The 72,089-nt window shown below is 41.0% G+C and overlaps 3 protein-coding genes across 3 annotated transcripts; 1 reads left to right on the top strand and 2 right to left on the bottom strand.

Annotated features, from left to right (window-relative positions):
- Nucleotides 1-13,983: 13,983 nt before the first annotated feature.
- STYK1 (serine/threonine/tyrosine kinase 1) lies at nt 13,984-35,847 on the bottom strand. Its single transcript, XM_032199989.1, has 10 exons — nt 35,792-35,847; nt 24,435-24,544; nt 23,432-23,575; nt 22,211-22,459; nt 21,792-21,973; nt 16,815-16,898; nt 16,359-16,567; nt 16,076-16,116; nt 15,708-15,804; nt 13,984-15,027 (listed from the first exon to the last, which is right to left on the bottom strand). The coding sequence occupies exons 2-10, from the start codon at nt 24,499-24,501 to the stop codon at nt 14,823-14,825; spliced, it is 1,278 nt and encodes a 425-aa protein (XP_032055880.1). The 5' UTR covers nt 24,502-24,544; nt 35,792-35,847; the 3' UTR covers nt 13,984-14,822.
- Nucleotides 35,848-36,485: 638 nt separating this feature from the next.
- On the top strand, nt 36,486-38,290 carry SYCE3 (synaptonemal complex central element protein 3). Its single transcript, XM_032204694.1, has 2 exons — nt 36,486-36,594; nt 37,642-38,290. The coding sequence occupies exons 1-2, from the start codon at nt 36,486-36,488 to the stop codon at nt 37,809-37,811; spliced, it is 279 nt and encodes a 92-aa protein (XP_032060585.1). The 3' UTR covers nt 37,812-38,290.
- A 3,707-nt stretch (nt 38,291-41,997) lies between these two features.
- Nucleotides 41,998-61,578, bottom strand: YBX3 (Y-box binding protein 3). The gene is made up of 9 exons (XM_032201693.1): nt 61,279-61,578; nt 58,097-58,160; nt 56,393-56,426; nt 51,222-51,311; nt 50,418-50,540; nt 45,472-45,566; nt 43,629-43,800; nt 42,887-42,988; nt 41,998-42,504 (listed from the first exon to the last, which is right to left on the bottom strand). Exons 1-8 carry the CDS (start codon nt 61,526-61,528, stop codon nt 42,923-42,925), a joined length of 894 nt encoding a protein of 297 aa, XP_032057584.1. The 5' UTR covers nt 61,529-61,578; the 3' UTR covers nt 41,998-42,504; nt 42,887-42,922.
- Between the last annotated feature and the right edge of the window lie 10,511 nt (nt 61,579-72,089).

Below are 72,089 nucleotides of genomic sequence, written 5' to 3'. Positions count from 1 at the left end.
AATGACAGTGACAGAGAGACTGACAGAGAGAGCAATCTAGAAGCACAAATGGTCTACAAGAAGGTGACAGCTGCCTGCCGGATTTGAGAGTGTCTCCTAACATGTCAGGGAGATCAGCAGTTGATGGTATATATCCTCATCCAAGCAGAGTTCTCTTCCATGAATTAAACCCTTTACTTTTTGTTTAGTTTGTAGCAAAGACAGATTCTGTGACTTCTGTCTTCCAATATCCTCATATTCCTCCACTAGCAGCTGCCCTTTTTCCCCTGAGAGTGCAGCAAGGTTTGCAGGAACAGAAAACACACCTCAGCCTTTGATGTCATTGCCTGTCCAGCTGCCTTCTGTCTCACAGGAGGTGACAGAAGGCTGAGGTTTTTTCTCATCCAGCAGCAGCATCTACCTCCATTACCTGGAGTTAGAAGACACTTTGCTGCCAAATATGCAATGAGCAGGATAGTGTGAAATGGGGGAAGAGGAGAGAGGATGAAAATTCATCACATCAAATAGACAAATGCATTGCACATCCATGAACACATCAAACACCACTTTGACCACATACACAGAAGCATAGGCTACATCCTGCACCTCATGCTGGAAATATACATACGTACCTCTTCCACCGTGCTTCTTCACACTGCATCAAATGCACATGTATCTTCACATGCTGCACTGGCCACAGTATAAATATTACCATTTTAAAACCCTGGCATGTCTTTAGTTGTACCCCACACCATAGTGAATTTGCATACATTCCCATAATACACCAATAACAAACATGTGCTTTCTGTGCCAGGCCATATCACAGCAGATATGCAACACCTTACCAGTCCAGCATATTCAGCTGTAGTGCTAGGTAAGCAGAAGGGATGTAATGGAGACAGTGATATATGCTATTCACAGGATATAGTTCAGCTCCCCACACAGACAGCACATATGGAAAGCACTGCAGAAATGAAAGAAAAAAGATGGACACACACACAGAATGTGACACTTTACATGCCTGGAGTACAGCCACACTATTAAGTATAGCACATCTGGACAAATGAGAAGGAAATACAGCAAAACTTACCACACAGCTGTGCTCACAGGCTTTCATCCAGTCCTTAGGATGATGGAAAAATACACTCCATGCAATAACGTGCATTCAGTGCAACTGGAGCCAACACTCATGTGGCAAAATAGGCCATAAAGAAGTGGAAATCAGTAGGAAAACATAGGATAGAAAAAATGCACAGAGTAATACATAGTCATGGGCTTCAGGTGGTTACAGGACAATTTGCATGGGCAAAAGGAGTGAGAAAGGAACCTGGAGAGATCAGAAAAGATACCTGCAATCTACAGCCACTAAACACCTGCCTCTTTTCTATGGAGTGCCAGGTCACAGGAAACCTTGTAGGAGAGGAGCACACTACCTACAGCTGTACTTTAGAGGTGAAATAGTGATCCCTCTTTCCTCTATCATTTTCAAATGAAGATGAAAAATAGCGTCTGGAAAAGCAGGACCCTTCTGATAGGGACTAGGGTGGACTGGGAGAATAGGATGGAGGCATAACTAGAGTATTGGCAGTTTGTGACGTGCAGGTGGAGGTGGTAGCCTTGCAGAGCAAGGTGTGGGAGGAGACTAGTGGAAGGGCTGCAGGATATGAGTGAAACTGGCAGAACTGTGTGGGAAGTGCAGCACTGGAATAAAAGAATGGCTCCAATGAAGGAGTGAAAAGACATAGATGGATTAAACTAATAGGAAATGTATTGCAGAAAAACGTTCTTCTAGATCAGGTGTATGGTGGCTCCAACAGGTACTTGTGCATTCAGATTGCTGCAACTAGTAGCAGAAAGACAACTGCACATAGAGCTCATTTGCAAAGATGAGCATCTGGTGAAGCTGTGGTTATTTAACTACCTCTCTCTCCATCTAGTTCTTTCATGCATAGTCATTACTACAGCCAAGCTCCCTGGCATCACACACAAACGTTGTGGCAGAGTGAGGAAGTAAATAGTTGTCATAGGCGTGGTCCCTCTTTTTCTTAAGAGGTATTCTTGGCCCATGAGCAAAATAATCATATAGTCAAAGGAGGCAATCACCATGTACAGTCAATCACCATGCAGATATTAAAGGTGATAGAGCCAAGTATTTCACCCTGGAGAGAAGGCTTAGCGGGGACCTCATCACGGAATTCCAGTACTTTAGGCACTAAGGGTGCCTAAAAGAGGATAGAGGCTCTCTCTTCACAGAGAAGAAAAAGCTGCACCATGAGAGGTTTTGTCTCGATATAAGAAATAATATATATATATTTCTTTACAGTGAGAATAATCAGCCACTGTAATAACTTCCTCAGGGATGTGCTAGAATTCCCATCACAGGGAGCTTTCAATATTCTTGTGGAAAGGGTGCATCTAGGCTCCTTTTTCCCACAAAAGCCTGGGCCTGATGATCTTTCAAGGTCCCTTCCATCCTGCACAGGTCTGTGGTTCTATTTAGGAGAGATCAACCTGAATATAACAGGCAAATGCATTACTTGATGAATGTAAGTGAAAATTATGTAATGATGCTAATTCAATTAGAATCTGAAATAAATATTTTTCAATTTTACTGTGGTTGTTCAGAGATAACATTGGAATATTTCAGGTCTCGTGCACATTTTATTTGCTCCAAGGGACATAGAAAAGGAGCGGTGATGGGTCTGATCATATTTACTTTTCATTATTTTGCATTTATTTGGTATGTTTCGTATGATAGTCATTAAAAAAATACAGATCTATTCAGCCTCACAACAGCCCAGAGAAGTAGTACTTATTGTCTCCAACCTGCAGATGAGGAAACAGAGGCACAGAGATGTGAACTGTCTTGCTTTGTGGCCATTTATGGCCACACACCAAATTAGAAGCAGAGTCAGAAAAAAAGGAAAACAGAAGAAGAAGAAAATAAACAAACAAAAAAAGCCTTATTCCCCTCATCTCTAGCACTTCTAGTAACATGATTATATCCACCAGACAGAAAATTTGAAACATGGATTCTCTATATCCATATTATCTTTCATTAATGAAAGAAACTCCTCATTGTATTTGAGAACACAGCCACATAACATTTTGGTGTTCTGCCATTTGCAGACTGGAAAAGCTCTGATTTCTTTGCCAGAACCAGCAACAAGAAGGTAGCTCCTATTCTGACATACTGCCAAGAAAACACTGCAGAATTGTCTTTGAGCAACAGCTCTGTTCAAAGCTCTTTGATACATTTATCAGTGCCTTCTTTCTCTCAAACAAAATAACAAGTCACAGTGCAAGCCTGGTGAAAAAAAAAAAAATGCATCTTCTTCTTGTCATTTACATTTTGTCAGACTTTTTGGCAACTTACAAGTATTTAGTATGTGTTCCTTTTTTCTATTATGGAGATGCTTCGTAAAATTTGCAAAAGGATTCAAATGGTTTAGAAACCTCATAAAAAGTAGAGATCAAGAGACAAAGTGAACTAGTCTAACCCAGTGCAAGTGAAACAGAAACCTCCCAGCCATTCTGGTTTTCAGATAACTGTTACAAGTATTTTCTTTTACAAACTTATTTCAGTCAAATTACTCAAATATCCACTGATTATGTAAGGTATTTATTTGTCTGCCTGATGGCATGTAGGAGTTGTGAATCTCCAACATGTAGAAAAGACATTGAAACGTCATCCTACTGGACAGATTTAGTCCTGTTAGTGCAGGACCCAAGACACCAACATCAGTAGGATAAACAGTTATGAAGTCAACAGGCTATAGCCAAAACTTGACTCTTCTGGGGTTTACACTATGAAGGAGAATATCCTTATCCTTTCAGGTAGATGTCACAAGAGCTCTGTTTGTTGAAACTACCAAAAGCATGAGTCAAATTAATATAGCCTCCCAATGTAAAGAGCAAGACTCTCTTTTGTCCAGCCCTGCATGTTGACTTTTGTACTGGTCTATAATACCAGTGTAGGAAAAAGAAGTGTGAAGCTGTTTGGTACTGAAGCATTAGTCCCTGCTGCATCTTTCTGCTGCTGGAATTCTGCACTGCAGTGTTTTCTGGAGAATCTGGACAGATGCCTAAGACAACTTTTTTTCCCATTCAGTCCAGAAAGAGCATTGTATCCTCTCACAGGACAGCTAGGACATAACTGTCTGTCTCTGCATATATGTTTGAATGTACATGTGTGCTATATGTGTAAGTTAACAACAGTGATATATTTAGAAAATTTAAAAAAAAAAAAAAAAAAGTAGACTTCAAATGTTATTCCTTTCTTTCATGCAATCTTTTGACCTTTTAATCCCATTAAAGACCACTCATTATTTCCCAGAAGGAAGGGAAAAAAATGTGGGTTTGCTCCTTTCCAACCCACTTTTCATTTTGTAAATGTCCATCTTCTCTCCAACTTCTGCCATGCAAAGAGCTTCACATCACCATTGCTCACAGGCATGTCAACAGAGAAAGCTAGGGTGGCAAGGACAGTAACTAATAAACTTCCCTGGAAAGGGAAGTAACAACGAGCTTCTAAATGGAAGGGAAAAGCACCTAAAGAGACATAAAGGACTTAGTGGAAGAAAATTCTAGATGCTTGATTCTGCTTTCTCTGATACTACTGAATAATTTCATGTTAGCAGACTGCATTAGAAAGCAGAGACAAGATTCTGCTCTAAACTACATTCATGGCGCTGACGTTGGTAGAGTTGCACAGGGGCAACTGACATTGATATCTTGGCTTGTCTGCAAGCACCAGCTTAAACTGTCTCTCCTTCTCCAGCAAAAGAACATGTAATTTTAAAAAATAAAATAAAATAATAAAATTAAGTTAAATTAAATTAAAAATAAAGTAAAATTAAATTAAATTAAATTAAATTAAATTAAATTAAATTAAATTAAATTAAAAAGTTTTCTTTGTGCTAAAAAGAGTTTAAGCAAGTATTGTTTTCCTATTGACTTTAACACTTTTTTAACTTAGTCAAAAAAGTTTGCATCAAAATAGCTGGGAGTTGTTTCAACTAAACCTGTGCATTATTACTAAATATTATTCAATTTATCTTTTGTACAAAGAGATAGTAGTAGATTTCATAATTACCTAATTTCATTATTATTTGCAAACAGAACCAGAACAACACAATTAATTAGCTACCTGTGTAGAAGATTTGAAGACAAACAACAATATACCAGTCAAGGAGAAATAATATTTAAAAAAAAAAATGATTTTAGCCTTTTTCTGACCCGAAGAAAAACGAAAGTAAAATATACATTAATTAAAAATACTAAGATAGAAGTCTGAAGAAATGTTATTTTTAATTGAAGGGAAGGTTTATTTCAAATAAATTATTTGCTGTTAGTTAATTGCTGTTGGCGAGCAACATTTTAAAGGTCCAAAGCGCTAAGAACTGCTAGGTCTGGCAGAATGCTGCTTGTTCACATCTGCTCCTGTAGGAAGCTGATAAGCAAGGAATATTTTATGCACATGATATTTTCTTTTACTTTCCAAAATAGCTGGAAAAATTAACACTCTCATAAGTTCTCAGATGAAAATCAAGTTGAAAATTCCACTCCAAAATATAGCTGAGTATTGGAATAAGTGGATATTCCACACTTTCGATACCTACAATGCTGGAAAAATTTAAGCTTTTTGTGTCCAAGAAAAAAAACTGTTCCTGTCCAAAGGTGATTTTTTTTTTTTCCTTAGCGGGAGTTCAAAATGAACCCTAGAAAACTAGGTGGTAGTGTGCAAGTCCCCATCACAAATACTTTAGCATATTGGATGGTCCCAAACTCCATTCATATTTCACTTCCCATTTCAGCCATAATCATATATCAGACTGGAAAATGCTGTTGAGAAGTAATTAATATTGGATTTCAGACTGGATAGATCCCACTCTATGACAACCAATTTAAAAGAATAAAAACCAAGTCTGATGCATCTGCTTTTGTGCTGTCAGCTGGGAAATGGTGCAAGATTTAGAAAGCAGGCTGAGAACTAGGTGTTAAAAAATGATCTGGGTGCACTGATATTTTATGACAGGTTTTATTGGCCAGCAAAGCATTAGATATGATCTGCTTGGCTAGGTGTGATACAAGTCCCCATGTCAGGGTGTTTGCAGCCCTCAAACTCCTATTGAACACTATATCAGATTATTAACAGATGGCTGTTAACAGCTCCTGAGAGCTTCCCCCCTACATTTCCAAGGAACTACGCCTTCAGTGAAGATGTCTGCACAGCTTTAATTATCCAGGCCATCCAAAGAAGTCAGATCACAGTGCAAAATTCTTTTCTGGCTTTATGACAAATATTGTCAAATGAAATGCACTACAGCTACAAATCTTTACCAAAGAGTTGGATTTTCCACACTTTTTTTTAATTTTTTTTTTATTTTTCCCTCCAGGGTTTTGTTTCCTGACACTAAATACACAGCAGGACTGCTTCAAATTATATGTTTTTGTGAGAAAAATTCAGCCCCTTTTAGGCTTTTAACATATTACCAGCATTCTAGAACAGAAAGCTAACAAGGTTTCCACAAACTAAGTCATTAGGAGAGATCATCAGGTGGCATTGTGCTTGTATGTGTATTTATCAAAATTAAAAATACATATATTAAAAAAAAATAAGGTTTAGGCATCAGTCTAACAAAACTGAAAATAACTAATAATAATAATAATAATAATAAATTTAAAAAAAAAAAAAACAAACAAGCAAGTAGGTGATGGACCAGTTTCCCATCTTGACATCTGTGGTAACACATTTTTGTAGCAATACCCGGGTAACCACTTTCAGAAACAGAACTATACTTTTGCAGATTTCCTTTTGTGACCACCCTCCCCTGGCTTGGCACCTTTTCTTAATATAACATTATCTTAATCACACCAATGCCTTCTCAAAATGCATTTGATCTCTGTGCTTCCTGAAGAACTGGGGACTGATGGTCACACTCCGTTTCTGAATTTTAGACTTGTTAGTGTTAGGTCGGAGGTTGGATTCAGTGACCTTGCAGGTCTCTTCCAACCTAGATGATTCTGTGATTCTATGAATGCAGCATGTTCTTTTCCCGTCCCCATCCCTCTGATGCCCAGTGAAGCAACTTGACAGTGCACAATGCCTTTACAACAATGCTGTGCCAAAATATTTATTTTTCTCTTAGAATGTATAAACATTGCTTTTCCTTCCAGAGCCCAAGTAATTTCCCATCCCTACAGTGCTGCCAGTATAATTTGTGGATCTAATAGTTGTGGTAAAGACACAAATGTTAAAGTGCAGTAAAGGCACAAGTAGCTCAGACTCTTCCTTTTATTCCTCAGGCTCTACAGGGAAAACAGGTAAGAAATTTCATGTGCTGGTATATTCTGGTATATTCATGAGGCGTTGTCATACATATTAAACAGTAGAGTGCTCCTAAGAGGCTGCAACAGCACCCATATGAGAGGCATTTACATGCCCAGAATCCTGCCTGGGGAGAAATACGGAAAACAACAGTATTTATCAGAAGGTATTTGAACTACCTTTACTATTTCTCTCACATGCTGTATTAGTTTCTGTAAGTCAAAATGAATAGCTATTAAAGAAAACCAGTGAGCACAAAGGAGTAACATCTGCAAAATGTTTATTAATTACTGATTTGATTATGCTTTTAAAGTAAATTCCTTTTGTATCTGTATGATAAGCACAGTCACAGAAGGGCTCTCTGACTGGAGAGTAAGTTGCAGTGTGTGGCGTAGGGCCGAAGATTCTGTTTTCTGTACTGTAAGGTACAAAAATCTGGAAAATTGCTGAAATGCCTGCTGAATTTTTTTAAATTCTCCCAAGGTGACTGAGATGAACATTTTGAAAAGCAGAGAGGCTACAACTGCTGTAGGATTTTTTTCTAGGTATGTTGTATCTCTTAACCCTAGTCTCAGTAGCATGATTTTCTCTGCTTATTGTGGGGCTTGCCTTAGAAAGCCTTTGTTCACAAAGATGAGCTAGTGCTTATGTATAGCCAAAGGAACAAAGGTCTTCTGTTCTGAAAGCAGCTTGGTGTCCTATGCAATCCTGTTTCATCTGAAATCTGAAACTGGAATCAGGAATCAAATACAACTTTTATATTCTGCTACAAAAGACACACTAAGAAATGGTACATTGCTTACTTCTCTAGATAGACCTTGAGTCTTTGAGTTTATAAGAATTCAGCATGCAAGAAGCAGATGGGAGAACCATACCAGGCTCTGCTCCTTCACAGCAGAGAAAAAAGCAGTTAAAGTTAATATTCTCCAAAGAGGGAGCCCAAGAGTTGTCAATGCTGCTGTAGTTTGCACTACATAATACATCCCCGGATTGCTTCATAGCCCTGGAAATGGGGACTAGTAGGAACAGAGGGTAAAGCCCGTCAAAAGGAAGACTTTATGGTCATGGTACTGGGAGCTGAGGAAGACAAAGTGGTGACAAAGGAGAAAAATATGAAGCAGGACAAAGACCGTATCAGTGACACACTCCTGATTGATGTATGTAGGCCTGGGACTTTGGAGAAGTTTCTAGACTCCCAGTCACTCAAAGGAAGTATACAGTCTGTCTAAGGAAAGCTCCAGGTATCCTGAAACAAGGATTTCCTTTTTAAACAAAAACTTCTTTGACATAAAGAAATATAGTTATGTTTCCTCTTATATGTTCACTTAACTCTTCAACAGTGACTAAGCTCCCAGCTCTACACGATGCATTGCACATTCTGATAGTGTGCATGTCTGCATTTTCTACAGCAAACACCAAGGGCAATGGTATTGCCAACCATTCCATTCAGGGAAGTGGTTGAATCACCATCTCTGGAGGTCTTCTTAAGAAATGTGTAGATTTACAACTTAGTAGCATGGTTTAGCGGTGGACTTTAGTACTAGGCTAAAATTTGGGCTAGATGACATTAGAGGTCTTTTCCGAACTGAATGGTTCAATGATTTTATGATTCTATACTCACACCCTTGCTTTGCTGCTTTGGATGGTGGGTGAACTACTTGGTAACAGTACCCTGCATGTCATCATTGACAGTGTGATGATCCCCACATTTCCCCCATGGCACTCTGCAGCGATTCACCATTTCTCTGTTTACACCTCACAGAGTGTACTCTGAGCAATAATGTGTTGCCACCCCTGAAACCTCTAAATCTTGGTGAGACTGATTTATTTATGGGGAAAAGGAAATGCAAGCAGCTTTCTGAAATCCTGTAGGGGAACAAACAATATCTCACACCTCATTTTTGGTAAGTAGATTCCAGGGAAGGGGCCATGAGTGGTGAGTCCAGGACAGAGACATTCTCTTCTGATTTAACTAATAATGTTCAATTAAAAGCAGTACTTGCTATATAAATTCTGACCTAGGACTCTTCAACAAAAGTCTCACTTTGCAAGCCAGCAGGTCCTATGAAAGGCTACAGATACCACCCCTACAACATTCTCATTTTGCAGCAAAGGCAGAGCTCTGAACAGGAAGAAGGACTCACTCACTTTACACACCTATCAAATACTAACCCCAAACAAGCTCTCTGGCAGAGAATTTCAAATTTCACAACATGAAACAAACCAGTTTGCTGCTGCTTTTACCAGCACTCCTAGACAGGAACGTTTGCAGACGAGATTCTTGGGGAAACATGGCCTCACTGAAGTCAATGCAAAAAGCCCCTTATAAAAAACACATACTTCTAAAGCCACTTTTATAAAGTCTTATACAGTTCCTATCACAACTTCAAGCTGTAGAAATAGTAATATGAATTCTATTTATGGAATAATTTATATTGTAATGATACTAACGTTATGGTGTACTAATGCCTTATGATCTGTGAAAGTGCCTAGAATTGCCTGAATCCTGTAAAAAATGAATAGAATATGTACTTAAGTGGATTTTGTCGGAAAATTATTTGCTTTGTTGTTAAACTATGGATGAAAGCTGACTGTACTGAAATGTCTTGGAATAAATTATGCAGCCCTACAGTATCGTCGAATTAAAATTAGTGAAAGATGAAGTAGTGCTAATATAAAGTAGAACGAAGTTTAGGAAAGAAAAACAAAATAAAACAAGTAAACAAAAACAAAACAAACAAACAAAAACAAACACGACGTTTTGGTGTGAGAAAATGCAATGATGTCCAAGTTCCAGCAGGTGGCAGCTGAGTACGGGTTTTTGAGTCATAAGTGGCCCCCTCGGCTCTCAGGCGGGGGACAACTTTTCCTTCCCACTGGGCTCAACAGGGAACCCAAGGTTTCCAGAGAGAAGAAGCTATACAGCATGGACCTTCGCTCTGCACATCTTTGGAGGGACTCACCTGCAAAACTGCAAATAATCTTGCCTGTTTTCATTGCAAACCTCGTACAGGATTTATTGGACTCAAAAATACTACAACCCCATCCTACAGGAAAGATGGAGAGAGACTCTTTATAAGAGAGTGTAGCAATATGACAAGGAATAATGGCTTTGAACTAAAAGTGATTAGATTTAGTTTAATGTAAGAAATTCTTTCTTATAAGGGTGGTGAGGCCCTGACACAGGTTGCCCAGAGAAACTGTGGATGCCCCATCCCTGGAAGTGTTCAAGGCCAGGTCAGATGGGGCTTTGGGAAACCTGGTCTAGTGGAAGGTGTCCCTGCCCATGGCAGGGGGCTTGGAACTGGGTGATCTTTAAGGTCCCTTCCAACCCAAACCATTCAAAGATTCTGTGATTCTATGACTGAAATCTCCCACAGTTTAGATTGCTAGGTAGTGGAAATGCAGATAATACAGAGTCTTTCAATACAAGAAATTGTTGGCTACTGTAAGGAATTCTCTGGGCTTAGTAAATTAAAATGGTTGCTCTTTAGGTTGCTCTGTCTTGTGCCATTGAAAAGATCTAAAAGAGATATTTTTCATCTTAAAGATTTCCTCCTCCTCCCTCACTCCATTTTGTGCTATGTGTGGTTCAAGGGTCTGGCAAATCTGTTCCAGCTTCCAGCACAATTCTTTATGAGTGTGCTGTGGAATACTACTGAGATGTTTTCATAGAAAGTGTTAGGAATCTGTTGCTTTCAATATTTCAAGCTCAGCCAGACAAAGAATGTAGCAACTGTAATATAAAACATCTCTCTGGGAGCAAAACAAGCTAGTACATTTATTTCCAAGTAATTATACCAAGCACTTAACTCACAAAATTGAAATCAATTTTGCATACAGCAGAAATCATATAAAGGATAAACACTGACTTGAGGAAGAACTTTAGTCCTATTTTACGAATCTGAGGCTCCATCTAGACAGATGCTTGAGGGAAGAAGCATCAGACTTATCACACTTCTCAGCAAGCTGGATCTAAATTCTGCCCACCAGTCCCTGAGTTCTTTACTGTTCAGTTGCCACTGACCACACAATCTAGGGCAAGATATTCTTCATTTAAAACACTGATTTTTGAAACAAATTTGAATATAGAAAGCAAGGTTATATTCAATGAAAGGTTTTATTCTTATAAATCAATATAAGAAATCAAGTAATTAAACAGATTCAAACAAAATGAAACTAAATGCTGTTCGCCAGAGTATTTCTGTGCAGAAATTACAAAACTCAAAAGGTATAGGTTACAGATAATTCAACTTGTCTCTGGCTCCTCTGTCTCGTCATGTAGTAAAAACCACATCAAATCCACAATTTAAAAAGACAGCAATAGCTTACAGAAAATGTTTCTTTTGAAGATATTAACTTAAAGATTCAGGAACTATTTGCTTCACAGAAGGATTTGTTGCCTGAATAGATTGCTCATATAAAGGAATGACTAATAAGAATGGCAATGAGGAAGATCTAAGTGCTTCTCTTTCAGGGGTCTGGAACACAAGTCCTGTGAGGAGCAGCTGAGGGAACTGGGGTTATTTAATCTGGAGAAGAGGAGGCTCAGAGGAGACCTCATTGCTCTCTACACCTACCTTCATGTTCCTGCTCTGTTCCACGGAAGCAGCTCTGAGGTGGTGAGGCAGCCCCTGCAGCAGAACTAAGCTGTCCCAGCATTGGCCCCTTGGTGCTCCAGCTGACTAAACAGGTCTGTCCTAGATTGAGCAGTGCACGGGGGAGATTTTTTAACTTTTTTTTTTTTTTTTTTGAACATTTAATTTAAAAGAATAACCATGCCAAAAAACATTCCTCAAAAGTACTATCCAATGTCATTCTTTCCTCTACAGGCATCACAGTCAGGCAGAAAAGTACTGTTTGAGGGGGAATCATCCTCAGGGTGGGAATGGAGATTGACATCAAACCACAGGGTTACTGTGGAGGTGCCACATTCAGATTAACATACACTACTGTTCATCAGAACTAATTTGCTCAGACAGTGTCTCACTGTCATGGTACCACAGCCTCTAGCTCCAGTACTAAGGGGAGTGGGGGGGTTGGGGGGTTGTGTTGCCTCCCACTCCACAGTGTACACATACGGTATCTCTGGAGATGAGACGCCAAATGGTGGGAGATGGTTTGTAGACAAAGCCTTAGTATATTGGGTGATAAATCCAGATAAATGAACTCAACCAATTCTAATTCATGTAATACAACTTTCAGCTACTTTTACTGTCCTGATGCTCATGCATTCTCAGTAACATCAAAGTCATGCTTTCTCAGTAACAGCAACTTGTCCGATGGAAGTATTGTGAATCTGACAGTTAAAGTTCAGGAGCAAAGTCCATTCTTCCAGTTCTGTGGCTGCATTTCACACTAAGAAAGCAGGGGCTGACTGAATTAAGCAGACAATTCTGCTATCTTGGGGAAAATTACAGTGTAATATGAAAAAGTCAATATTTTCTATGGGAACAAACCCATTCTTCTCCACTTAACAACTGTAAAAGATTTTCACAAAGACCTCAGTGGTTTCACTAACAAGGAATTCATGCATGAGTCTATGCTGATCCTAAAAATCCCATGCAAGAATGGAGACTGACATGAGGAAAAGGTTTCTATATAAACTATTTTAATTATCATGAACTGCAGGGCATCTACGCATGTTTAATTCATCTATTCCACTATGAAACTCAATCAGATTTAGAGTCAGTAACTTCCAAACCTGTATGAACTAACCTGGGGAAAAGGCTGTCAAATCATCATAAGAATGCACATGCTGAGACTCAAGCCACTTTAATGAAATGTAAATGATTTTAGACCTTAATATGTATCAGAAGTATGTGTTTCTGTGGACAAATTCACAAACAGTGCCTTGGCACAGATTTGCTCTCAGATGAAACTAAAGCAGATCTTTTCTTAGAGGCTGTAAGTTGCTCATCATCCTGAATTCCCATGGATTTCCTTGATCAAAGTTTTGATTAAGTATGAGGTTTCATGTAAACCAGAACATTGCTTTTTGTGATGTAACAAGACAGGGAGCTTAAGAACAGTGATGCATTTGTCACATTTATCTCTCCATTTAACAAAGCTCCCTCTGAACAACTGTGCATTATTCATTGGGTCTGCAGCAGTACTATAGATGCTGTTCATGGTTCTGAGATTGTATTACGTATCCGCAATACACACACTTTTTGCTGGCAAAACCTGTGAGAGTATCCTATTCTTGTGTGGAAGGTTTGAGCCAAGCAAATGTTTTTTAATGAATAGTTTATTCACACATGAAAAATAATATCAACTGACTGGTAATTGTGAGTTTAACCTATGTTGACGAGGTAGTGTTAACCCTCTTCTCAAATGAGGGACAGAGAAGAGGATATTATTATACATTTTTAACATGTTTTAGCATTAAAAAAAAAAAAAAAAAAAAGAAAGAAAAGAAAAAGGAAAAAAAAAGTTGTTTCAATTCTTCAATTCCTCAAGCTAGAAAGCTAACTGAGCAACTCCTTAATGGAGTTTGCAATATGCCAGTATATAGTGGTGATGTATGTACATGACAAACCAAAGTTCCCTTTATTTCTGGAAGTAAACAGTTTTGTTAAAAGCCTACACCATACAGGGAAAAAACAAACAAACACATTTTATTCATGTTATTTTACATTTAGAAGAGAAGACTTCTATTACAGTGTCTTGGGAGGATTAATAAATTTTAATGGAAAAAAAAAGAACCTAAGCTCTTTTGTACAGCTATATATTCTTAGTATATAACCATCCCCATGCTGATGTACTACTAATGGTTGAACATTTCCTGCAGGATGAATACTCCCCTTCAGAAGAGCCATTGATTAGCTTTTTTTCACATAACCTTTTTTCTTCTTCTTCTTTTTTTTTTTTTTTCTTCCAGACATGAATCCTATATGGTTAAAAAACCTAGTTTTGGCTTTGTAGGATGCTGCAAGTCTTCAGCTTGTTCTGAAATTATCTATTTATTGGACACTTAACATTATCCATTTATAAGACATTTATTGAACACTTAATGGGCAAGAATACAACTAACTTCAATAGGTCCTTGGAGACTGTGTAATTGTAATGGACAGAAAACTACCCATTTACATTACCTACTCAGTCCACTTTTTCTAATAGGACTGTGCCCCATACAATATTCCTCAGGACACTTTCTCTTCTGAATACAACTCAGAAACATATTCTAAATGATGCAGTTTTACAGGACAGCAAGATGAGGATATATTTCCCAAAATATCCTTCAACTGAAATTTGTCCTACCATTTGCTACAGCTTCCTAGATCAACTTTGCTTTCAAATGACCACTATCAAAGTGGTATCAATGAGGTGATTTAATATTATTATTACTAGTAGTTCATTGTTTCAGGTGTGGAGCAGAGATCTGAAATATATCATGTGACTGAAAAACAAAGAGATCCCTCACAACATACACACCTCATTCTGAGCTTGCAAACTGTCTAGAAAGGGCAAATTCAGAGATGACTCCTTTACCAATATGGGAAAGGGTCCTTCAGAGTACAGTGTATTCACTCACTAGGCTATCTATTGCAACACCAGCAACATTAGCATAGAGTTCAGGCACCACTAGCTCAGGCACCTGCAGTACTGCATGGTCATTGCTGGTCTTTACAGCTTTCTGTAGCAACTCAATCAGGTCTGCAGGAGAAGGCCTGTCAGTTGCATTCCACTGCCAGCAGGACTTCATGATGTTGTACCTGTAAGATGAAGAAGAGAGAGGAGCTGGGAATTAAAAGCACCAACACCAAATTTTACTACAGTCAAATCATCTTGTACTTAGAATGTCTAGAAGCTTCCTCTTTTTCTGCTTCATTGAAAGTTCTTTCAGTGAAATTTGCAATCAGATAATAATGTGTGAGGACAAAGGCAGACCTGCAGTTGTTTGCCAGGTTGTCAGTTGTGAGTATGGGAAAAGGGGAAAAGATTACATTTGGCATTACCTTTTGAAACAGTAACTGGTATTCGTATAGATTAAAAAGCCTATGAATATTAAATTAAAAAAAAAAAAAGTCTTCAAAAGAGGAAGTATGATGCCTCAGATCTCCCCTGTGGATGCTTAGATCATTCTGGAGATTTACAGGAGAATGATTACTCTAGAATAGCTCAGTGCCTTGCATGGAAGCAGTGGAGCAACAAAATTCAAGGGCAGAGAAAGAAACAGGAACAAGAGCAATTTTCAAAAGCAGGTAAGAGAGTTTTTGGCAGCCAGGGTTTCAGTAAGATGTGGCAGGCATGAGAACAAGTCTCCTCAACTATCAGGTTTCTATTTTGTACAGTCTAGACTTAGAGATCTTTGTTAAGATTCAGTTTTGTGTGTTCCACTTCCATCTATCTCTGCAAATCTCACTTTCAATTATCCATAAAGCAAGTGGCTTACATGGCTTGCTGGCAGCTTGAAGGCTGTTTCATAATGTTCCGTCTCTGCAGGTATGGCAAGATATCAGAAGGTGGTACCTCAGGATATGGTGGAGCACCTGGAAGGGGAAAGGAGTAACAGTAGAAAACCGTGAGATAAAGGTAGCAGATTCTGTGTAAGAATGTCTTCATACCAAAATCCATTCATTTCCTATCACAATTCACACTGAGAGAAAGACTAAAAGCAACTATTGAGACACTGCAAGATGGGAAAAAACAGGATGTATAGTTAAATGCCCCAACTTTGCATTCTTAAATTGAGATTTTCTAACTTGTTAATTTGTTACTTCCTTTTGTATTTTTTTTTAAATTATTATTAAATCTTCTTACCTAATGTAATCATTTCATACAGTAGAATTCCAAAAGACCAGCTGCAAGAAAAGAAAACAAAGCAGTGTTAAGTTACCATACTAGCTAGCTAGCAAGCTTAAACATATACAAATGACTAGGCACGACCTGCAGAAATGAGAAGAAAAGGTATGAGATGTAAAGCAGAGCATTGCACTGAGAATAGGTATGCCTTACTGTAAACTTCAGGACATGAAATGATACATGACAAAGTGAAAGAGACAGGTCTGACTGATTAATATATAGTCCAAAAATAAAATCATACACGTCTGCCTTAATGCTAGGGGGTTTCTTCAGGAGCCGCTCTGGTGCTTGCCACTTTACTGGTACCATCCCTGTGACTGAGCTGGCACCTTTTGCATGAGCTTCATAGGCCAGCCCCAAACCACACAGCTTGGCAGTGAAGCTGTTCTGAAGGAGGACATTCCTGGCAGCAATGTCACCATGGAACAATTTCTTCTGTTCAAGGTATGCCTAAAAAGTTAGAAGAGGAAGAGACCTTCATCATTTTAAAAGGAATTCTAATCAACAGAAGTTTTTTTACTGAGCTTGCACCCATCCTCCACAGTGCGGAACAGAGGTGTATGCTTACCAAAACAATGCCAGCATATTTGGCTCAGCTTTAACAAACTACATCCTCACAGCTTAGGCTAAGAAAACTTAAGCCACCATGCAGACTTGTGCAGGAAGCAAAAAATGCAGCAAATGTGAGCAGACTTACCAGAGCTGCTGCAACTTGCTGTCCAACTTCATATACTTGCTTCTCAGTGAGGTCATAGGGGATACCATTCATTGTCATTACATCCTAGGATAAAAGAGCAGATCTTGGATCATAGCTGGAGGGTACTGAAAAACTTCATAAAATCAGAGTCACTTAGCTTGGAAGGGACCTTAAAGTTCATCTAACTCCAACCCCCCTGCCATGGGCAGGGATGCCACCCACTAGATCATGTTGGCCAAGGCCCCATCCAGCCTGGTCTTGAACACCTCCAGGGATGGGGCATCCACAACCTCTCTGGGCAGCCTGTGCCAGTGCCTCACTACACTTACAGTGAAGAATTTCCTCCTAATATCTAGTCTAAATCTATCCTCTTTTCATTTAAGACCATTCCCCCTTCTCCTATCATTATCTACCTGAGAAAAGATTCCTTCTCCATCTTTTTTATAAGCCCCCTGTAAGTACTGAAAGCCTCTATGAAGTCTCCCTGGAGCCTTCTCCTCCAGGCTCAATGTTCCCAGCTCTCTCAGCCTTTCTTCATAGGACAGGTGCTCTAGCCCTCTTGTTTCCTTTTAATCTAATAAAATGAGTATTTTACATGTATAATCTTATGCTCCCTCAACTAATTTCATAGATTGATTGTAAATTGACTGAAAGATAGGGGTACAAGGACGGATATATGGTATGCTGGGTAAGATTGGCACACTAGAGACTGATGAGTAAACTGAAGTATAGAGAAGAGATGAATAGGTTAGACAAAAATTGGCAGAATACCAGTAAAGAATGACAAATACATATGAATGAAATATATATGAGTGAATTAAATACTACAAATTAGACTGACAAGTAGAAAAGCATGTCTGTAACATACAAATGAATATCTGGGATGAGACTAACAGTCCATCTCTCTTACTCCCCTGTCTATAACACTAACCCTAGTTGGATACCAAAGTAAGAGAGAGAGAGAACAATGTAAGCATATGTTGCTTTTCTTGAGTAGTTTTCCACCCCCAACAATTTTTAGTCTAAAGACTTCCCGAGATGGTTATGGTTTCAATATGTTCAGTAAACTTTAACAGGTTATCTTTAGTGAATTTATTCAGTCTTGTCTTGAAACAATATAAAGCTTAAGTATCTGCACTAGCTGATGGAATGGAATTCCATTAGTCAAACCCCTACTTTCTGAAAAATCATATACGCTTGTTTGTTTTGACCATGGCACTTACAAGCTTTATTTGTTACCATCTTGTCTTTCTGCTGAACAAGACAAAGAACAATCCCTCTGAATTTAGTGCCCCTGAGGTGGGAGTATGACAGATTTCTACAATAACATAGCAATGTTTTGTTTCTATTCCTCTCTTACTAATTCACAGAATATCTTGAGTTGGAAGGGATCATCAAGGTCCAAGTCCTGGCTCCACACAGGGCCACCCAAAAATCAAACCATACATCTGGGAGTGTTGAGCAAATGCTTCTTGAACTCTGACAGGCTTGGTGCTGTGACCACTTCCCTGGGGAGCCTCTTCCAGTGCAAAACCCCTCTTTCAGTGAACAACCTTTCCTGATGTCCAAACTGAACCTCCCGTTACAGCTCCATGCCATCCCCTTGGGTCCTGTCGCTGTCCCCAGGGAGCAGAGCTCAGCGCCTGCCTCTCTGCTCCCCTCGTGAGGGAGCTGCAGGCTGCCATGAGGCCTCCCCCCAGTCTCCTCTTCTCTAGGCTGAACAAACCAAGTGACTTCAGCTGCTCCTCATATGTCTTGCCCTCTGTGGAGTAAAGTAACTAGGAAAATTAAACTAATATTCACATTTTAAAGAAAATGTATAGAATTGAAGAAGCTTTCAGGGTGGAGTGTAGCTGCACTACCTGACCATTCCCTAGGCTTCCAACCATAGATGCTATTGCACTAGGGGAACCTGGTGTGCTGGCTCTAAGGAACAGTGTGGAGCATAGAGCAGAGTGGAGACACCGCGGCTAGGCTCTGTGACAAAATGAGGTCTCGACTGTTCTTGCGCACACTGAGACCGATAAACTGCACATTTGCTACTGAGACAACAACCTGTCATGTTTTTGACAAAATGCTGTGCTCTAGTGAACTTTTGCTCATTATAATATCATTATAATACCAAAACACACTTCCATCCTCAAAGCAACCTGCCTCCAAGGTGCAACCACCCCTCACTGAGCACATGCTCTGAATTTCTCAGAGCCTATACCTTTAAACAAAAGCAAGAAAACTTTACCAGTCATAACCAAGATATGCTTGACTAGAGTCACTCAAGTTCCACCTAAGAGATAGAAAATAATATAAACTGGCTTAAGAGAAAGAGGATGTTAGGGAAGATACCATCAGGAAGGATACCTTCTGACATCAGTCAATGGGCTGAGCTTCTCTTCCCCCCTCCACTGGGACACCGTATTGTAAGATTTGAAGACTTGGTTATACCAGGTATCTCTGCAGAAACTTAGAAATCTCTAGAGTCTTTGTGTTTTTTAATGCGTTAATAGCCAGGCTGTGGACCTGTGTATTTCATGCATGTTAGATTGCTTTTGCAGACAGTGAATTTATCACCAGCAATCCAAAGAACCTGTGTAGCTGTTGCTGTAATAAATTGCACTTAATTGCATTGTTCCTAGCAGTGATAGTTCTCATTGAACGCAGCTAGAGTGAGGGTGTGCTATGTTGTTGGTGAATCCACGACTGTGTTGTGGTTTAACCCAGCTGGCAGCTAAGTACCACACAGCCGTTCACTCACCCTCCCCCCTCCGTCTCTGGGATGGGGAGAGAAATGGGAAAGTGAAGTCTGTGAGCTGAGATAAAGAAAGTTTATTAAGACAGGAAAATAATAATAACAATAATGATTATAATAGTATTACTAATAATAATGTGTACGAAACAAGTGATGCACAATGCAATTGCTCACCACCCACTGACCGATGCCCAGCCTAACCCCAAGCAGCCAGCCTCCCCACCCCAGCTAGCCACCCCTATATGTTGTTTAGCATGACCCCAGATGGTATGCAATACCCCTTTGGCCAGTTTGGCTCAGCTGTTTTGGGTCTGTTCCCTCCCAGCTCCTGCTGCACCCCCAGCCTGCCCGCTGGCAGGACCGAGCAAGAAGCTGAAACGTCCTTGGCTTGGTGTAAGCACTGCTCTGCAACAATTAAAACATCGGGGTGTTATCAGCACTCTTCTCATCCTAATCCAAAACATAGCACCCTACCAGCTATTAGGAGGAAAATTAACTCTGTCCTAACTGAAACCAGGACAGACCATGATAGTTCAGTTCCTTGAATCCGACCAGACCCATAATGGTTAATCAGCTACGCCCCTTAATGCAACACCCTCTAGAACCTTCATCATCTTCTTAGCCCTCTTTTGGACACTCTCTAACAATTTTATGTCTTTGTTTTATTGTGGCACCCAAAATTGCACACAGTGCTCGAGGTGAGGCTGCACCAGGCAAAGTACTGTAGGTAACTTCCCTTGATTAGCTAGCAATGTTGTGCTCGATGCACCTCAGGGTACAGTTGGCCTTTTTGGCTGCCAAGGCACGCTGTTGACTCATATTCAATTTGCTGTCAAGCAGAAGCCCCAGATCCCTTTCCATGGGGCTGCTCTTCAGCCTCTCATCACACAGTCTGTATGTATAGCCAGGGTTGCCCCTTCCCAGGTGCAGAATCTGGCACCTGCTCTTGTTCAGCTTGATGCAGTTGGTGATTGCCCAGCCCTCTAATTTGTCAGGATCTCTCTGCAAGGCCTCTCCACCCTCAAGGAGTCAGCATCTCCTCCAACTGTAAAGTTCCTTAGTATGTATTTGAGTCCTGCATCCAGACATCAAACCTTTCCTTTACGGAAACAGCACTGTAAGAGGGGTGTGATGTAAAAGGCTTAGACAGCATCATTGATTTTGTTGTCTTGCTTTCTAATTTTCTGAAGTATCAAATAAAAGCATAGGAAACAAATCACAGAAGCAAGGGGTTGCACATCTCCCATTTCTGTCATTCACAAAGCATGCTTAGTGTCTTATTCTAGCTGGACCTCCAGAGCAGCCTCTGGGAAAGTGCTGACATTGCAAAGCATTGCCTGGGTGCTCAGCAACTCCCTTGCACTATTGAAATCACAGAGCATTGCAAGTCTAGACAAGAACTGTCCTAATATTTAGCTTATTTTTTTTGGCTTGTGGTAATATTTTCAAGGGAGTATATGTTTTCATAGAATCAGTCCTATGATTTCACATCTTGTCAGCAATGGGCCATCAGTATGTATGTGAAGCCAAGATTGCTTTTGTGCTTCTGTATTATTTCATTTATGTCTATGCTGAATTTCATCTGTTTCTTTTTATTGGACAGTCATTCTTCTGCAATTGCTCAAGGTCAGCCCCTGCCCTTACTGGCTGTTGTCATTGTCAACCGTCACCACCTCATTCTCATTCACTACCCATTTTCTAAGATATTGACACATATAATGAAAAGCACCAGGTCCTAGCACATTTCCCAGCAGAACTTCATGGGTGACCCCTCTTCACTGTAAGTACTTTTCACTCCTATCCTCTGTTTCTTGTCTTTTCATCAATTAGTTATCATTCAAGCACCTTCTCCCTATTGTCATGAGTACTCTGTTTCTTTAAAAGCTTTTGGAGTGGGACTTCATTTGAAACTTTTGGAAACCCAAGCAGCTGTATCAATTTTCACTCTTTTTTTGAATGCCTGTTTAACTCTTCAAGGAACTCCAATGGCCTGCAAAGTAGGACTTCTACTTACAAAATGTCAACTTCTGCAAACTACAGCACATCTATACAGAAATACACTATTTATAGACCAGCTCAGACTTTTGTAAAACATTATTAGGGGATGAAAATAGTTTAGATTGATATAGATTGGATGCATGGAGAGATGAAAAGAATCTTACGTGATTTACACATAGATATGCACATAAGCAATTTAAGAAGATATGCTGTCATCACTTCTTTTGACTCACCTTCCGACATGTCCATAGAAACGTCAACAGGTCACCAAGAGACACATCTTCCATGATCATATAAAGTGGGAACCGGTCTACACAGCATCCAACTAATTCAGCCAGGTTCTCATGATGGCCAAGATTCTGATGGAATTTAATCCTTCCCAGGAAATCCTTTACTTCCTGGAGACCAGCCAGATCTGAAAGAATCAAAGAAATCCCAGTCTAGCACCACGTGGAGGCAGCAAAGAAAAGGGCAAGTAACTTAAAAATCAACATGACTGCAGTTTTCTTTGGTCCAATCAAAATGCTACTATGACTAGCTATGTTACTGCACACAGCTCTATCTCTCCTAGTAATGACTGCAAAGTTCTGACCAACGTCATGTCTTTGATACACAGATCTGTAACAAAATGCTTTCTGGCCATGTGCCTTACCTTGTAAGGCTTTCAATATGACAGTTGTAGTCTTCCCAGGGTTTCCAGTTTCCAGTTCTGCTCTGTAGATGCTCCCATACCGACCATGTTTTATCACCTGCAAGGTGCCTGGTAAGAGTTTCTCTCGTGGTATCTCCAGTTCTTTCAGAGTCAGGGATGCAGAATTTAGCAGGTTCTCCACAGTTGTTTCACTCATCTGTATATACTGGTTCTTAGGTGAGCTTGATTCTTGCTGGTTCCTGTCATTCACTGACAAAAACAAAAAAATGTGATGCATAAAACCAGAGGGATGAACTTTTGCAGTAGGTGGCAATGCCCCTCCTATTGTCTTCTTTTATGTTCTTTTGATTTTTGCTCCATACTGTTTTTGGAAATCAGGATGTAATAAAGAAATGTTAGTGTATCGTACTTATCCCAGCCCCAGAGGCATTCAAGATCTTTTATCTCCCACTTGACTTGATAAAAAGGCAGAACAAGTCTGGAGACCCGTACTGTATTTAACTGTACAAACTTTCTTTCTGGGTAAGACACAATTTGTATTTGACTCTCATGTGCTGAAGCCACAGACATTTTCTTTTATTACCAACTACTGTTTGTTACGAGAGAGACACACATAGGGTGCTCCCACAAACAACTTATCTTTGTTTTCAGTTATTTCCTTTAATATAGGCTGAAGATGTTTTTTTCCTGTGCAGAAACAAGAACAGTTCAGAACTGGACTTTCCTTTCCACAGAGCAGCATGTGGTTGTAGTAATGACAACCCTTTTCTCACATTCTCACCACTCCCTATTCTATTTCCTTTCGTCCCCATAAGAAGTGGAATACAGGAGTTTGAAATGAAATTTCTTAAATGACAATATATATAACAAGTTAACTAGGTGTGATCTGCATCCAAAAGACTGCCATACCTCTGTGTAACTCTCCTTGCATGAGCATCCGTGAAGACTCTTACGTAAGCACACTTTACAGATCTCACATGATGTTACCACAGTACGGTATGTTGCTTCAGGTTTGTTGAGAACCATCTGCACTACAAATTCCATTATTGCTACCTCAAGTGGAGTAAATAAGGGTTCCCCAATTTTTATGTTCACTAGATTGCTGGATACCACTCAGGCTCTTCAGAAACAGTATTGCCTAACAGCTCAAGCAATGAGGAAATGGATTGACTTAGGACCACTGAAACCAACACGCTTTCCTCTGAAAACTATGATGGTTACCTTGTTGTTCAGATGCTGAAGATCCCTCCCTCTTTGTTCGCAAGCCTCGACAATGGAGCCAAAGGATCACGGTTAGCAGGATGACAAAAAAACCCACAAGGAGAGCTGGGACAACAATCACTTCGGTCTGATATTCACGCACAACTACAAGCAGACAAAGAAAATGGGAAGCCAAGGCATAAACATCACTGTTTTGAAAAGGACTGTGTGCAGCATTACCTGATATGCACAAATTATGTATTACATAGCAGTAATGAATCATTTCAGTAAACTTCAACCCTAAAGGTGTGTGGGGGTGTTCACCCTCTGCTCCTTGGAATAACAACTGAACACTTTTAGTGCTGCAACCCTATTCCTCAAAGGTGCTGAATATTTAAAACCTCATGAAGCCTCAGGACTCCTGCACCTCAGGTCACTTATTTAGATGCCTTAATACAGAGGTGAGGAACTGTAACCGTGAGTGTAAGTATCCCACCAGTGAAATATAGTTGGCCCTGGCAAAAGGATAGAAGGGATATGGGAAGGGCTGGACATTGCTGTGCTATCACAAATCTAAATATCAGTGCTATACAGGTTCAACTACTTCCATTGAAACTATAGGGAGCATTTTAAAGAAAAAAGGGTGGGATCACCTGGTTTAGAATTTGACCCAAAAACACTATAATTAACAAGGATGTTGCAGGTAATTGACTCTCTTGATTTGGGGGTGGTGCTATTTTTGCACTGGGGCAAGGCACCATTTCAGTTTCCAAAGATGACACCTTTATGATTCATTCAACGTAGAAATACTCTAAGCTAAAATTATGTGAGATGAATCCCACCATAAAGGCTGGAATCCCCACAGAAGTTTCCACCTTGAGACAATGCAGGGAAAGGTCAGTCAAATCCTTCTGTTTGGGCTGGGATGCAAGTGGAGGAGGGGAAAGAGCTTGGTCCCCTTTTAGCAAAGCTGGCCAGCAAAGCTCAGCATATGAAAGATGCTAAAGGAATCTGTGAATCTTACCACAGAGCTTGTCATTGCTGTTGCATTCCAGTAGCATGCGTGTGAATCTTTTCACATCCCCTGCCATGTTCAATCACAAGCAAGCGAATCTCCAGCCTCTGTTGTCTGCACTGACATGAAGAATATTAATGAAATTTGTTAGGAGGAAGGATGATTTAGGAAACAATTAGTGAAAAGAATATTGAGATTTCCACCCCTTAAATTCAGTAGTAGTGTGAAGAAACAGCACAGGGACTTCAAGGCTTGGAGAATGACACGGGATACCCACTATCAAATCCCATGAACTGGAGACTGCACAATCAATGAGAATTTAAGATTACTTTTTTTCTGCAGTGCTACACAAACAATTGGGTACCCATAGGTCTAAAGGTTGTCATATGCACAAACATTCATAGTCACTAATTCAATCATATTTAAAGAGCCTAGCATTTCTTAGATCCCAGATTTACTTAGTTTTTTATCTTCTGGTCCATAATAAACGAACAAATCAGAAGCATGAATACAGAATGTCTGCCATGCTTGACTAGAGTTCTTTTCACAACTCATATTATTGCCAAAGGTTAAGACTTAGCTTCACAAACAGTATCAGCTAGAATGTTTTATAGACATTGGGACTTTTTTTCCTGGAAGCACTTATTTATTTATTTTTTGGCTATGGGTTTAAGGCAGTTAATTGCAACAACAAATGCTAATAGTAATATGGAATTCTTATTTATACTAACGTGGCTTTATGGAACTTGTTGATAGATAAAACATTAAAGAGTTTGTTCTCATGCTTAAAATTAAGGGTTGAATTTATGCTTAATCAGCTGTAAAAAAGATGCAGTGGAAAGAGGAAAATGGAGTATATCTGCTTTTTAAGATATTGAAAAAAGTCTACTTCATTTTTTATTTCCTTTGATTCTTAATATGTCAGCAAATCCACCTGCTTTCAGGGTGTGGCTACAAAAATATCAACGATACAGAAATAACTCCAAGCTTTTCAGGTAAACTCTGAAAACAAGCAGACAAAGTCAAACAACCTCGGCTATAACACATGAGCATACTTACACACAAATACACAGGCATCACCCTGAGAGGAACATTCCTAGCTTCTTTCATTCTCAAACAAATACACAGATACAAAAGACAAGTAGGAACAGACATGATGTCATCACAGAACAACTGACTTTAGGAACAATTAGCAAGCAATCATGTTGAATAATCTAAATCACAAACAGTCCAAGCTCTATTTTACCACTAGTCAATAGCTTTGCTTTATGCAGATGCTCATTAGAAATGCATGCTTATATTTAAACAAGGTGCACGCACAGGCTCACATAAGCACAGGTATACCAGCTGTTACTTATGCAGAAACATGTTCATACGGTCACGAAGATCCACGAAAAAAAGCTTTGATGCAGCAACCATGTATATACTGCTCCCGTTTCTGTAAAAAAGGTTCCTACCTACCTTAGGTACTTGCCATTAGCAATGTCAGTGGGCGGCACATGCATTTTCTAACCATACCCAGGCAGAACTATGTAATCCAGAAATAAAATCACTGGCGCATTAATTGCACTGGCACTCCCACTGGTTGCTACTGTTTACAGAGATGCATTGGTGTTACCAATGTAAAAGTCAGAGTAGACAAGTCCATTCACACTCTATCCTCTTCCAAAACTCAGAGAAGTAGAAAAAGAAGCTGCACTTAGTGATATAATTCTGAAAAGGTTTTCAGTGCTACTTTCCAGGCCAAGAACAAATGAATTCTTGTACTTAGCTCTGCGGCTTGCTGGTCAAACATTAACAACTTTGCAGTTCCTGCATTTCCATCCTGAGTTAGCATTCTTGTGGACTGTTCTGCTAACTCAGAAATACACAGATCTCATCTCACATATCTAATCTTCTTATATATTTAATAAACATTTTTTACAGTATACCTGTAAGGCACCCATTGAGGTTATGTGGAACCAACATTTTTAAATTTACAGGTGCATTGTCACCACAGAGCAGAAAGCATACAGACAGTGCTCAAATATTTACTTTAATATATGAAGTCAGTTTTCCAGCATAAAGCAAGGATACAGGGAACGAAAATATGTTAAGAGGTCCAAAACCTATACCTTATTGGAACTGTATTTTTCCTTGTCTGTCTTATGTTGTGCCAAGACTATGTTGTTTCAATCATGAGCACCTGGAAAACTTATCCTGCATAATTTCAATTTAGAATTTGTATTGGACAATTTGTGCAATCACAAGTAAATATCAGTTTAGTTATTCCACTGTTGTTTTTTTTTAGTACTCTTTTGCATATACTAAAATCTACTACCTGGAACTCTTGGATTGTCATTTCTCTTCATTGCTTACTTCTAAAAATACATTTGCTTCTCCTTGCCTGAGCCTATCTAGACTTTCAGTTTATTCTGATTTCCTTCTCCTTCTGCTTGTTTCAACAAACTTGTCGTTTTTGTTTTTTTACACAAATCCTTGAATTTCCTTTTTTTTTCCTACCACAAGCATTTTTTTTCCACCAGATCTGATGTGCCGTTGTGCTTGTACACCTTATACAAGAAAACTAATTGGTAATGAAATATAAAAATAAAACATGGTAGGTAACAACCACAGTACCAGGCCACTCTTCCTTCAGAATGCCAAAGATCAAGGTAACAGCGATATGTTTCTGTGCAGTTTCAGGCTCTCAAGACTTCCTGAAAGACACCTTCCCCTTGATACATTGACCAGAATGCAGATTAGCTTTTCTCAACAAAGCTCCTCAACACAAGGAACTGAATGGAAGCAACAAGAGGCTGTGAAGTTCTCGGTAAACAAGTTTTGAAAAGGCACCCGTTTCCCTGATAAGGGCTCAGAAAAAGGGGACAGGAGTTTTACTGAAAAGATCTGATGAAACATGGGAGCTTTTGCTGTGGCAAAAGGAAATACAGCTTTGCTAGCGCCTGTAAGAGTAATGCTCAATGTATTACAAACCACGTTCAGATACAACATGGCTCCATGTGAACCCTAACAACAACAATCAAGCCTTTCTTCAGCCAATACTTGAATCCAAAACCCCACATCCAAGATAAATATATAATCAAGACTGTGGTAGCTAGACATAGCAAAAGTAGCTGCCCTTAGACCTTAGGCACGGTACTTTCCTACCATTTTTGTGTGTGGTACTACTTCACCAAGCAATTTAACAAGTGCCAACACAGGCTCAAGGAAGTGGCAAGAGCATACATCCAGAAGCAGGAACAGGGAAAAGGGATCTTCCACTACCCAGAATATTGAATGGCTATTTTGTCTAAAGCTGTATCATGACACCATTCCCTGGGTCAGCACCAAGCCACAGGCACTGTATGCCAACATAAGCCCTGCTACAAATTTTTCCATTCCCTGTCATTCATTCCCATGTTCATGCTGTCCCTCTAGTGCTAGCACAAGCATTTACAGGGCAATGTGGTAAAATGAATTGAGCAGGTGATTGCCCAAAAATAAATAATCTTCCCTTGCATTTTTCCATCAGGCTCAATTTACGCTTATTTAAGTGCCAGCACCTAAAAGTCAAGAAGCCTAAGAGACAGACATTGCTGTGAAGACTGAGAAGTAACAAAAACATAAAGTCTTATATGTCAATGGAATATATGGGAATAACTGGCTTGAGAACTGTGCACACAAACTGGCTGACACATTCAGGAAAATAAGATGCTGCATGTACTCATGATACACAGTTTGCCAGTGAATGTATCTGACTTGCAACATCAGTTCCCATTGTTGAAACAAATCCATGTGTACTGATTAGCTATTCTGGCTAAAGGAACAGGTGATTAAATTAATTAAATATGATAAAATTAAAGGCTAAGATTAATTCAGATCTTCATTAAAACTTTTAAACTGTGCTATGAGCTGATGTGGAAGTTAACATTTCATCAGACTTCCTGACTTGCATAATTGCACACCACTTTATTATCAGAATATGCTTCCAAACGTTTTTCTTGCGCTCATCACAAGGACCAACTGTAATATGACTGCAGGTAGGTAAGGAACAGCTGAGTAATTATTCTCCTCAATCTAGCATACTAAATAGCCTGACTGATAAAAGACAAAATAAATCCTTTATCCATAATGCCTCCTATTTTATTCCTTGCAGCAGCAGATCTATACTCAAGCTTTTCCAGTTCTGTACTGCTTTTATTATTTTCTTTCTGTTTTATATGACCTTTGAACATTGCTACCAGTCAAGGCTATGACAGACATTATGTGTGCAAGCACGCAACTCAGGTCATGCAGCTGGAAAGGAAGGGAGCTACTAGGAACCAAAATGGCAGTGAAAGCACAGTGTCTGGGCTCCAGATAGCCAGACAGCTGTGCACACTGAATGTGAGAGAGGGAGAAGAAAAATACCACAGAAAAGCAAGCAGAGAAATAGAGACTTCTTCCCAGCAGCGTCCACCATTTTACATAAAAGTAGTATCCAAAACAAATAAAAAACAGCTCCCACGGGTCTCAAACTGAACAACGTGATGCCTTTCACGTCTACAAAAAGCTATGCACCTGTTAGCCTGCATGTCCTGTCCCTTCTGCCTTCAGAAGACTTTAGTGACTTTTCCAACAGCCAGGCAGATCATGACGTTTTTGCAAGGCTTCCCTGACCCACTGAGCCATCTCACCATAAGGCACCTCTGAGCTACTTAATCTGAGCAGCATCTCCTGCCGTGTAGAATGGGAAATTCTGACTGGTCAGTACAGGTCATAACATACCAGAGCCACCTCACTTCTGTCCCAAACAGGGATTACTGATAATGCCCTGTGGCTTGCTGCACTCGCTGTCATAATTTCTCAGCTATAAAGATTGGTATTCTAACTCACTTTTGCATCAGGTGGCAGCTGTAACACTCTATAAAAAAACAAAGTATTTCAAAAAATCCCATACAGTGACTCAAGATTTTCTCTTGGTCCAAAATTAGAAGCAATACCTGAACATCAAATCTAGGCTAGCTGCTACTGAAGTATTTTAAGGAGTTACAGAAAATCAGGATGACTACTTCTGAAGAGATATACCATTGGGAAAAAAAAAAAAAAAAAAAAAAAAAAAAGCAAATAACAAGGTTCATGCTACTACCTGGGCAGGTGGATCACTTAGGGCAAACCTGGCTCCTTTTCAAGGGAGCATAAAAAACAGGCGAAGTCAGCAGTCATCACTGCACTGAAAAGTATGAGTGAAGAGGACTCTGCACTGTTGTGCTTTTATCCTAAGGAGATCAGTCCAAACCGGCACCATGTCATTGGAGATATGCAAGATCTTATGGTGCTAAGTTTTGCTTAAACTCAGATCATCTCACAAAAAAAATGAATTTATTTGTACATCATGAGGAAGTCCTGAGCAGAGAAGTGTGAAACAGTACAGAAACTAAATGGTGATTAAGACAAAAATATTTTTTCTAATACAGATAAGCCCTCATATAGTTTCTGAAATACTAACATACATTTTAATCACACTCCCCTTTATTAAGGCCACAAAAAATATTCCTCATAGGTAGCCTGCAAAATAAAAGATAAAATAAAATAATAATAATAATAAAGTAACAAATACATTAACCTGAAGCCATTAGTGAGAAAGAATATGAAACGCCTAGAGGCCAGGTTCGCAAACATACATTTACCCATGACCTTCCTTTTTGTAGTTCCAAAATCACAGGCTACTTTTGAAAGCACCAGCCATGTTGTATGTTTTTCACTGATTTTGGTAGTAGCTGCAAGCACTAAACCTGTACCCAAACCCTAGTACAAACCTAATACAGATATTGTGAAATATTGTGACAGAAAAAGCCATACCAGGGCATTAGAAGAGTTGAGAGTTTTTCAAAGGATCAATGCACATGTAGTTCTTGTTGTAAAAAACCACTGCATGATAAAAATACTGCATATCATGTTGCTGCATAATGGCTTAAGAAACGATGTGAACCTGCTTTCATAGACACACAGCCATATGGAAATTTAGCTGAAGTTGTGCACATAACTTTAGCTTCACAAGTCCTTAACTTTTGGGTGTTTGTTGGTGCATTTAATGTAGATTGTCTTTATGCTTAAGTAGCTTACGTGCGTGCACACATAGATGGAAACAGGTAAATACACAGAAAAAAGCTAGATACCTGCACCACGTAGGATTATTTAATTTCCTTACAATAAAGCAGTAGTGACAAATCAAATGCTAATCAATTCTGAATCCACACCTAGGCACATATTACTTAACTGAGCACTGAGCATATTTACATTCACGGGCACTGCATTGCCTTGCATTATTTCAGTGAATTGAAACTAATTTTAAACAGTACTTATTTTCTTTCTTATTTTCTCCCTGTTTAAAATGTGACTAGAAGTTATTTCATTATTTCATCAACCTGTGTGTAGAGGGTATCACCCTATTTTCTCAAACCCCAATACCATTATGACAAGATTTTATCACAGAGATGTATAAGTAACTTCTGTACAAGCAGTAAGAACACACTCAGATGTACATAGATGTATAAATTTTACAGTGCAGTTATATCCTAGTTCATGTCACATTTATGTTAATAGAAGTCTTTTCAAATGTTTAAATATTCATCAGCTAGTCTTCTAGCAGCGTTTTCTCTCACTTACCTCAATCACACCATTTCTCTTGCCCTGCAGTACTCTTTTCCTGGAACCCACCTGCTGCCAGCTCCCTGTTTGTCTGAAGCCACTCCTGATAATGCTGATGGTTACCTCGTGCAGCTGTAATTCTTATGACTAAGTTCCTCCTCACTGATTTGCCTGCCCCTGACCTGCCCAGCTGCAGTTCTTTACTCCTCGAGGTTCTCTCGGCTGTCTCCCCAGGGGTATCGTAGGAGCCTAAGTCCAACACGAAAGCTGACAGGTAGGCACACACTCGTAAAACGGGTCTGCCTGGCTTGCACACACCAGCTGCTCACCCACTGATGACAGACACAGGCAAGGCAAAGACTCCTTGGGCGGGGACCTTCGAGCATAATTGGAAAGGCAGGCAAGCGCCCATCAAGAGGGACGGGATAACATAACAAACGGAAACTGCACACTTCAGATTAATGGTTCATCTTTAGAAATAAAATGGGTTCTCAGAACACAACATTTGGACAATCCCCCTAAAAAAACTCCAGATGCTGAAAAAGCTTTCTATCAGGAACACAACCCGGTAGAGAACATGCAACTGAACAAAGGGAAAAAAGATTAATAATACCCAAACAGATAGCTGCAATGCAAGGTTTTTTCACATTCAGACTTGCTCCTTGTATCCCTCTTGCTCAGGCTGCCCATGCATTCTGCCAGCATTTTCCATCTCTGCTGTTCAGCTCTTCCCTTTCCCTTTCCTCTCGGTAGCCCAGCTTGGAGCTTCCCACACAGCCCTGACAATGACTCGCACTTACAAAGCCCCTTCAAAATCCATCCTAACCTCTCCAATAAGTCCTGTTAATATTCTAGAACACACCCTGCAATCTCATCTTGTTACCATGCCCTTGAAGTCACTGTTCAGCTCTGTCAGTGCCCTCAGTCCTGAGCAGCCATGGGGTATACTCTTCATTATATTTCAGTTCCTTAGCATTTCTGCCCTGGGGACTTCCTTCCCAACCAACCAGTGTATTTGAGTCCCAGCTGCTGGGCTGTAGGCTCCCCCTGTCAGCTCATAGACTGCCCTCAGCTATCACCGAAACATCTTGTGTTTCACCAAAACATCTTGTGTTTCAGATTCCTGACTCCTGATTATATGAGCCTGTAGAAGATTATTTGCTTACCTATTTCACACAAGTGGGAGGCAGTTGTATTACAAGAGGAAACAACATGAGACCTACCACTGAGAGACAAAGTTCAGTGCACAGTCATGACGCTCTACTGGTGGCTTTGGATAGGTAAAAATCATATGATCTCTGACAACTGTTTGAGCAGATCTGATTTATTCCTATTAACACTTTGGTGCTGTATAAATTAGTTTTGGGAAGTTTTTAGCTGTGGTAGAGGCAATAGCTTTAGATAGGGAAACACAGTAGTTAATCTATCCATAGGAGCAACTGCATATCAATGTATCTGTACAGCAGTACCTCTCAAACTTCTCTCTGGGATTATCGTTCCACCTGGCATTTACTTTCTAGGTGTAAAGAATGGTTAAACTCAGGAGTGGATCTCTTTATGGCTTGATCTCTACAGAGCCTGGCAGAAGCAAGCAAAATAATATTAGTGAAATAGTCACATAATGTGGACTTCTGTACCCCGAGAAATCAGCAGAAATCCTCTAGACTGAAAATTTTCTCGAGTTACAAAGATCACTACAGCTGCAGACCATAGGCTGAGGCTCTGTTTTCTATTTTCCTCCTGTTCTGGTGCTACCTTGCATTGACTGTCAGCAGTATTTTCTCTGTGAAGAAGTAAAAGATCTGAGGATCTATACCTCACTCCTCATTAAGAAGCAGATAAATTGCAAAGAATAGTACCTCATTTAAATGTGCTCTCTACTGAGATGTGTTGCTTTCCAGAGGCACTTTCCCTAAGGGCAGCTGGGGGAACCTATTCAAACATACTGTTTAAGAATATAATAAGTGATAGTCTTTCTCATTTTGATCCTTGTTCCACAGTTTCTACAGCCCCCACCTGTAGAAATAAAGAGTAGGAAAGGCATGGGGTTAATATTCAAGGTATGCATATGCAAAAGTAGCAACCCCTGTTGCTTTTAGTTTCCCCAGTCAATCTTTCTGCTGTGATGCCAGTCAGACTGGTTGGAGAAGATGTTTTAACAGTTCAGAGTTCAGACTTCAAACTATAGTCTTCCTCACAGATCCATAACCCCCTCCCCCTGTTTGGGTAAGGGACAGCAGTCGTTTATTGTCCTGTGAAAAGCAAACTTCTGCTACAAGTCTTCTATTGTGTGCACAGCCACAACGAAAACATTGCCTGTTTAAATGTCCTTCTGTTTTTTTCCTTATGCAATTTTTTCCTTATGTATGACTAGGTGCACTGAAAGGTGATGGACTGTCAGTCTTGCTAACAAAAACGTCCTCTTTACCACACACAGCAACCATCCAAACTACACACAACTGCTAAGTAACCTCAACAACATGCTTCTGAGACTGAGTGGCAATGCAGCCACAAACCATTCAGTCTTTGTCCTATGTGATGAGACTGTTCAGCAGGCTGCTACTTTTCTAGTTTAACTTCCAGAAAGTCAGCAAACTCCAAGAAACTGTCACTGGTCCAGAAAGTAAGCTTCATATGAAAGGATCCTCTTGTTTAATCTTACTGTGGTATCCACATTTTTTTCTGCAGTAATTTAGAGGCAGTAAGTTTTCTGATGTTTACTTTCACATCCTACTGTAAGATTTGAAAACCATGCCCATAGATGATGGATAATGACTGATCTTTTGGTCAGACGAACCCCACAGAGGTTGAAAGGCTTAGTACCTCTTCCTTTGGTTCCACAAGCTAGCCATTTGTCCCTGAGCAGGGCAAGAATCAGAAGAGATGATCTAGAAGTGAAAGAAACATTCCCATCATTATCCCAAGTCACTTCTGCCTCAGGAGCTCTGCCTCTCATGACAACAAGATATTCTGACTTGAGAACAATTCATTTGCCTTGATTTTTCTTGAAAATGGTATCTCTACTGTGATTTTCAATTCATCCCTACTGCTTTTGTTATTAAAAATTTCCATAAGAATGAAGACTAGGAGGAGCTGCATTACATGAAGAGAAATGAGGAGAAAAAAAGAGCTCTTCCATATAAAAACTAAATGATCAAAAGATTAATTCTCATCAGCCAGTTGAAGGTCCAGTAATTTGCCAGCACTTCCACTATTTAAGGTGAGGCACAACTAATAGTAATATTTTCCACCCACTTTCCAGCCAAACTAGACTGTACCTTTCCCAACTCTCTTCCTGAATCTAAATGGAAATTTCCTTTGCAGTTTTACAGTCTCTGCCTTGGCGGCCAGCCCTCCCTACTCAAACCAGATGCTCAGGAAAGATCCTGAAGGATGGTTAGATGCTCAAAGTACCTAAGCTCAGTAGGTTATGGTAGAGTTTTCCCCTTTGGCTTCTTTGGCAGATTTTCCAGGCCCAGAGGCTTGGATTCGTTTGACAGAGATGAAAAACAAAGTTAGGAGTATGGCTGCCACAGACTCTCTGTTATAGTTAGCACAAGGTCATAGGCAGTTCTGTAAGCAGTTCAAGCACTAAAATCCTCTCTCCCTACATGACAGGTATAAAGGGTAGCCCAGCTCCTAATTCACATCTTTGTCAAATGACAGAAGTTAGATAACATGCGTCTGAGCTAGATTCTCTTGTTTTCTTCTTCAAATAAATAATTTCCCAGAGTGAGAGCTCACTGGGATCCTCAAATCAGTAGTCATCAATTGACAAACTGTTAGATTGGAAGTTAGGTGCAGCACATACAGCTTTGTGTGGTTTCTTGCTGCTCCTGACCTTAGCAACTAACACCCTGAGCACAATAGGCATGCACATTCTTCAGTTACTTTTACCTTTTCTCTTTCAGCTTCTTATGTTCTTTCTGCTAAATATACACATTTTCCTCCTAAGTTCATTTTTTTTTTGCCACTGCATTTTTACATTGTTCACATTTCCAAGTGAGAACACAACAGCTCCTCTTGGCTAAACTTGGAAGCTGTTGAACAGAAGTGCAATAGCCTAAACACCCAGTCTAAGTATTGAATAAATTGCGTCACTTCACACAAAAAGAAACAGAGAAGCTGGCTCTTCCCTGGCAAGGATGCCAACAGAGACCTCACAAGAACTAAAGAGTATGTATATCACAGAAGTTCACGTAATGTAACACTGTTCCATAAAAGTATGTTTGTTTCCATTTAACAACACATTTTTTGACCTGTAATTCACCCTCTACCACATCGCTGTGTCCTAAAGGACAGGCAAGAATGACAAATAAACCAAGGCACGTTGAAAACATACTGTTCCCGTCTGCCAGTGCCACGGGAAATGGATTTCAGCCCATTTAGTATTATGCACTAGCAAGGTACCTAAGGCACGCAAACTACTGGAATTGCGTGCACACATTAATTATTATACAAACAGAGGATGCTTGCTGCCCAGATTTTCACGGAGCGAGGAAGCAGTACATGGGAAAGCAGCGCCGGACAAACACACAGGTGCACAGCCCCCGGGAGCTGAGGTTACCCAACACCGAAACGCCGGGGCAGCAGGGAAGGGGGGTTACCTCCTGCCTTCCGGCCTCCGGGGAAGGCCAACTACGTTTGGCGTCCGCTGTGGCAGGAGGGGAGGCGGCCGGGACGCCCCGCGACAGCCGCCCACCCCCCCCAAAAAAAAGCCGTGTCCTTCCCCGCCCCTTCCCACGGCAGCCTACCTCGCCGCCGCCGCAGCGCTCGCTTCCGCGAACCACAACATTCACCGGGGTGGCTCAGCCCGCGGGCGCCGCAGCCGCGGGCGGGCGGGGAGGACGGCACGGCATTTTCTTGTGTCCCGTTGCCGCCCGCCCCTGTCGCACGCGGGCCCCGTGGCGGCGGGGAGCGGGGAGGGTGAGGGCGAGGCGGGGTCGGCGGCTCCGTGAGGGGCTGCGGCGGGCCCCGAGCCGTGGGACGGGGCCGTGGCTGCAGGGTGGCACGGCACGGGGCGGTTTGGGGCCAAACCGCGGGGTTTTGGGCAGCTGGTAAAGGCGGGGGTGCGCTGAGAGCCCTCAGCGTCCCCGTGAGGCCGGGCGTGCCGTTAAAACGCTGCGAGTGTAACAGGAAAATAGATAAAGTTTTCTAATGATCTCTTTGACACGGTAATCTTTGTCATTACAGATACCAAAATATTTACCTCACACAAATACAGCATATTTCAGTGTAATTCTTTCTGCTTAAACTGATTTTGAAATGGATTGAAGGAAGCATGCCACATACAGTTGGTAACCAGTAACTTCCAGGTCAGGTTCTTAATGGCTTGACATGTAAACGGAGAAACTTACACACTTTTTTTTATTAATCTGTATTCCAATATTGTCAAAATCAACTCACCTCAAAGTAAAATAAAGTATGAAATACTTGCTTTCCTTGCAGATGGCCAGATCAGAACCTCAGGACAGAAATTATGATAATATGGTAAAGATGGTAGAGGACCTGAACAGAGAGCTAGAGAAACTTCTGGAGGAAATGGAAAAAATGACAGGTAAAGGTCTTTAGTAAGAACAGTGTGGATTTGTCTACTAGAGTGAAGACACTGGAGATTTATTAATTATTTACATTTATTGCTGTGAACTTCCTTGTGTGATAGAAATGTAGTTGGAAAAAAAATTGCCATCAGCAAATGCCCTAACGTTCTTAACTGAGAGAAAAAGAGTGCAAATAATCTAATCGGGCGTTAACACTAAGATGATGCTTAGTTCAGAGTGGTGGCTGAAAGCAAAAATAATATTAAGGCATTTAATTTACAAAGATTAAAACATAAATAAAAACATAAAATTAAAATTTAATTTTGCAAAATGGTGGAGTACACAGTAACTCTTCAGTCAATCCATGACAATTACCCTGTTGGAAGACTCTTTACAAATTTAATCTTATGTATGGAGAAGACTACATATTCCTCTTCATATTCTGCAACAATTCTATCAGAAACTGTACAACTAACACAAGTGGATGGAAATTGATAATTAGATTATATGTAATTAATGATGATTTAGGAATGTTGTTGAGAAAACTACAGTCAATTTATGGTAAAACAAAAAGGAAAGAATGAAATTTAAGAACTGATCTCATTAGTTAGGTTGTTCTTAATTGTTTTTCCATCTCCATGCTGTGATCTTTGGCTTTTCTTTTCCTCACCTAACATAAGCCTCCTGTTACTGCTCTGGAGCTAGAATTCTTGGGTTTCATTCATTCATATTAAAAAAGTTGATTACACCTTTTTTAATCACCCATTTTGTTGTAAACATTAGGTAAAATGTCCATTTCCTTTTTGTACTTTACATCTGTATGCTTCCATTCTGAAGTATTTTGAGACATTTATAAAAAAGTAACACCAAACATATATATATTTTTTAATTTTGAGCATTACTGTGAGCAGCTTCTGCTATTTTATTATAGGCCTTCTCTGACATAAGGTCTGATCTAATAATAATTAACGTCCTTTATTCTTTTATTGAATCAGCCACTGCATTATTTTTTTTTTTTTTTTTTTTTGAAAATTCCTGTCTTGGTAATATCTTTTGGTTTAAAGTACAGGCAACCTGGATGGCATATGACATGGTAGTAATGCGTACCAACCCAGACCTGGCCAATTCCATGAGGCGTCTGGAAGATGCCTTTCTGAGTTGCAAAGAAGAGATGGAGAAAAAATGGCAAGAGGTGCTAAGGGAATCTAAAGGTGAAGAGCAAAAAAAGGAATAAATTAGTCATGCTGTCAGAGCTACATCCCTTGGAAAATCTCTCCAGTCTTTTTGTTTTCCAGCCATGGAGGTTTCAAAAACACCATGGAAAATGGATTGCCATTCATTTTACTAAGAAATACTTATGCGTATACATTTATGGAAATATTTTGATGATTATACATACATGTATTAATATTGTTGAATATACAAGGTAACAAGGTGTCTATTTTTATTACATTCATCAGTCATCCTTGTAGTGTGTGTATACAAATTCCTGGAAGACCACTCTCACTTCATAGTCAATATGTACACATGGAATAGTTTTACCTCTGAACAAATGTGTTGGGGTGAGAGTGTGTGTACAATGGAAAACTGCATTGCACCAGCATATGCCTATCAAGGAAAATTGAAGAATTATTTTGATGTGGGATTGCCTACTAGGTGTTCAATGACATAATTTTATTATTAGATAGCTCACCTGTAGTGTTTTCATTTTGTTTCCTTGGATTTTTAACCATTTATTTGGACTGGTTATCCTAGAAAGATCATTTCTTTCAAACTTTCTGAAGGTAATGTCTTATTTCAGAAAAACTTGTTTATAATTATAGACTGTAGTTTGTGTGTGAGGTTGCTGCAAACACCAGATTAACATTATTACAAAACATGCTTTTCTCCATATGTTCCTACTGTGGGATATTAAAAAGGAATAGAAAAAAAAGAAATTTATTTTCTTGTCGAGGTGTGGATTAAGAGCATCACCTCGTGGCTTGTAGTTACTGCATAAATGAGTATCTTACCTGAGCTGGAAGTCAGTGTAAGCTTTGAGAAGTAGTTTCTCTTTCATTAAAATGCAGTTTAGCAATGCTAGCTGGCATTTTTAGAAGCATAAATGGTAAAGAATATGAAGTTAGAACTATATTCTTGACTTTTGCTCCAGCAGATAGGTCTTCATTCCTGCTGAGGTAGGGCTAAATGGCATAACAGCATGATGAATCTTGTGCTTTGATTAATCCTTGGAACATTTCATGGCATGTTGTTACTTTGGTACCTCTGACAGTGTTATCTTTGTTCTTTAATGCTGCATTAAAAAACTTTTTTTCCCAAGAGGCATTGCCTTTAACAATTTGTGTAGAAACTTACCAATTTTTGTGTGACATTTTGGCTATCAAGTGCTAAGTGTAGATTGACTAGGTTTCTAGAAAGCTCAATTTTCATTTAGATACTTAAGTGGCCAGTGTTTAAAAGAAAACAGAAAGCAAAAACAAAGGCAATAAAACTTTTTTTTTTTAAATCCAGCAGTCCTATTGAGAGAATGGTGCTCAAAACCAACTCTTCTGAAACAAAAACCAAAGCATGGCTTTTATTCATTAAAAAGTCCTCTGTGATGTTCAGTGATGATATACCTGTAGCCCTCTCCTGACCTACTGTTATGCAATGATATATGATTTTTTTTCCTAGCCCTGAGGTCTCATCATTTTACAACTTGACCAGTCTTGGATTTTTTTTTTCTCTGTATAACCATGGAGGTAGGCATTATAGCAACAGAAAGTATGAAGTACGCCTTAGACTTCTCACCATGAAGCAGATAAATTATAGCACACCAATGCAGTCTCAAAGACAGATGCTCATGCTGAGGGGCTTAGCACAATATGAATTCCTTTGTGAATGAACTGAGTTAAACTGAGTTATTGTGAATACCTGTGAAAACACATTGTCTGTGTTATCCTTTTTCTTACTCTTGAAAGTTCTTAAACTTGTAACCATATGCCCAACAAGTGCTTAACTATGATGAGTGGTAGGGACAAAAATTAGGAAGAGAACCAAAAGGTTGAGAACCAAAAGGTTGCAGGCAGGGACTATAGCACATAGCAAATCTGTATATAGGAATATAGCTTGGAGAATGTGGCTGGCTAAGTAGACTAGAACTGCTGCCCTACCTTCTCCCTAGGCTTTTCTTCCCAGGTACACAATAAATGGAAGACAGTCAGGGATATCCACCAGAACAGGAACAGTGCATACTGCTTGAAATACAATACTGCAAAATAACTCTTTTTACTTGTAACAATAACTTTTTAAATTGATAATCATCTTGTGGAGATTGACAGTTTTTGTCTACATCTACCACATTCTAGCCCAGCTGGATACTTAAGACTTGCCACAGAAGCCACATCAAAGTACAGATTTTTCTGTGACAGGGGTACACAATACAAGTTTTGTTTACAGAAGTAGAAAGGATATGGATCAACATCTCCATCTAGTGTTCACAACTGTAACAGTAATCATGATTGCTAGGTTGACATCTTCTACTCACCCACTATGGAAGATTTTTGTAATGAAAAGTATAAGTAGCAGCTTAGCTTTATGCTCACTCTCATTGAACTCCACTTACGTGACTTCAGCCTGTGCAGCAGTTATTCCTAGGTGATTCCTACACTGTATTTTAAAAAAGCACGTGCTTTCCCTTAAACAGCCACAAAAGTAAGAGAAGGGGGCACTGGTACATTGCCACTCTATAACCTCAAATATAGCAGTAACAATTCTGTTCCATTAGTTCTTAGTTATTCTTCCTTTATCCACTTATGGTAACACTTAATAAGCACATCATGAATCAGTTAAAAACTTTTGTTTTGTTTTTAAGTTATCATTAATGCTGAGACCTGGACAGTGGAATCTGTTTGTTCTGCTTCATTTTGCATGAATAGAAATGTCAAATCTAATTCCACAACTGATAAGTGTGAACCTTAGCAAGAAGGGCACAGAGTTGATCTTTAAACACTTGTTAAGGGCAGTAAGCACTCTGTTTAGCAGTGCCACCTTTTTACAGTGCTCATCACAACAAAATCTACAGTCCATTGTTACATACTTAACCTGTCTGCAGGGAAAGAGTTGGATGCCTACAGGTATCCAAGAACCAAGTATCCAAGAACCAGCAAACCAAGTCAGATGTTGTCTGATACAGAACGGCTGTAATGATACACTGTAAAAATAGAATTGAGAAGGCCTGCCCAAGGGAGGACAGGGACTTTGCATTTCAAATGGAAGCTTCAACTTATCAATCCTCATCAGAACATTAACATTCTAAACAAAGCCTGGGCTATTTCCTCCAGTACTGGTGCTTACCACTTCTGCTTCACAGTTCTTATTTTAAACTCAATTCAGGTTACCTTACAAAGGTTCAGAAGGCAAGTCCATGTTTTAGATTTGTTCTACAAATTTGGGCTGTTTCACATGTTGACAGTTATTTAGAAATCTCAGTCCAAATCCTTGCCTTTTTCCTGAACATGGAAACTAGATGAGGACAGAACTCACCTGCCAGGAACCTCTACTCCTTTTATCTCTACTCCTTTTGTCATACACATGTACAGTGTCAATCTGTACCAATAGGGTTTATCTGAAGTGCTATTATTTATTAAAGGCTATGTGAGGATTGTATAGCTAAGTTCAGGAAGAGGTGTTTTAAGGATACAAATACACTACCCCAACTTTGAGTAACAGCAACTGTAGGACAGAAACATAAGTGTTGGACATGTTGGAGAATGAAGCATGCAACAAGATATCTGAACAAACACACCCATATTCAGCAGCTGGAAGGAGACTGATAACACTTGCAAGATATCTAAACTTCATGAAGGAACACAAACATGCATTCATAGGACAGTTAAGAACTTTAAGAACTCTGCTCTTCAGCACAGAAGAGATACAATATTTTATTTTTCAATAAAAAAAGTTTTAGGGGGGCTAATAAATTTTACTGCCACTATCTTGGAACAGAATGAAGTGGCAGTTACGTTAGCTGTCTTTTTGAGCAGATAGGAATCTCAAAGAGAACCTTGCATTCTACTGTTTACAGAACACAAGAGCCTTGCAAACAGATTTGGAATGAATTTGCAGGATAGTTTTCCCAATCCTCCAAACTCCTGCTGGAAGACAGTAACAGAAAAACCTAGCTATTTGAGTCACAAAATCAGAAGGCATTGTAAGTTATAGCTGCCTTGTATATTTTTTGTAGAAGTTGTTTTGCATTCAAGTAGCCCTACTTAACATTGCCACGTCCTTGCTCATGTATCATCCAGCACAGCTTTAGAGAAGACACATCTTTTTTATACATTGTGATGTAGCCCTCATTTTCACACAAATGCTGAAGCAGTAAGATAAAGTCATTCATTATTTTAAAGGAGAACATGAACAAACTTCAACAGATTTGCTTTTTTGGTGCTTGAAATCACTTTTATTTGTGAGGAACGTCACCCATGCTGCACAGTTTCAAATAGATCTTACCAAGGAAAGCTGAAATTTCTCCTCCCCATGTCCTGCAGTGAACAGGACTGGCACAGAAAAATGAAAACTCAACACACTTGGGAGGTTTAGCACCAGCATCCAATAAAAAAGCATTTGATTTCAATTTCAGTTCTTTGGTTGGGTATTTTTCCCTTTTCTTTTCAGTTTGATACCAAAAGAAAAACTGAAAAATTCAATACTAGCAAAATATTGAAATTCTAATAAAGAAAAAACCCACAGTTGCTGTTGAAACTGGGGAGGTTGCTCTTTCTGAATCTCGCTCTCTTCATGCATCTGTCTTGCAGGCGTTCCCTGGATCTCTGCTGCTGGTATTATTTAAGTTCCGATGTTTAAAATCTTTGCTTTCATCATTGTTGACTATTTATTGCTTGAATATTTCTTTGGTGTTACTTTTGAGTTGTACTTTAGGACACCTGTTGAAAAGACAGATTAAAAATATATTACAGAATACATAACTTTCACTTCACTGAAGAAAAGGTGGGATGTCAGAAGGGTGAGTGTTAGGATTAACGAATTAAGCATGACTGGCATATCCTATCTATAAACTGAAAATACAGCATCTTCCTACAGCAAAACAGCACCAATTCATTAACAGATGCTATTACTAAAGATACAGACAAAGCAAGACTTGTTTTCTCACAAAGAACAGTAGACAGTTCCTTGATTCACCTACAGAAGGCTCTCAGAAGTTACATGTAACTTACCAGATGGCCAGACATATGGGGACACAGCCACAACCCGAAGTACTAGAAATATACACAATCCTGCTTCAGTTGGACTACCCATATTCCTTACCTGAGAGATGGTAAAGGTGCCTGGGGAAGCTGGACATTACTCGGCACCACTTTGCTCAGTCACTGGAGCAGGATTTTCAGCAGGTGTTTCAGTCACCTTTGTCTGAGACACAATAAGCCTTGTTAGAAACAGACTAAAAAACATCCCTTCTCTGTTCAGTGTCAGCACCAATATAACCCAGGTTTTTAATACAAGCAAGGAAGATGAATCTTCAGAAAATTTTAGCATATTTCTTATAGTTAAAGCATTACACAGATCATTTTTGCCCCACTTTTTTCAATACAGCTCTGACATGGAGGAGACTACTTCAGGCAGATATAGTATAAGAAATTTGCTCACTAGGTAAAGTCTGTTTACAACCTGGATTCAACTAGTTCAAGCAGCTCAGAAAATTGATCCAAAGCTTTCAAAGCTCTCTTATCCTAGAAAGAGATGGTTTGAGGATATTTGAGAAAGCTCAAAATGTTTCTCTCTACTTCAAAAGAGTGTTACAGTGACTCCAAGAATTATCCAGAAGCAATTCCTATCCCACTGCTGGTTCCATTTAAGGTAAGCTGCTCAAAGAAGTTCATAAGGAACAGGCAATGAAAACAGCTGCCTTTACTGTCAGCATCTTGGAGTCAGCCATCAGTAACCTCCAACACACCAATACACCTGGTAAACCCTCCCAGCAGAACAGAGGCTTATGAATATTCATACCATCAGAACTCAGTTCCTGCTGCATTGCCAGGAGCATACTTACCTCTTTCCCATCCTGAGCTGACGCATTGGGTGGACGAGGTCGACGCCGGTAGTTGTACGGGCGCCTATACCCACGGCGAATTGGCTGCTGACTCATAGCATTGGCTTCATGCTGGTTCTCTTTGTTTTCGGCCTCTCCTGCCACTGGGGCAGGGCGTGGACGTGGGGGGCCTCTGAAGAGGCAGGGAAATATGTATCAAGGACAAGGGAATCCTGAGAAGGTTAAACTACCTTAACCTCAGCCCAGCAAAAGACCTCTCTAACCAAACACCATCTTAATGGTTTCAAATGCAAGCAAACAATCCCTTTGCAGTTTGACTGTTATGTAGTTTAAGGGAAAGACTTGTTTCATTGGAATAGACAAGCAGCCTGGGTGTCTCTTCACTGCTGAAACTACATCAGCATGTTCTGCTGCTTGTCTTATAATAAAGAGGTAGTTACGACATCTAAGCTGCTGGCTAAGAGAAGAAACAAGCCAGCAGTGGCAACATAACTCTGCCAAGTCAGCCTTGGACTAGCCCAGCCTTATTTGTAATTGAATGGTTTAATTCCTAGGAATTCCTATTACACCCATGAAACACTTCTGGATATCCCTTCTGAAATAACCAATACAATGTTACCCCTCTTGACTACATAAAACAAGGACAAGATTTAGAGGAGCAAGTGAGGTCTGCTGAATGGCATACCAACACAATTCAGCTCCTTAGGAGTAGTCTCTATAAGCAATTATGAAAGATACCAGCAAACACAATCCAGCAGTTCTTATTTGTCACTCATCCTCCAAGAGGAAACAGAAACAAGTAAACAAGAAGTCAGGAACCTGAATAAACTTCTCTACTTGAAGTTAAAAAAAAGTTGGGCAACATCTCAAAATGTTTAACAGTCAGAGGCTGGGTATTTCATATACTGATATTTTGAGCTACACTGAATTACTCAGTTATGGAATTGCTTCCTCAGTGCAAAAACATGGAAAGAGTGGCCATGTCAGAATTAAGACTGAAAAAAAAGAAAAAATATCCTATGCTGGCCAAGTGAAGGGATGACTAACATGTCACTCAGCAAGTTATGCTGCATACCCCATTGGAAAGCATGAGTACTCATGTACACTCATGTACAGTCTGAACTTCGATTTAACCCAAGAATAGCCTATTTGGTCTTCAAACACCTATCTAGCCCAGTTTTATGGATCCCTACATGGATCCCTTCACCAGCACAGGATACTACAAGTTAACTGAAATGCTACCATATAATCTAATAGCCTCTAAGAGGTAGTGCATAACTTCAGTTTTTCCTGAACAGTAGCCTTTTTTCTACACCTACAAGAGACACCAGGACTTGGAAACAAGCCTAACTGACACACAGGACTGTGCTAGATACAGACAAACCAGTAGTCCAGCAGTGATCTGCAAACTACTATGCTACATGTGAATGCAGTCCATGTGAAGTATTAGAACACATTGCCCCAGCAGATGCTGGACCTACCTGTCCCAGATCAAGTGGAATCTAGATTCACCATTGTTCAAGGAAGTATAAGAGTTCAGCTGGGACGAGAGCTTACAACTCACTTCAATATGTTGATCAGTTGTGAGAAGTAACAATACAAAACTTTGCCCTTTCTTGACCTATTCCTGACCCTGAATAACATAGTCATATTAAACTACTTCTACAGTTACCTCCTTACTCCTAATAATTATACCTTTCTCCTAATAATTAAGAGGCTTCTCACCTCTCCCTACCACTCTCACATGTACATGAATGTCAGGGAATACAGCTTCCTACTCTAAGCTTTTTATAGACCACATTTATGTGGTATTGCAATGACAAGCAGAGAAAATAACACAAACCTGCGGTAGCGGGGACGATACGTAGGATTCCTATGGACTTGCTGATTAAGTTGTCCTCCTTCTGTGATCCCATCTTTGATTTCTCCCTCAACACCCTGCAAGCAAAGTAAATCAAAAGACCAAGACAAAGATGAAGTGTTATCTCTTCACAGGTATATGTTGACTATATAGCCCAATGATTTGAATACCAGTTCAGACAGAACAGTAAACCTCTACAAGCATCCCAACACATTAGATTCAAAGCATAGATACCATAAGGCTTTCATTTCAGCAAAGTAACCATGGGGGCAGAACAAGAGTTAACCGATGCTCTTTATCTGCTATTAGGAGGAACAAGAAGTCACCTGCTGACACCATATCCCTCTCCCTAGGGAAAGAGAGAGAAGCCAACAGTTCTAACACATACAAAAGTGCATTTCAAAACAAATGTCACTGAATTGCAAGAGGTAAATGGATTATGGAAAGGTAGCCATTGATCTGGACACTTCTGAATTGGGATGGTGAACTGAAAGTCATAATGCTGAAAGTTGCTTCTGACCACTTCTGTTCTGGCTCTGTTAAAGAAGACTCTACTTCACATCTCCCTCCCTCCTGTGCATATTCCAGCAAAATTATGACTTCTCTCCTCCAACATGAGCTGACAGTTGGAATTTCAATCAGTTCTAACATGTAGTACCAGAAATTAGAAATCATGAAGGTCTTGTTGAAGGGACAGCATGTCAGAAGTTAGAGCAAAGCTAACAGTAAGGAGGAGTGCAAAAAAACTGCTTTCAGCCAAAATCTCTCCTATAGGACTTTACAATCAGCATCACATTCACTGCTCTTTAAAGACACAAATTCAATATTGCCTCTTAATGGCACAGCCTAGGTCCACTCCTCCATACAGAAGCCTGCATTGAAATCTCAAATGAAGAACAGCATTTCCTATAGTGACAATGACAAAAAAGGAATGACTGAACTTGAAGCATTACTAGAAAAACAATGTAGACACTTTTCCTATTCACCTTGAACTGAATTTTGATGCTTCAATATTTAAGTGTGCTTGGGTTGCACAGGTAGTTGAAAACATTGAACTGCTTAGCCTACAAGTATCAGTAGTTTCCTGCATCCCCTATAGTATCACAAAAGTACATTCATTTAACTGAAAGTTACCTAGGTTTGCTGGCCAGAGGTGAAGTATGCTTCCAGAATAAAGCTGTTACATTGTTTCACTAACTTCTGACACACTGTGTAACCAGAAGCCAGAACTTGAGCCTTGAGATCCTGTTTTATTACACTACTAGTACATTAGATGCATTGACTGGGAAGACTTCATTTGTATGGTTAAATTATCACTACATTTCTAGCACACAGTCCTGTTCATCCAGCATATTCCACTGAAAGCTTCTAATAAAAGATACCTGTTAATACATTAGGTCATCCTAAAAGATGAATGTAAGAAGCTGGCCAGCTTCATTTTTCCTCCTACAAAATAGGCAGGCATACAGTAACTTCCCATGAAGACATGAAGCTTTATTCTCTCCATAAATAAGTGTATTTTTAAGCATTAGCTGCAACTGCAAGGCGCTTTTTATTCATCCGCTTCCTCCAATTTATTCATGTTCTTCCATTTCAGTACTGTACAAACACTACAGAATGAGCCATTTGTATTTTCACATCTGCACAAGAAATGTCAGCCTTTAAAATGTTTCCCAAACAATTTTGCCCATCTCTGACTCATTTGTTCACAGTATTCAGATGACATCATCAGTTCAAGGTTATTCATGATTCATTGCTTGTATTAACATTCTGACTACAGCTCCATGCCATGTCTTACCACAGTTTGTGGAAGACCATGGCCTCTTCTCTTCAGTGAATGCAGTTAAGAAGCATCTCTGCTCTCCACAGAAACCTCCAAGCAATCCAGACAAGTGTCCATTGCAACTGGTTAAAAAATTATTCTTGAAGGCTCTTCTCATTCTTGAGAAAAGTCACAGGTGTTCAGAAACAGGCCCAGTAAGTTATGTCCAAAGTACAGGCACATTTGAGCTAGCATGGCAAAGAATGAATAGCATCAAAAGGCTTGCCAAAAACATGAGTAAACAAGGATAAGTTCTCTCTTGCTGGGCTACAAGGTTGAACTAGTTGACTTCACTTAGCAAATGTGGAAGTTCCTAAAACCTGAAAGACCACTGCACTGAAGCTGAATATTACTGCCATTCATAAGCTATAGAACTTTGAGCTATAACACTTTTGAACCCTTTGCTTTTTACTAAAGAAAGCAGAAGTGACATGGAACTGAGCTCTGGAAAGTCACCTCTGCAGTCTAGTAGATCAGGCCTAGGTACACTGAAATTTCTTCAGATGTGCAACAGCAGTTGCTTATAAGCAATTAACTTCCTCAAGACACTGAAGAGGATATTATGAATACTCAACAAGTTTCAGAAGAGCTCTGAAAAATACCTAGATGGAAACACCTCCTCAAGTCAAGCAGCAACACCTTTAGTTCAGCTGTATACACTATTTCTGTGGTACTGTTCACAAAATGCTATGGCTCAGACATTGCTACCTTCCTTTCCCTTTGCAAATCTGAACAGAAGGGTAAAGCAGAGGCCTTGTTGAAGAAAAAAGAATATTTGAAAGAAGCCTCTTGAAACACAGTAGATTTGCAGTTGCAACATGAAGAATGTTAATTGATACAAGAAAAAATTCCCCAAAAGAAAGTGCTTCAGAAGAGGATTCATTCCACTAAGACACTCAGAATGGAGCTTTTACTCCTTCAGGCAACTAATTAATCAGTAAGCCAGTAAAGAAGGCCCATCAGAACTGATCAGCTAGCTCAGAACATAAGAACATTCCACTACAATACATGAAGAGTTTAGCAGGCATAGCTGCATCCAAAGCTGACGTTCTTGGAGAACTTATAACTAAGGTCACGAGAAAGTGTCACTTCTGATAATTTTACACATCCATGTCTATCACACTAGATAGGATACATTTAGGAGTACTAAAGATGCTGGGCAGTGTCACTGCCTGGCCACTATCATTTTTGAGAAGTCACTGCAGTCACAGTCTACCTAGTTACTTGATAAAGAATGGTATGTTAAGGGGATGGTACTATAATGTGTCTGAAATCACAGAAGTTCTGTTCTGCTGTCAGTTTACAGATTAAACCAAATCTGGAAGGCATATCAATGCTTTGGTGAGCAGGTCTGATAATTCAAAGGAATCTCAACAAGCTATATGAAGGACAAAGCCTTGTGAGCAATAAGCACCCAGGTTAACATCTTTAAGTGAGCATTTGCAAGTTTTGAAGGCTGTAATTCTTCTAGAAGTGTTACCAGAGAAAGACCAGTATGTTTTCAGTTTTCAAAAGGGACCTCATATCAAGCACGAGGTCACAAAGCAGTTAAGGCCTAGTACTGCCCGCCCCCCCCAACACTAACATGGGGACTTGGACATAAACAAGATTAAGGAAAACACAGTATATCACAATTTGTCCCCCTTGTGTATACTTTCAACTGCTGGGATCCAAACACATTAGTGTCACATGCAAGCCAGAGTTTTAGCTGCATAACCTTCCATTAGACATTCAGGAGTTCCACTGCAAGAACCCTGAGACTGAATGTTCCCCATGTCCAAGACAGGTCTCACATTATCACTCCTCAGGCAGAAGGAAACAGCTGCTTTCCATACTCAGAGTACACAGGGGTGTCAAAGCCTTGATATGTCTGCTCATTTAAAATTTGAAGCAGCTCCAAGATAAAACCAATACTATCAACTAAGCCATTCAACTAAGCCAGTAGAGGGAGATTTTAGTTTTAGGAGAGCAAAAGGAAACAATACTGGAACACAGGTAGATGATGTTTCCCAGTCTTATTTGTTAGCTCATCAAAAAGCTGATCAAAACCAAGTGTCCTAGTTCTCTACCACATAGTTTGCAGCTTTAGATTTCATTCCATCCCCACAAAAACAATGACATTCAGTAACAAGGCATCAATTACCATCACCAACTTCCAGCAGACTGCAGTACCTCAAAGAACACCTCTCATGTATTTAAGTATGTGGTGTCTAATGGTACTAAAGAAGAGACCTTGGGATAAACAATATAAACAGCTAGACTGTAAGGAAAGGCTTCTGTTTGCCTCCATGCTGCCAACTTTGTAGAACAAGGTCAGAAGAGTAATGTTGCTTAGACTTATCCAATATAGAAGTCTTGGAGTTATTTGCACACTCCCGTGTGACAGTGATCACAGATTCAATGGTTAGAAAAACAGACACTGTCAAGCCTGCACTATGTTCCAGGTACCAATACAGCATAAGCACAAAACATAATAGTAACTGCTAGAACTATATATGTACCACATAATTAGTCCCCTGCAAAATTTTGCTGGAAAGCTGTTTAGGAAGGCTTGCAAATCTGATGAAGGGTGGTGTATAGCTAGTTTAAAGAAAAGAATGTTTTCCACCATACTGCTGCAAGTGGCTATGAAGGGAAGATACATTAACACTTCAACTAGTCAAGCTACTACCATGCCATGCAAAAAACAGTGAACTTGTTTACAAGTTAGTTTATCTGAGCAACCTTCCCAAATGATGGTTGATTGTTATATTACTTTGGGCAGTGTAAATATTTTCCCTTCCTTCAGGTAAAGAGCACGGTGAACCACATAGGTGTTTTACTCCTGTTTGCTCCTTAACAAGATAGCTTAACACCCAAAAAGATGCTTTAACACCATTCAGAAAGATGCTAAGAAAAAGCTTGCAATACACCCAAGATCATCCATATTAACATCAACGATATGCTGGACAAAGTGAAAATATTCAAGAATATTACTGAAGAACACTAACAACTTAAGCATTAACTGCTCAGCACATGCCAGTGTTGAACCCATTGTTCCATCTCTTGAGAAGAATGGAAGACAGCTGAGGTAGGACAACCATCACTAAGAAGTAGTCAAACTTACACTTCGAGGTGGTCCACGGCGTCGGCCAAAATAGCCACGTCGATAGCGGCGCCGGTCTGCAGCATAGCGACTGCCTTCTACAGGGACTCCATCTGGACCAGTGACATTAGCTGCTTCTGCACCCTAAAAGGCCAAAAAAAAGTTAAGCCACAGTTCTGTGAGAAAAGAACCTGAGGCAGAAGAAGGAAGAAACAAGGAGAAACTTGCTTGCATGAGTATAACATCAGTTCCCAGCTACATAGATCCCTTCCTCCTGTAGTGCAAAATCAAGTCTGTTATTCTCACCCTGCAACATGGGAGTTATGACTGTATAAGCTAATGAGTTGAGATCCTACCAGCCAGACTAAGCTCAGAGGGTAGGAAAAAACAGGAAGAAATCACTGGTTAAAGTAAAGACCCTGAAAGCTCAGAACTCAGAAAATATCTGCGATTGAGAAAGTAGAAGCTTGAGAACCTCCAAGCTCTTTATAGTCATTAAGTTACCAGACTCCAAAACAAATTATTCAGGGGAATATATATATCAGTTGAGGCCTGCAGACTGCCAAATAAGCATTATAAGCATTAACTGTTCTATCAAGTTAAAAATTCTAGGAGCAATAAGATGTGTTTCTGGATCTCTCAAAACTTAATTACACCTCAATAAAGCCATAAAAAACCCCCCATCTTCCACAGAGAAGCTGTATGAGTGCCACCCACCCCAGGGATCAACACATTAGACAAAAAAACACTACGTGTACAGACAGTGCTCTGTGTTGCTTCCCATGAGAGTGTTGTGAACTCTGTATTACACCTCTATAGTCTTACCTTCTCTCCCTCGACCACATCAAATTCTACAGTCTCTCCATCACCAACACTGCGCAAATACTTCCGTGGATTGTTTTTCTTTATTGCTGTCTTTAGATAAAGAAAAATACATTAGTTAATCTTACTATTATCTTACTCCTTCATAGCACTGTAGATGAGGGAAGAATCATATTTTCCTGTTACAGTCCCAACTCTGCATACCAGATCAGTCACCTCACCGAAATACTTCAAAAATATTGATCCCTTCCCTCCACTTTTCTACATGGCCTCCTTACCCCCTTAGTCAGGGTTTACTCGTTTCTCAACACTCATGAGCTTACAAGTTGCTGCTGTTCCAGGACTCCCCTTTTCAAGCCTACTAAGTATTAAAATCTTTCTGTATTTCCATACACTCAAGTGGAGCGTTTGGTCTCCTGGAAGCCATACCAAAGTACCTTCAGCAACAACTGTGACCCATTCCTTTACAATCTGGAGACCAGTTGACCATGCATAAAGATGTTAAGATTGTGAGTATTTTGTAGGAGGTGGCATTAACTATAAAGTATCATGACAACTCTTCGTAACTAAAGAATTACAGACTACAGGTAAAATGCATATTTTTGTTACTCTAAGTACTGTAAGTAAGAGAGACCCCAGAAAGTTAAGCAAGCCCCTGTTGAATACAGGGGAATGTTACTAGAACAGTCATCTTTTCCAGACAAAAATCCCCGAAATACTATTAACATTGCTTGCAATCAGAACCAGCTGACATCATGCCATCCTCTAACCCCAGACTCCCAAGAACACCCAAACATCCTAGTGATTTTCAGCCACAGATGCCTTTCAGTTAGTAGATTATTTCCAGGATTTCAAAGAGGCATTTATAGCAAGGCAAGGCTACTGCCAGTTAAGTAAAGTGCCATTAAGTAAAGATTCACAAACTGAAAGAGATCAGAAGACATTAAGCACACATACATTGTACAAGACAATCTAGGGAACCAGCTTTTTAGTGAAGTTCTCTTCGATTAAAGACCAATCTACTTGAAGTCTCCTGATATGGATGTCTTGTTAGCATGAAGGGGACACATGTAGATACAGTACACAAAAACACACAAATCCTGCTTTAGTAAAATACATATACAGAGTAAAATAGAAGAGAATTGTACTATCTGTCTGCAATCAAAGAAAGGCAGCCAGAATGAAGATCAGAGAAGTTATTACCAGCACATGGCAACTATAGTCGTTCAGTCAACACTAGCCCCAAAATATTTCTCACTGAAGTACTGAAAGAAAAATTCTAGTCAGTTTAAAGTTGAGCTTGACCAGTTTAGGAAAAGTATTTTCATTTGTTGCTGAAAACAATCCCCTTTGTTTCAGGCAACAGGCCAGCTTGTCCTTGTAGCCCTATAGCCCTACATCTATCCAGTTTTTCTGTACACTGCAGTGTCCCTGAATGGCTGTTAAGCCTTAGAAGACCATGAAAGTGTAGATAGTATTGCTACCAAAGCAAAATACAATCCAGGAATTTTTCTGATAGGAAAGAAGAAAATAAATAGGAAGAGAAGAGATAGGGAAGAGGAAGAGAACAAGCTGCTCAAGCACATTCTTTTGGGAACCACCACAACAAGCAGAGACTCCCACCTTCAGCCAGGACAGCTTTGCTTACTTTCTTGCTGAACTTTTAGTAACTGCCCCATTACTGAAACCACCTCTAAGTCCTCGGTTTTCCATAAATGCTAAATACTAACATTAAGATTGTTACCTTCACTGTAGATTAAGGGTTTAATTATTGCACTACCTCTGTGCTGAGACAACTGACATGACTCTGAAGTTTCACACTTTGCACGTGATGGATGTCAACAAGCTGCATTTTGAACTCCTCCCCTTCCTTGTAAGGAAAGAGGACTACTAGACATCCTTTCAGTAGAGGGTATACTTAAGATCAACCAACCTATTCAAACCCCCAACAAAGATAATGGAAGATGAAATCAACATGATCTCACATGTACTGTTTCACACTCATGGACAAAAGCTTCAGGATTCAGATTTGCAATTGAATGATCTGTAAATAGGTGACAGAGGCTGCCACACAGTAGGCTGTGGGGTTATTTCACAAAAGCATACACAAAGAATTTCAATAGTCTCTCAAAACTTAGCATTAAGTGGATGGCTTTACTACTACCTCAGCTGTAGGTAAACACTGAAGGAATAAGCTGCTAACAAGCCTAAGCTCCAAGCTTGGAGAAAAGACTTTTACTCTGCATATCCAGAGAGGAGAGAGCACTATTCTCCCGGTTACTGTTCACCACCATTCTGCAGGCTCAAGCAGCTTTGTGTTAACACAGGCAGCACTGAACAATTAACACAAAGCCTTTCCTTTCCCAAGGGAACACTGATGAACAGACAGCTATGATAAACTTCAGAGCTAGTTCAGTACTTTGTTTGGAAGAGTTCTTTCTGTACCCTCATGATATCAGCACATCATGTGCACATCCAGCATTGTCACAGTGACAGCCAAAATTTGTCACATCAGTTACTGGTACATCTATACCAGGTTGCACTATAAACACTGTGCATGAAGATACAGTCTGGTTAAGCGGAGAAAAAGATATCAATCTCTTCTGCTGCACAAGCTTCCCCTCACTGCTTGATTCAAGCTTGAAGCAAGTCAGACTTCTCTAGCTACCTACACTTTTAATGGTGTTAAGTTGCAGAACCTCCCTCCTCCTTCCCTCTCACACTCCTTTGTGAGGACACAGAATGCCTGCTGCTTGCACTGCACCTGACTAACGCAGTGCCCTCAGCAGCACCTCACAGGAGCAAACTGCACAAGGACAACAAGCAAGACAAAGCCAAGCAAGTCTTGCCCTTCCCCACACCACTGATCGGGTCCCCCACAAGACAAAGGGTTAATTCAAAGCAAGCCATGCATGCCCTAAAGAGAAAAGCATTTTAATCTGTGCTCATTTATAAATAGCATCCAATAGACACACACTGAGAGTTAACCCCCATTCTGATCATAAGACCGGGCTGTTCCCTCCCCACTGTGTGCGTGCCAGGGGGGCAGGAGGAGGGTGTATCTGTTCAACTAGGTCAACCTTATTCTAAAGGGATTAGATGTATAATCCAGCCCCTCCCCAGGCAGGGCGTGGGGGAAGGGGAGGAGGAGCTGCACAGGCACTAACACAGAACAGCCAGGGAGCTGCTCGCAGGATGTTTGCTTAGCCATGTTTGAATCGCCTTCCTCGTGGATTTGCCTTCCTCACACCCCTCCCTGCCCCGCAGCAGCTCCCCAGCACCACACAGGAGCACCAGGGCAGGAGCCCCAGCCAGAACACCCCAAGCGAGAACCTCCCCCCACTGCACCACCAAGTGGAGAGCAGACCCATCACTCCTTCACACCCCCGCTTCCTGCCATTGTCCATGTCCCGGAACAGCTTGGGATGGAAAAGTTTAGCAGCATTTGATCACGGCTGACGTAGGCTGCATCTGGAAGAATCTACACTGCCATACAGAGCCCCCAAACAGGTTTAATCAGATGCAAGCTCGCATGTGATGTGGGATTTCTGAGACACCAAGCCAGTTTTGCTCAGTGCTCATGCCTAGAGCATCTCATCTTCCACAGCTGAAAATCAAGTTCTTGCCACCGCCAGTTTACATGCAGGTAAATAATCATCTCCACAAGTGAGACAAAACAGCAGATAATAGCATCCTGCCGTGGGCCTTCATTGTTTTGAATCTTCACAGGCAGTCTTAAAGAAAAATACTGATCTGTGTCATGTTTGTCATCAGTAGGACAGCTGGTTATCTTCACACAGGTCTCAGGGAGACCTTGTTTGCCTTCAGGACAGTTTTACAGTGCTGCCTATTCAAAACACCTTTCAATCATGAGAACTCTTCCCATCTTCCTCCACACGCAGCTGCTGTACCAGCAGCCAGAAGGGAGTATGTCAGTGTGCACACAAACGCATGTTTATTAAGGAAGGAGGTTAACTGTTACCATTTGTATATGAATTAAGACCTCTTGAGAAGTTTGTATACACATTGAGAGCACTTGCTCCCAGTCTGCTAACTGAACTGGGAATGTATACTGAGAACACTTCCTGGTATCTTCCACTTGCTACAGGCACCAGTTTTACTCCCTCCTGGTTCCACCCATTTTAGGGATAAGGGGTCTAAACCCTTGACCTAGAGAAACAGTTACCCTGGGGTATTTATTCATGAAGCTACAGTATTCACTAGTATACACTATTCATGAGCTGAACTGACCCTTGATGTTTACCAAAGATGTTTAACTACATATGCACATACCCTCTCCATCTGTAACCAACTCTGAGTGCAAGCTCACCAGCTACATTTCATGGAAATACTGTCACACCATGAAGAAAGCGCTGCTTTTAAGGCTCACGTGGCCTGCAGACCTTTCACAGGGAAAAGCTCCAAGGATAGTATTTCATTTGCTGGTGAAGTCTCAGATGATGCAAAACCAGACCTATGCCAGCCAATCGGTTGGCATCAGTGTGGAAGCAGCATCCTCTGCCTTCCCATTAGCTGTCTGTGACCCAAGGCTCACGATACAAACTTAGAACAGCCTACTGACAGTTCAAGGAAGGTTAGCCAATGGCAGGCTGCTTGGCAATCTCTCCCTACTTGGGCACACTTGGCACACAGCCTTCCTCCCCTTCTTCCCAAGAACAGCTGCCTCATGCAGCAACAGCTGATGGCAACCCAGCCTGGTCAGGAGCCAGGCTAGATCACTTTCTCTCCAATACCAGGGAGGGCAGACAGAACAGACCTGCAAGTGAAAAAAAGGGTGGGAAGAAACAGAAGACACAGGAGGAGCCTGATAAAGTGGGGGAAGGGAAGAAGGACAAACAGCAAATTATTTACAAAACATAGGAAATCTCCCTGAGGGTGGGGTAGAAGTTTAGTGTTCAAATCAGAGCAGACAAAAGACAGCATAAAGGTTTATAATACCTACTCCTTCAATTATGAATTCAGAGAGAAAGAAAACATACCCTCCTATTCCTCCCTGGGATGCATGCATGCCAAGATGGGATATTTGGAGTAAATATTCTAAGGAGCAGCAAAGATAAGCTGACCTCAGCCACCCAGCTATTCCAGAAGCTACACAAGAAGCCTACCACAGGCCAAGGATAACACACATCTGCAAGTGATTACTGCTCTCTTACCTGATGAACAAACACATCTTCTTTGGTATCATTTCTGTGAAAAGAAAGTGATAAGTCGTAAGACTTCACACTAACATACTTAGATAGAAATCCCTGACTTTACAAGTAAAAAACCTCCCTTCCCCCAGGCTGTTGTACATCCCCTGAATTCCACACATTCTGTATAAGGCTGTACTATCAAGACCTTCCTCTGAATTTCCAGTCATATGTTTAAGAGCAGAAAGGATACCCCCCAGCTCTAAAGAATGGAGGGGGGGGGGACAGGAGGGAGGTTCCCTGTAATCTGCAGGGTAGCATTTAGTATTTTGTTTCAACACAGGACAGAGTAATGACTAGACTACTTGCCTTTCACTACTCCCCCTCTCTCCCCCCCATCATCTTCTACAGGGCCTGCAACCTGAGCTGCTATCCTAGAGGTCAAGTAAGACTATCAACAGGACTGGTCACAGCTGTTAGCAGAGCTCTTCTTTCAGAGAAACTCCACACAAGAGGTACTAGGAGCATCCACTGGCAGGGGAACCAGAAAAGAAGTCATTAGATTGTCTAGATTACACCAGCCGGTTCAGACTCCTGCAAGCAAAACATGAAGATGTCAGAGACCTTGATTCTGTATTCCCATACTGCAGAAACAGCCTAGACCCTACAGTCTGGTCAGTCAATTCTCTGCAGAGGGAATGGGTGGGTCCCTCACAAAGAGTGTGAAGATGTCATCCTAACTCTCCTGTGCTTGGTCTGACTGACTTCAGCATGGTGTAGCAACTTGTTAACTGTCTCACAATATCCAGCTGAAGGTTCCCACTTTCAAGTGCTACAAAGTACTAAGAATATTTCCTAATTCAAGCTTTTATTTTTACATAGCACCAGATAGTAGTCACCAGGTACGGGAATAGTAATTCCAGTATTCCCTGTACTGGAACTGGCTTCAGACCCATGAAACAGGACTATCTCATTCTACAGTGTCCAACTTCACCAAGTCCACCTGTTCTGTAATAGATTAAGAACTTGCAGGACAAAAATGAAGTGCCAGGTATGCCTTTTGCAAGACAACTGTTCCATGAAGGGGCTTCTTTTCTCTTATGAAAGAAGGTATTTAATCTCCTCAACACCACAGATATTCCAGCCTTAAAAGCTGGAATTCCCTCCAGTAACTTGGAAGTATTGATCTCAAGCATGTAAGGTTGGGATGTGATGAACCTGACTTACAACTCAGCTGTTATTGGTGCCATTCAGATATTCATTTATACTCAGAGAATGAAGTTCTGTGAACCCAGGCCTAGCATATCTGCTCATATGAGAGAAGCTCAAAGCGCATTTTGAATGGGTGTTTTGACTAGTCTCTAAACACACTTGATTTTTATCCAAAAAATTTTCCCCTCCCCCATACTCCAGCCTTCCTCACATCTTTAAAAAAAATCCAGGTAGCCATGAAAGACCATACAGCTCATTAGAAATGAGGTATTTTTTTTACTCAGACTACATTTGTACAGACTTTGACCCTCCCCTTCTTGTGTTGACCTTCCCCCCCACACCACTTTCTATGAAGGGTAGGTATGTGGTAGAAAGAGGCCCAGAGAGGGCATCCAAGTTTACTAAATGCCTGGCCAACTCTGGCCATTAACTGCATGAGCCTGTAATACTAATGTATGGCATATTATCTGTACCGAAAGTCTTGTACACTGTGCATACAAAATAGTTTAAACATACCTGTTGATAAAGCCATATCCATTTCTCACGTTGAACCACTTGACGGTGCCAAGAACTTTTGTGGCTGGAAAGAAAAATTAAAGTTGCTCTAGAACAGAAGTATAGAAGTGATTCTGTGATTAGTATTACAAAAACACTTTTATACCTGCCCATGAAGTCAGACTACACTGATTCTGCTCCCTTAATGGTTAAGGCGTACATTTCTCTATTTCAGTTTATACTAGTGTGGTAGCAGGCAGTAGTGCCTTAACTTACTGTTTCTCATTAAGAAGTCAGCATGCAGCATCTAAAAATGAAGCCCAGCTCTATTTTCAGAATTGGCCATTCATCCCTTCTGTATTTCTTATCCCAGAAACAGAGAATGAAGCTGTAAACCTGCCATTCACCAGTTCTCTTTAGTTTTGTAGTTATGTTCCGCATCTAGCTGAAGCTTATTTAAAAGTCCCCTCTTTCACTCGGTGTCTCCCTTTCTTTCTTCACTAGAAACCAGAACTGGCTAAAGAAGCAGTATCACAAATACCACACAACTCTCATTCGAAGAAGGCAGCACATCTTTGTTTTGGACGAGCTCTTCCTCGCATTAACCTCACTCTAACCAAAGGAGCCCAACATTTATTTTTGTTTATTCCTACTTCTGGAAGCCTTCTATGAAATATCAGCTATAAACTGACCAACTACATGTCCTGAGGCTTCTAGGAAGAAGACAAGCTCCTGTCTCATATAATACCAAATTTGCATCTTATGTAGAAGCCACACCGCGGTGTTTTATAGGATCTGGTGAAACCTGTTCCTCCAACATATAGGTACATGTGGGAGGAACTCAAGAGTGATGGAAGAAGTTCAGCCTCTCCTTCCCTGTCAGCAACTGGGTGGGGACAAAACTTGTCCTTTCCAAACCTGTAGGAAAGAGAATTTTGGGCTCTGTTCTTTAATAGATGTTATTTACTACAGAGCATAACCACACAGTTACACTGTGTAATGTACTGTGCCACAGTCATCCTATAATTTATACAGCAGATACCTGAAAGTGGTCTCATCAGGCAAATGCCTACTTGCTAAGAGCCTAACATATGTTCAGGAAAAAATAAGCATCAATTAAAGGCAAAAAGTCTAGAGCCAGTCTCCAGTTAAGAAGTCCAAGCCAGTCCGCTAAAGGCAAGAAGAACATACTGCAAACAATTAAGTTTGCTTTACACCTGCATTCTTCTCTATGAAGATTCACTAGGCAATTACACAGCTAGACAGACTTTCAGTCCCATACAGTCTTGGGATTCTCATATACCTGAGAGACAAGAAGAGTGACCACCTCCTCCTCTCAATACACAGTTATGGAAGCAATGTTTGCTGGTAGCAGTCCACTGTTGTACTGTTGCTGTGGTCAACTGAAAATAGTGACAGACTATTTACCATACCATTACTATTTACTTTTAAGAAGTGAAGGTTTTGGCAGATGTTCTTATTTAGAACAAACGAAACCAATTTAAGAGAGACTTATTAGGGAAAAGACTACCTAATACAGCACCCGTTCCCAGATCTCTCCTTATTTTCAAGAGAGAAAAATAAGAGTTTCACTGCCTAGCACTGACTGTCTAACAATAACTATCTTTGGCATCAGCATTTATAGATGTGCTTTTAGGTTTAGTTTCATGGGGACATCACTGGGTACAGACACTTACTGCTAACATCAAGACACTGGATACATACAAGAGCCCACTGCACAAGTCAAGAGGGGAAAAGTGAAGGGGGGGGGGAAACAAGCACAGAAACAGGAGCTAGTTGTGCACACAGGTTTTAGCCTGCTGTAATAAACAAGGCTAATGCCACTGATTCCCTCACGATCATCCTTTTCCTCCCCCTCAAAATAGCCATTGAATCTGTTGGCCTATTTCAATCAGATTAGGAAGAGAAGCCTAGAAGTCTAACAGAAACCCTCAGAGAAGCAGTAGTCAAAACCCTGTGTGGCCAGCTGGCTGCTGACAAATGGAAGTCCACACACAGGGTCTCAGAGCTGGCTAGAACAACACCGCTTTGCACAAGCTGTCAAGAACATCCTGAAGACTTCCATCAGTCTCTAGGATAGCACGCTGGGGAAATATTCCCCATCTGCACTAGTCATGCAGTCCCCCCAAGCATTACTATGAGGGGAAGAACATCAGACAGTAGCATTATACCCTACGTCCACGTGACCATGGCACAGACATTGTTAAGCCCGAGCTGTCATAGTGGAGAGATCAGGCAGGAAGAAGGACAAGCCCAGAGGAAACCATAACCAGTTTTACTAACAATTCAAAAATAGTTGATGCAGTGAGTCCTACCCCACTAGGGAGCAGAAGTCCACGTATTTCTACAGGACACGATACACCTATCAGGGGAAACAGTCATCAACTACTCCTACCCATGCCCAAATTACTGAATTAATGAAAACACGTTTAAGAAAAATAGAAGAGAAATCTGATTAATCTTTGACCTTACACCTAGGAGTCAGACACTCGGTGCACATCTCAAACCTTGCTTCTAATGGGATCTTTTTAGGAGGAGACTTCAGTGAACGCACTTACAAGACCGTTAGCAGGGACACTTGAGGTAGGCAGGTATTGAAGCCCATTGTGAATGGGCATCAGTCGTCGTTGTCTGACATCTGCTGAAGAGCTTGTAAGACCAATTTGCTAAAGCAGTGCTGCGATGGGTTATGTTCCCTGCTAGACCTGCGCAGGCACTTGTTCCTCCACTCCCCCACGAAGCAACAGCAAGAGGTGCACTAGTTAAAAACCTCACTAAGCACGCAGTTAAGGCCAGAAGCAGCCAGATGTAAGCGACACCAGCGCGCCTCAGCCGATTACTCACAGATCTGATAACAGGAGAGGGGGAAAAAACCACGCAGGCTGTACCTGCAGCTGCTCCGCCAGCCCCCCTCCTTCCCCGGCTCTGTACCTGCCACACCGCGCCCTTAACCCCTCTCCGGAGAGGAGGGGATGCTGTCCTCGGGGAGCTCAGCGCTCGGGCACGGGGAAGGCGACCCGGCAGCGGGCAGCCCCACGGGGGGAGCGGGCGGGGAGCCCAGCCCAGCCCAGCCCCGCTCCTGACTCACCGAGCGGAGGCGGCGGGGTGAGGGGGGGGGGGAGCCGGGGATGAGGACAGCAGCGGCGCCGCCCGTCCCGGCCACGTGCAGCCCCGGTACTCACCCAGCACTTTCTTCTCCGTCTCCGCCGCCCCGGTGGTGGTGGCGGGGGCAGCGGCGGCAGCAGCGCCGGGCGCCTCGCTGGTGGTGGTCGTGGTGGTGGTGGCGGCGCCGCCGGGGCTCTTGGGCTTGGCGTCCGGGGCGGCTGCGGGCGGTGCCGGCGGGGCTCCGTCAGCCGCTGCCGCTGCGGTGGTGGTGGTGTTGGTGTCGGTGGGCGCCGTGGCCGCAGCGCTGTTCTCCGCCGCCTGGCTCATGGCGGCAGGGCGGGTCGGGGCGGGTGCGCGGCGCTCGGCGGGCGTCCCGGGGCCGGCGCTGGGTCTTACTGCCCCAAAATGGCCCCGCCGAACTTTTAAGGCAGGCCGCGGGGGCCGGCGCCGCCGCCTCGTTTGCATTTAAAGGGGACGCGGCCCCGCTGGCCCCGCCCGGACCGGCTGCGAAGGAGGCTCGGGCTGAGCGTGCTCTCACAGAGTGTGCCGTTAAGACTGGAAAAGCCCTCCGAGATCACCTGCTCCAACCATCCCCTAACACCACTGTCACCCACTGAACAATGTCCCCCAGCACCACGTCCAACCTTTCCCTGAACACCCCCAGGGATGGTGACTCCACCACCTCCCTGGGCAACCCGCCCCAGTGCCTGACTGCTCTTTCTGAGCAGAAACGTCTCCTCATTCCCAACCTAAACCTCCCCTGAGCCTCCTCTTCTCCAGACTAAACACCCCCAGTTCCCTCAGCCGCTCCTCACAGGACTTGTTCTCCAGACCCCTCACCAACTTCATTGCCCTTCTCTGGACTCTTTCGACCACCTCGATGTCCTTCTTGTAGCGAGGGGCCCAAAGCTGAACACAGCACTCGAGGTGCGGTCTCACCTGAGCAGAGTACAGGCGGACAATCACTTCCCTGGTCCTTCTGGCTGCACTATTCCTGATACAGGCAAGGATGCCGTTGGACTGCATGAGGCATCACCTACTTCTTCATGACCTGTGAACCCAGATTTGACGGATATCAACGAAAAAAATTCTGTCATGCAGACCCTCCCACAACTGCAAGCAGGCAAAGCCTTAGCTACCCCAGAGACCAAAATTGAACCAGTGAGCTCTTTCGAAATTCAAAATGCCATCAGAGCATTCAAGGCACTTCCACCCACACAGGCATCAGTGCTCCCAAATCAATTACTTACTCCACTTTCCAAATCCTGTATGAAAATTATTATTGCAGTTCTCCTCATTGCACCCCACTATACACATAAGAAATAAAAAGACATTTTGTCCCACAATTTTGAATCCTCCACTCTTTATTTATTTTCTTACTTTATGTTTATGTCACTTTGTGAACTTTGTGACCTTTTACAATTTTCAAGGCACAAAATTCTGGAGGATGCTTATCTGAATCAATTTTTAAAGGAAATCTTATTATGCTTAAATTTTATGAAATGCTTTATCAAAATTCAGCCACTGGCATTAAATTTATTTTCAATGCAGTTGATAATTATATTTTTTTCTCATGCTAATATTAGAAAAAAAAATTACAACGTTCAAGCCATTGAAATGTACTGTACTTTATTACATTCTTTTTTAGAAATTTAGCAATGTTTTCCTCTATGTTTTAATTTATTTCAATAATTAGAAAATTTAAGAATTACAGGGTAGTCTCATTTTTCCTTCCCTTGCTGACAGTTGTTAACACATTTCCTTTGCTTTGGTACTCCATCCCTTTTCAAAAGTTACGTAAGAAGAAATTAATCTGCCAACTTGGATAATAATTATAACTATCATATGTTGAGACTAATTTCTGCATCTCTATGCTTCCCGAACAGTTTTGATCATCTATTTGCAAGTATTTTATAAAGTTTAGAACAGTGTAGAATCACAGAATGGTTGAGGTTGAAGAGGGCCTCTGGAGTTATCTAATCCAGCCTCCCTGATCAAGCAAGGGACACCTGGAGCAGGTTGTCCAGGACCACGTCCAGGCAGCTTTCAAAGATCTCCAAGGAGGGAGACTCCACAGCCTCTTCCATTGCTCAGTAACACAAACATAAATAAGTGTTTCCTAATATTCAGATGGAAGTTCCTGTTTTTCAGTTTGCACACATTGCCTGTCTCTTGTCCTGGCACTGGGCACCACTGAAAAGAACCTGGCTCCATCCTCTTTGCACCCTCCCTTCTGGTATTTATATATGCTGATTAGACTTTGCTGAGCCTCTTCTCCAGGCTGAACAGTCCCAGCTCTCTCAGCCTCTCCTCGTAAGAGAGCTGCTCCAGTCCTTTAATCATCTTTGAAGCCTTCTGTTGGACTTTTTCCAGTATGTCCATGTCTCTCTTGTACTGGGGAGTCCAGAACTGGAAACAGTGCCCCAGCTGTGCCTTCAGCAGGACTGAAGAGAAGGGAGGGTTGACTTCCCTCAGCCTGCTGGCAATACTTTGCCTAAGGCTACAAGGGCACATTGCTGGCTCAAGTTGAACTTGGTGTCCACCAGGACCCCAGAACCATTTCTGCCAAGCTGTTTTCCAGCTGGGTGACCCCCAGCATGTACTGGTGCCTGGGGTTGTTCCTCCCCAGGTGCAGGACTTTGCACGTCTTATTAAGTTTCATGAGATTCCTGTCAGCCCATTTCTCCAGCCTGTGGAGGTCCCTCTGGATGACAGCATGACCCTCTGGTGTATCCACTACCCCTCTCTGTTTTGTGTCACCAGCAAACTTGCTGAGGGTACACTCTGCCCCATTATCCAGATTGTTAGTGAAGATGTTAAACAGGTTTGGACCCAACATTGACCATTGAGAGTATGCTGCTAGTTACTGGACTCCAACTAGACTTTGTGCCACTAATCACCACCCTTTGGTCCTGGCTGTTCAGCCAGTTTTCAGTCCACTTTACTGTCTACTCATCTGGCCCATACATCAACAGGTTCTCTCTGAGATTCTTGCTGGGGTTAGTGTCAAAGGCCTTGCTGAAGTCCCGGAAGACAATGTCCACTGCTCTCGCTTCATCTACTAGGCCACTCATTTCATCATATAAAGCTGTCAGGCTGGTCAAGCATGATTTCCCCTTGGCTACTCCTGATTACCACTACTGATCTTGTCCTTCATATGCCTGAAAATGGTTTCCAGGATTACCTATTCCGGTGGTTTTCCAAGAACTGAATTGAGTGTGATTGACATGTAGTTCCCGGGGGCCTCCTTCTTGCCCTTCTTGAAGTCAGGAGTGATGTTTACTTTCCTCCAGTCTTCAGACACTTCAACCAGTCATCATTATCGATCAAGGTTTATTCAGAGTGGCCTCACAATGACATCCTGCATCCCATCAGGGCCCTTTATGTATGTCCAATGTGCTTAACTATTATCCAATAAGCTTATCCTTTCCCACCAAGGATACATCTTCCTTGCTCCAGCCTTTTCCCCTGTACTCTAGGACCTGGGATTCCTGAAGGCTAGTCTTACTAGTAAAGACTGAGACAAAGAAGACATTCAGTACATCAGCCATTTCCATCACCTGTATAACCAGGCCCACTGTCTCCTTCAGCAGTGTCTCCTTCTCCTAGTCTACATTTGGTCACATATGAACACAGAAACCCCTATTGTTGTCTTTGACATCCTGGGTCAGACCGAGCTCCAGATGATCTTTTGCTTTCCTAACCTCATCCCTGGATGCTCACCGTCTCTGTAGTATTCTTCACAAGTTACCCATCCATGCTTCTACCCTCTGTATGCTTTCCTTCTGTGTTTGAGTGTGACCTGGAGACCCTAGTTCATCCATGCAGGTCTCCCAGCATTTTTGTTCTTTCCTGCACACTAGGACAAACCTCTCTTAAATTTGGAGGAGGTGACTGATGAATAACAACCAGGTATTTTGGACCCCTCTTCCCTCCAAGTCCGATCTCCCGAAGCTGAGGGTTGTCTCCTTGTTTTTTGACCTGCTGCCTCCTCTCAAGAACTCCACTATTTCATGGTGACTGCAGTGAAGTCTGCCTTCAGCCTCCACATCCCCAGTGAGCCCCTCTTTGTTTTTAAGTATGAGATACAGCAGAGTACCTGTCCTCATTGTCTCCTTTATCACTTCCGTTAAAAAGTTGTCATAAGTGTTCTCTGTCAACCTTCTGAATTGCTTTTGCCCTGCTGTGTTGCCCCTCCAGTAGGTATGGGGCATGGTTAAAATCCTCCACAATTACCAGGGCTTGCAAGTGTGAGGCAGAAGAAGGCCACATCCGCTTGTTCTTTTCTGATCAGTTGGCCTACAGGAGACACCCACTACAATGTCACCCATATTGGTGTGCTCTTTAATTCTTGTGTTGCTCACATCCTTATGTTGGCTCCTCATCCATCCCCAGGCAGAGCTCCAGGCACTCCAGGCAATTTCTCACATAAATGGCAACTCTACTTCCTCGTCATCCCAGCCTGTCCTCCTAAACAGCCCGAATCCCTCCATTGCAACACTCCAGTCATATGAGCCAGCCCACCACACATCTGTGATCCCTGTGAGACTTTAGCCCTGCAACTGCACATGCATCTCTAGTTCCTCATGCTTATTCCCCATGCTACATGCATTAGTGTGCAGGCACTTCAGAGTGACACCCTGATTTCCTAGAAAGGGTCTATTATTGTTTTGTTTTGTTTTATTGTGTTTTGTTTTGTTTTGATCCTCCAACAGAGTAGAAGAAATAAAACCCTGTTGCAGACACCGGCTCTGCAAACAGTTGTTGACACACTGTTGTGGTTTAACCCAGCTGGCAGCTAAACACCACACAGCCGTTTGCTCACCCTCTCTCCTTCCTCTCTGGGATGGGGGAGAGAAATGGGAAAGTGAAGCCTGTGAGTTGAGATAAAGACAGTTTATTAAGACAGAAAAATAATAATAATGATGATGATGATGATTATAGTACTCCTAATAATAATGTGTACAAAACAAGATGCACAATGCAATTGCTCACCACCCGCTGACCGATGCCCAGCCTAACCCCGAGCTGCCAGCCTCCCCACCCCAGCTAGCTACCCCTATATATTGTGTAGCATGACCTCAGATGGTATGGAATACTCCTTTGGCCAGTTTGGGTCACCTGTCCTGGGTCTGTCCCCTCCCAGCTCCTGCTGCTCCCCCAGCCTGCCCGCTGGCAGGACAGAGGAAGAAGCTGAAATGTCCTTGGCTTGTTGTAAGCACTGCTCTGCAGCAATTAAAACATTGGGGTGTTATCAGCACTCTTCTCATCCTAATCCAAAACATAGCACCCTAACAGCTACTAGGAAGAAAATTAACTCTGTCCTAACTGAAACCAGGACACACACTTACCCCTTCTCCTCCTCCTTTTCACACCGCTTCCCCTTTCTGGTAGGATGGAGGAGAACACCACCTGGGCCCCCATGCCCTTGACTATCACCCTAGAATTAACACTGCAAATGGTGGAAATATCAAGCTTGAGTTACTTGTAAATTGGCCAAACTGTGATAGCTTGGACTGAAATTTGTCCTTTTTGTTTGAAGAATTCAGCAGAAGACACTTAGTTCTGAAAATGAGGTGAGATAAAAATTCTTTGCTTTTGCTCATTTGAATTTATTTTAGGTCTTGGCTTCATAAATTGCAGTGATTCCATGCTTTTGAATGGAAAGTCAAAATCTAGGTGTGGTATGTGTTTTATAGTTTCTAAGTGAGGGGAGAACAAAGCCACTCCTCCAAATATTAGCAATCAAATTTCTCCAGGTAATTGCATTCTGAAAAAATATTTTCATTACACAGTTAGTAATGACTTCTGGAGTTGAACTGGAAAATTATCTGAAGGTGCTGTCTGGAGGTGCACTGAGCATGCTCCAGCTCACTCCTGCTGCTTAAATTCTGTGTCTGTCATTCCTGCACGAGCACCGTAGGACACTCTGACTGGCCAACCATCCTCGCTATTGAAATTCTTGTTTGTCACTGTGGCACCAGTCACCAATATTTGGAGCAAGAAGACTATCCCTTCTGTGCTTTTCCATGCATTTTCTGGTGCCCAAGTTACAATGAAGACTGGAAACAGTAGATGGCTAGGGAGCATGGGCTTCGGGGAACACAAGAACAGGGTTTGCCAGGGACTGAAGCATCCAGGATGAACATGTTGTCAGCAGGGGATGAAATACCAGCATAGCAGCCAAGAGAAAACAGTGCCTGAGAGAGCAGAGACTAAGGTCTGGCAGCAAACAAAAAGAAATGAAGACACTAAGTAAGCATAAAAAGGTGTGAAGGAGAGTAGATGATAATGAATAGGCCAGGGAGAATGAAGGAGCACCCTCCTGACAGCAGCCTGGGACTCTGCAATTCAGCTTCCTTCCAGGAGCAGCCCACAAGCCACAAGTATTTCATGCTCCATATGCTTTGCCTGCTGTTGCTCCAGCTCCCCAGCTGGAAGGTGTCTGACGTGAAGCCCTGGAGAGCCAGACCCTGTTTCCCATGCAGCTTGGTCAGTGTGTGTTTGTGACAACTGCCCTATTCCTCAGCATGAGCTCTATTGCTGTTAGGGTTTTACTCTTGGAAGAGAACTGAAACACATTTTACAAAGACACTGAAGCAGAAAAGTTAAGCAAAGAAAAGTAAAGAAATACTAGAATTGATGCTACTTGTAAGCTTGAAGTTCAGCCCCCTGATTTGTAGAGATAATTATACATTTCTTAATTAGATGATCACATATTCCTCTTCCCACAGGATCCTTCCTTTTTCAGCAAATGAGCTGTCTTTCAGTAGTCCCTTTCATCCTCACTCAATGTGCAGCTCAAGCTATTTCTTAATGCATGTTATACAACACTTAGACTAGATGCAGAATTATTCATTCCCCTTTTTTTTTCTTTTTCTTTTTTTTTTTTTTTGTTTTTTTTTTGTTTTTTTTTTTTTTTTTTTATCCTGTGGGGCTTGTACTGCTATATATCCATGGTTCATAAGCATTAATAGATGCATTTTATCCAGCAGCACTTGCAAACAGCTGAGGTTATTATCACATTCTAGGGATGGGGAACTGAGTCAAAAAGAGATCAATGCTACTGTTTTCAAGTATCTGCTGATTCTGGGTAGCTGCTTGAATAATACATGTGTTTCTTTTTCCAGGGAACTTGCTCTTTTTGTAAGCTGGGTGGGACATGAGACACCTGCACGAGGCTAGGACACATGGCACAGGAACATGGGAGATTCATACCTGCAGATGGAGGTCAGGTGAGATACCCTAAAGCACCCAGTGTCATTACACACTGAATTATGTATATTGCATACACAAGCAGAGCTCCCATCAGCGTTAGCTGTGCATGGGAGCACACAGGCTGAGAGGTGGCTAGGAAGATCCTGGGTACTGCAAGGAAGGGTTGTTTTATGACCTGAGTCCAGAGTCCAAGGGACGTTGCTCTTGCAGATCCTGAGTGGTAGGAGATGTCTTGCTGCTGCGTCAGGCTGGGAGCCTGGCCTTCTTGGAGGGGTGGGGTTTGAACCCCACCTTTTCTCTCACTCTTCTGCACTGGTGTGCATAGGTTGTCGTTTGTTGTGTCCTGTGAGTTTCTCTCCTTAGGTTACTGTTTCCTCCCATGGTCTGTGTGGGCAGCCCAGGGAACCCAGCTCCATCTTTGGAATTCCCCAGGTATGTGCATTAGATAGTGCAGCTCCTAAAAATCAAATACTTTGTGATTTTTATAACAAATATCACATTTATCCACAGGGCTCTCTTTCATAATCCTTGCCTCTGAAGTTCCATGTTAACCTGAAAATCTGTGTTTGCATTCCCTTGTACGGAGCTAACATACTCCATGCTGACTATGGAATTACTCTTCACATGTACTGCTTTAGGCTTGGCTACAAAAAGACAGATTGGAAGTGCTAAAATTCATCATTATTCTAAAAATTTCATGATTTTAAACAAACCCCCATGAATTTTGAGTGCTGGGAAATGACAATGGTATGCTATAAGAATTCTAGATCAGATGGGTAGAGTCTGTTTGAGGATTTGTAGTGATGAATAACATTTTCTACTTATAAAGTAGCTCCTTAGGGGCCTTGGGCTCTACTGAAAAATTTAAGGAGAAAATGGGAGCTCTGAAAATTTTGCACAATGTGAGATGTGCAGGGTATCTGTATCCATCTTTCCAAAACAGAACACATTCATGCAGTAGATTAGTTCAAACAGCAGATTGAGCTAACAAGTTTTGTAATTAGAAAATGTACTGTTAACTGAAGCTGAAATATGTGCAAACACTTTGATACAAATCAACTTTTGTAAGGTATTTCATGGAAAAAAATGTGATAACTTTCAATAAAGGGGAAGGTTTTGATTCAGCAATTGCAGAAAGTAACATTACAATATAGAATTTCCAAATTATTTTTATTACGTAAAACAAAATTATTATTTTTTTTTAATAGTAAACAGTATTTTTCTGGGGATATATTTTATAAAATACAGAAATTTAGAAATTAATGTTTTTCTTTACATTTTGGAAAAGAAAGATATTCGAAGCTACAGAACTGCCTTTAAATCGGAAAACCCATATTGTCTCAGATCTATTTGGAAAAGTAAGAATCTGTCTGGGCTTTAAGCATGAATTTAAACCACAAATTCTTCAAAATAGAAGCTGTCCTACAGTGTGCTTTTACACGCATGCTGGCATAATTGGGATCTTATATTCACTGCAGCTGGTACGTATGTTGATGTCATAAAACTGGAAATACAGTGATCTACCACAAGCAGGTTATTTAAACTTTCCACTTTACCTTCCTTATTGAAAAATTAAAGTTATGGCATTTATCAAAAGATAGAAAAGTTTTAAAAGGAGAAGATAACAAATTAAAAAATGCAAGACTTGATCCACTGAGTCAGTGGAAAAATGGGCTTGTGATTGTGGTTGGATCTAAAACGTAAAGGATTGATTAATCTTAATTACCTTTACATTACATCTTATAACATCAACAGATACTTCTCAAATAACATCCTTAATATTGTTTTGAAGCCAGTTTGTTGACATTTTACAGAGTCTAGACTTTTTTTTTCTTGTTGTCATTCCTTCTTTGTTTTGTTTGTTTGCTTGTTTTTGAAGACTTCTACTATGAAAAAACACCTTACACTGACTTTAATGGAAAGTATTGATAATCTTGTAAATCCTTTAATCTAGAGTGATTCAAAACTGTTCATAGATTGAATATCTGCAGGGTACAGTAGTCAAATGCAAAAAGCTGCTCCCCTAACCTGTATCAAGAATACTTTAGAGTAATGGCATAAGAGAGAAGTAAAGGATATCTTCTTCATTAAAGCTGTGGAAGGTTGTCTTGGAAAAAATAATATAGTTACTGTGGTGGAAAGGTAACAGACTTCAGAAGTCATTGTCCCTTGATCTTCATGTTATCCTGCAAGATACTCCCAGCAGACAGTGAGAAAAATGATACTGAATCTGGTATTATTATTATTATTGTTATTACTCTTTTCTGGTGGACAATTTATCAGAGATTGCAATGAAATTAGATCACATTCATCAATAACTTTTGCCAAAATAAAATCAATGAAGTACTTAAAAAATGTTAAAGAATTCAGTTGAATATGCTAAATGAATGTGTAGGTAGTCACAGTACACCTGCTTCAGCATGGCAAGTGAAGACTAACCCATCCCAATTTAACACCCAGCTTGGCACTGTTCTGGGAAGTGTTGTATCAAATGCACTCTGAAGGCTTCTGTGTTCTACCAGACAGAAGATGTGTTTCAAATTTGGTTGAAGTAACTGAAAATTATTGTCAATAAAGAATTTTTGGATCCTTCTAGGTGGAAGAACTTAAAAGGATTGTCAGTGTTTTCCTTCAGGATTTTTGTGTTGCAAAATGCAGAAAAGCTTATAAACAAAATAATTTTAATTATTTGGGAAGTACTTGGGAAAAAGCTTGGGATAAACTTGGGAAAAAGCTGATGATGATGGAAAATGAGAATTTCTTTGCTAAGAAATCAAGGACCTGACCAATAGTCACTGAAGGCCATGGAAAAATTTCTATTGACAGATTGACATCTAAAAAGTTTTGATCAGCTCCTGAGTGTGTCAAAAGCTGGGTAGTTGGCAAGGCTAAAATATAGTACTGTACTGCAATGCAAATACGCCTTTTCATGAAGAAACTGAGGAAGAAATTTAGCACAAGCTTGCTAGAGCTGTTCTTGAGCTCACTTGGTACCTGGTGAGTCTCTGCTGCCCACTGCCCTAGCTTAGCTTCCCTGACACACATCATACAGCAGAAATGGGCTCAGCTTAATGGAGAGTTTTATCTTCCTGGATAAATTACACCATTCTCTACATCAGACCTTCCATTTTCTAACCGTGTTAAAAAAGGTGCAAGCATTAGTGTCCACAGACTGATAAAGCCGCTGAGCTAACTTTCCAGCAGTAGCACTTATAAACAAACCTTTGTGCACACACCCAGACACTGAACCTTCCCATCTGCCTTTGGCTCCTTTCTAATCTATTAAATAGCAGCTAACAGAGGGGAAGCCTATTCCCCTACTTGTTAGCTATTCTTACCTCTGGTCCTTGTCACAGAACCCATCATTTTCTTTTTCCCTATCCAAACTATCTGCTTTGGCTTCATTCTCTGTTCCTTTCTCTGGATGCTCCTGTGTATCATTGCTCCAGCCAAGGCTTCCTGCAGCATCTTATGGGTTAATGTGACATAAAGTGAATGCACAATAGGAGGTGTTTTTCTAATCGAGTATCTGGAAGGACCTTATCAAGAAAAGGAATCTGCTCACTCAAGCACTGAATTGTGTAGTGACAGTCACACTGCCTTGCTTCCGTATCTTTGTTTATTTACCATTTTAAGAAGACTGGATGAAAGCCAGCTGTTGGCTCCATGT

This window comes from Aythya fuligula, chromosome 1 (assembly GCF_009819795.1).
Source record: "Aythya fuligula isolate bAytFul2 chromosome 1, bAytFul2.pri, whole genome shotgun sequence".
NCBI classification, from domain to species: Eukaryota; Metazoa; Chordata; class Aves; order Anseriformes; family Anatidae; genus Aythya; species Aythya fuligula.
The sequence above is the reverse complement of the archived record's forward strand: the minus strand, read 5'-3'. Positions and strand labels throughout refer to the sequence as shown.

Bases quoted from the DNA above. Each gene is read 5' to 3' on its own strand.
- STYK1 (XM_032199989.1), bottom strand. From the start codon at position 24,501: ATGGCAGGGGATGTGAAAAGATTCACACGCATGCTACTGGAATGCAAC. The intron at 21,974-22,210 runs GTAAGGCACATG...TGATTCTTTCAG, and splicing joins CATATTGAAAGCCTTACAAG to ATCTGGCTGGTCTCCAGGAA. The intron at 16,568-16,814 runs GTAAGTCTGCTC...CTAACTTTTTAG, and splicing joins AGCAAGTTGCAGCAGCTCTG to GCATACCTTGAACAGAAGAA.
- SYCE3 (XM_032204694.1), top strand. From the start codon at position 36,486: ATGGCCAGATCAGAACCTCAGGACAGAAATTATGATAATATGGTAAAG. The intron at 36,595-37,641 runs GTAAAGGTCTTT...TTTGGTTTAAAG, and splicing joins GGAAATGGAAAAAATGACAG to TACAGGCAACCTGGATGGCA.
- YBX3 (XM_032201693.1), bottom strand. From the start codon at position 61,528: ATGAGCCAGGCGGCGGAGAACAGCGCTGCGGCCACGGCGCCCACCGAC. The intron at 50,541-51,221 runs GTAAGACTATAG...TTGGCCTTTTAG, and splicing joins ATGTGGTCGAGGGAGAGAAG to GGTGCAGAAGCAGCTAATGT. The intron at 43,801-45,471 runs GTTTGTGTTATT...CTGCCTCTTCAG, and splicing joins TATCGTCCCCGCTACCGCAG to AGGCCCCCCACGTCCACGCC.